This window comes from Ruditapes philippinarum, unplaced genomic scaffold (genome assembly GCF_026571515.1).
Source record: "Ruditapes philippinarum isolate M1 unplaced genomic scaffold, ASM2657151v2 ctg5225_1_1_1_1, whole genome shotgun sequence".
Classification (NCBI taxonomy): Eukaryota; Metazoa; Mollusca; class Bivalvia; order Venerida; family Veneridae; genus Ruditapes; species Ruditapes philippinarum.
The window spans coordinates 1-59877 of NW_026862060.1; the positions used below are offsets into that span (position 1 = coordinate 1).

General features: G+C 33.5%; 2 protein-coding genes across 3 annotated transcripts; both read left to right on the plus strand.

Annotated features, from left to right (window-relative positions):
* Positions 1–359: 359 nt before the first annotated feature.
* On the plus strand, positions 360–2052 carry LOC132717801 (neurochondrin-like). Its single transcript, XM_060701363.1, has 3 exons — positions 360–380; positions 1013–1111; positions 1774–2052. The coding sequence occupies exons 1-3, from the start codon at positions 374–376 to the stop codon at positions 2028–2030; spliced, it is 363 nt and encodes a 120-aa protein (XP_060557346.1). The 5' UTR covers positions 360–373; the 3' UTR covers positions 2031–2052.
* Positions 2053–6775: 4723 nt separating this feature from the next.
* Positions 6776–30020, plus strand: LOC132717802 (serine/threonine-protein kinase PRP4 homolog). 2 transcript variants are annotated; one of them, XM_060701365.1, is made up of 16 exons: positions 6776–6842; positions 15080–16123; positions 16930–17145; positions 17347–17550; positions 18566–18647; positions 19381–19529; positions 19862–20991; positions 21424–21515; positions 21949–22033; positions 22634–22781; positions 23100–23237; positions 23898–24051; positions 24546–24660; positions 25243–25481; positions 29106–29353; positions 29879–30020. In XM_060701365.1, the coding sequence occupies exons 1-15, from the start codon at positions 6796–6798 to the stop codon at positions 29307–29309; spliced, it is 4047 nt and encodes a 1348-aa protein (XP_060557348.1). In that variant the 5' UTR covers positions 6776–6795; the 3' UTR covers positions 29310–29353; positions 29879–30020. The 2 variants fall into 2 exon arrangements, with proteins under 2 accessions (XP_060557348.1, XP_060557347.1); XM_060701364.1 differs by having other exon boundaries at positions 19381–19534; positions 19864–20991; positions 29879–30019.
* The last annotated feature ends 29857 nt before the right edge of the window (positions 30021–59877 follow it).

A 59877-nucleotide genomic window follows, 5' to 3' on the forward strand; every position in this document is an offset into this window, starting at 1 on the left:
TAAAATATAGGGGCCATAAACCAGAAAAAAAATTCTTAAACCGTAACTAATAATATGTGCTGATAGGTAATTGGTGCATAGAACTTTAAAAAAAAACCTTCTGTTGAAGAATAAAGCTAAAATATACGAAAAAATTAACAACATTTCAAAGGCAATAATTCTTACAAATTATATGTCATGTTTTAAACTTTTGTTAGGACGATTTCCTTGAAAAGGACCAGTGGTTGTTCAAGTTTTTCCAGTCATCTATCAGGTTCCTGAAAGGAGCCTATACACCCTAAATCAGAGGAAGAGGCAGGCTACCCTTGATATTTGTTAGATACATACAAGATAGGCGTGGGAACAAAATTTCACAAAAACTTGGTTTCTCAGCATGCAAGGTAAATAACTTTATTATGAAATTGAGTTGACATTTTTGAAAATATTAAGAACATGTAAATATGAATATGTCATATGTATTGAGCTCTGAAGGTTAATTGATTATATTGCATTTTAGCTTGACTGTTGTAAGAACTGGGGAACTGTTGTAATTGCCAGGGTTTAGTGTTGAAAAGAGGTTTTATTTTTTGAAAATTTTTTTTTCACTAGAAATTTCCCAAAGTTTTGGTCATAAGTAGTTACTCCACAAACCCAAATTGTTCTAGCTGAAATATTCAAAGGGATATCCTTACCAGCTGTACATCGTGGTCAGCGAAACACTTGTTTAAAGTATTAATTGTAACTTAATATCTGATTAACTGCTGACAGATTACACTTTTAATTTTGTAATGTACTGTCCAAGACTTATATTCCTAGTTAGTATTTTACTGAATTATTCCCCTTTGTAAGACAAATAATTAAAGTGGATAGGTCTACAAGGGGTACATTTTCCAGAGGTAAAACAAAGCCAATGTATCATTTGAATATTCTTATAAAATGCTGCTTGAAAAAGAATTGTTGGTAAAATTAATGAATTATTATATTTTGTTCTAGAACATTTTATTATCTGCTATACATGTTGTTGTTTTTCCAGCATTTGCATACTGCATATCAACATATGAAGATTTACCGACCATTGTCTTAAAAAGTGGCTGGTTACCAGGTCTCCTTAAAATACTCACTGATGTGAAAGGTTGGTAAATATTTAAATTACTTTCAAAGCTTACCTGGTATACTTTAAAGCTGCGCGCCTCCAGATGAGCAAAAATATTTATTTAAAATCAAACCTGAGAAAAATGTACTAAGATTTAGTAAATGTAAAAAGATTAAAAATTCTAGTAATAATTTACATGTTATGTGCGATTAATGACCGATTTTTCAGTATTTATAACTATATTTCTACTGAGTTACTAACCCAGTAAGGGCCTTTTTGCTAATTTTGACATCTGGGTTGTGAGTGCCATTGATAATGTGTAAATTGCATTATTTTGGTAACTTGACAATATTATACTGTTTAATACATTTTCAAATTTTCATGAAAATTAGCATGAATCTGGAGGCATGCTGCTTTAATGTTTCTGTCAGGATTTTAGAGGAACTTTTTAAAGAAAAATAACAGAAAGGCTTGCTATATACATATGCAAGTCTGATTAAATCAAACTATTATAGATTTAATATGGTAATGTAATGAACCATTATGAACAAAAAATTCCTAAAATTCTGTTTCATGACTTTAAAATATTAATGATAATCACATTTATTGTTTTGCATTGAACATCAAAACTTTAAACATTGCTGCAATTAAGTTATAAAACATACATTTGTATTTAATTTCTATTGTTTCATTATTTTCAGCAAATTCTGTTGCCGAGGAAACACGCAGCTGTTTCCTGTTGTTGTTAACTGCTATTGCTAAGGTAGATAAATCAGCAAAGTCTGTGATACGAGAGAAAGGAGGGCTAGATTTAGCTAGGTATGACAGTATACTAGTTAATATAAACCATCTATTAACAGATTGTCTGTGGCTGAGTGGTTATGGTTGGAGAATTAAAATCATTTGCCACTTTGTGTTCAAATCTGCCACAGACGATAGAATGTTTATTGTAAGGTAGCTTTCAAGCTAGTTTATAATATGTTGGTGTTCCACTTGTGCTTGAAATAATGAATGTAAGGGTAACCAAGATAATTCCTCGCACCAAAGTAAAGCTAAATTGACACCATTTTAACCTTTAAATAGATATGATTTTTTTTTTGCAGAATTAAGAATTTAAAAAAACTCCTCTAGGACATGATAAAATCATTTTGAGACCTTTATCTAGGATAAAATAAAAGTGCTTCACAAAAAATTATCAAGTAAAAAGAAATTATTATGACTGTGATTTAAAAAGTGTTGATTTCTATTTCTGTATATGCAAGATTTCAAACATTACGAACAAAGAAATAAACTGTATCAAATTTGTTTAACTTTAACCTTAAAGTTTTTTATCATCAGATCTGCATTTTATTTTCATATCTTGTGTTTATCATAATTTGTTAATTTAGGCCCATGTAAGATTTAAAAAATGATATATGTTGTTCACGGAGTTTTTTTCTGTGAAACATAGGCCCTAAGCTTTCTGTGGAGAAATTGGGGAAGTTTTTTTTATCACCTTATTATTGACTGATATCTTAAATATAAGGTGTCTTGATATCTTACTGGACCCTCTTACCTTTGGTATCGGGGTTGAATTGGGGATGAAGGTTATAGTGACTAAGGCTATAAAATAAATGTTGTACTTTGTTTAGGTTTGTAAAGTGACATTGGGGAACCTTCGAATAAACAATTGGTGTGAAAAATAAATTCTTGTATTTTCATCCAATGTTATCTTTATTGAACATAATTTGATATACTTTATATATTTTGACATGATCTTTCAAGTCATCCGAGTTACAAAGAAATCCTTCAGGCTTCAATAAATTGTCTCGTGATGATGCTAAAGTAACCATGGAGACCAGGAGAATTCCAGGAAGTCAATTGTTGCCATGGAAACTGTTGATCTTGAACAAGACATTCTTGTCTTTCATTTTAATCACAATCACTAAATTCTATATCAGCTGTTTCTGCAGTGTTTGACATCTAAGAAGGACTTTTAGAAGCATGAAAATTAACAGTTACCATGGAAACCAAGCATTCAACCATTATTTTACCATTTGATGATCACTTAATAAATAGTGTGTTCAGACATTTACTAAAAGAAAACCAGAATGTATATGTTTGTCTTGAATAAAATATTCAAACCTTTAACTTGCTCGAGACTGGCACTGACAGGGACCTATCAATATCATCATTTTAGAGTCAGGCTAGCCTGCATATCTGTATAATTTATCTTGAGTCTTGAGCCTGCTTCCTTATTCTTTTGGCAAATTAACAAGCCTTTTCAATAGTTGAACAGAACCAATTAAAAACAGGGTCAAATCTTTGATAAAAAAATCTTATAAGATGAATTTTTATTGTTGTTGTTTAGAAATATGAGGACATGTTGCTCAAAAGTTCTCCTTGGCTCAGGTGTAAGGCTAACAAAGGTGAGCTTGGAGATCAGAATGTAAACTCGATACCCTTAATTTGGTTTTTAAACAGATAGAAATTGTTATCTCCCATATTTCAACCTAAATAATAATGGCTACAGCAGCTCTGAAACTTAATCTGAAAAGCTTTAATTTAATATCGATCAAAATATCTACAAAAATTCATTCTTATGATTTTGTTACATCTTCAATTAATTTTTGATATTTCATACAATTTTGGTTGATATTGTTTGAGCATGACAACTGTTTAAATAAAGACATATATCGTTTTGCCATTTAAAAAAAGAACAACTATTTGATTGGTTGATTTGAACATGATGATATTTGAATATTGACCAATGGCAATGTTTCTTTTATAGACTGGTCTTCAATCTTTCACTTGTTGGCTTAAACCAGTCACTGTTAATATTTTAGAGGTATTGATATGTTTATTTTTGCACTGATATCTAAATATGAATATTTATATTATAACTTTTTATGTGCTTTTAACTAATTGAAGTTTATGACTTTAGAATTTGTTTTTCTTTTTTTTGGTTGTTGTGAAGATTTGAAATATTAAAGCTTTAAAAGTAATATATTGTTGTCATTTATTATGCCATTATTTGAGGTTCATGGTCATATATCATACTGAGGCATTTTATGCAATAAATGTAAAAAAAATTACCCACAAAAACCTAAACAAGTCAAGTCGAAGGATTGTTCATTAAGGATACAAAGAATTAACAACATGGTGAGTTGAAAACACCTGGTTGTTTGTTTTTCATGTTTTTAAGCTGAGAGTAATACATGTTGGGTCATATTTCGGCAGTTGATCCACCTAATTGGCTTTACTGGGTAACTAACCAGTAATTACCAATAAAATATTCACAAATGACTACTAAAATTTCACTTGATTTCTGAATCAGCAGGGAAAGATAAATGACCTTTGGACTCGATGTTTAAGATCAAAAAACATGGAGAAATCAGGCCCCTCCCAGAGTATCAAACAGGTGGCCTGTGGACCACTCAAATGCTCTCCCTATTTAGACACCTCATAATATCTACACTGAGTTAATCCCTTCACTGCAGTTATTGTATATTTACAGAAAAAATGCTTGACTGGACATTTCTGGAATAATAACAGGAATTCACTATATCAGATGGATTCTTAGTTTCCTATTTGTGTATGTAAGATGTACAAAATGTTTACTTTTGTAGAAAAGAATGAAATTGAGTTAAATGTATTGTTTTCCCAACCTCAAATCAAAAACTATCAACAATCAAATCAAAATTTCATATCCATAGTTACAACAGTAAACCTGTCTTGTTGGCAAATGAAGGTTACCTGTGGTGACAGTAGTGCCCATTAGAAATATTAAAGAGTTTTATAACCATAAATATTTTATCAATTCCCGTCTATTTATCCTCGTTAACTTACTACATGTATACTATGTTTATTGAATAAATATATGAATGTATTTGCTGTACCGTGTAATCATTGAAAGATCCATTTTGTTTAAGACCGCAAATTCAAAGTTGTCGGCCCTTGGATGACGTCATTGGGGTATAAGCTACGACCTGAAGTACATTTATAAAGGGATATAAAGATCTTAATCCTTAGTACCCTTGTAAGAACACCAGATTGAAATTGCCAAAATTTTGTGTAATTTGAATAAGATATAAAGGATGGTCAAATGAATTCCAAACTTCATGTTTCTTAAATACTCTTACCGCCTGTGCGTTATAGATAAAGTGGTGTATTTTTTATTGGTGATAATCTTTTGCAGTAAGCAGGTTTATTTGGACTACACTGACCCGATAACCATACAACTCCCATTTTAAAGTGGTTTGTCCATTATCTAAGCTATTAATTGTTAATTGAGTGGAAAGGTTGTACATGTAATAGCCAGAAAACTGTATGATAATCTATATTATGGTTTGATTTTTCAACATTTTATTTTATTTGACTATTTTAGCTTTTATTACTCACTGCAGCTAAAAACTCTTGTTCCATGTTGGTGATTGGTTATATAATGGACATTTATATATACATGTACAAACATTTTCCGAAGTGATTGAGATTATTGAACAAGTTGTATCCATAGTTTTAATTAGTAAATTTTATATTCTGACATTTCCATCTATAAGACTTAATTAAAGGGACTTCACTGAGGTTTTTTGACATGACAGGACTGGAAATATTTTTTTGAGGTTATTACTCCATTTGATGTAGATCTATACTAATAGCACATGTGCAAAATTTCAGATCATTAGCTCGCTCCGTTTTTCCAGAATAATTATTATAATAGTGAAAAATGACCAAAAATTGAAAAGCGTTTAAACGCTTTTCACTCAAATAGAACTGAAAATAGCACAAACATATGACTTACAATGTATTTCTTGTATATTTCTTAACTATATTTTATTTATATTTCTGTTTTAAATGCTCATGTTTATCTATGTGAAAAATTAAAATTTTATGTTTTAGGCTTGTAAACCTCAGTGGAGTTCCTTTAACTAAATAGCTAAAAATCATAATATGCCTATAGTTAAAGGAACTCACCTGTGGTCGATTTAAGCCTAATATCCTTAAATTTGAAATTCTTGCATAGACCAACAAAAAACTTTACAGGAATGTTGATCAACGTCTGAAATTGTGCACTTTAAGGTTTTCATACATAGCTCAAAAAGTATCTGATCTAGTCACAAAACTTTACAGGAATGTTGGTCAGCATGTGTAGTTGTTCACATGGGTGTTTGTTTGTTGATTCTTCCCCCAGAATTTGTAGAGTTATTGCTCTTGACCAATAAAAATTTGAAATTTTCAACTTTTGTCTTGTGTAGCCTAAAAAGTATTTGACCTAAAGTCATAAAGCTTACATTACACGAATGTTTGTCAGCATGTGTTGGTATCTCAGTGCACCTTCAAGTTTGCTTGTGGATTTATTATTTGTAGAGTTATTGCCCTTGACAAGTAAAAATTTGCATTTTTCAACTTTTGTCGCTTGTAGCATAAAAAGTATTTGACCCAGAGTCATGAAACTTCATTGGTAATGTTAGATCTATATAATTTTATTGGTATTTATTGTATTGTGTTCTGCTCTGTTACCAATAAAGGAACGTTTATTATGTTTATAATATCACAGGAACTTGATATTTAAATCAATAGATCACAAAATATACGAATATTTAAGGTATAGCCTTTATCTCCAAAAAAAATCAAGTTCCTGTGATAATATACATCCCTGCAGGATCCTTTTGAAAAATTATAGGGTCCTCTGACCAACATTGCAATTTACACGATAACATTACTATTACGACACCAAATCGAAGATGGACGTCGGATCGAAAAACGAAGAATATTTTCATATAATTTCAAGGTAATGAAGTATATTTTTAGATAAAATTTACATAATTAATCATATTTAATCGTTGTTGACATTTTGGAAATTGAAAATTGTGATTATTGTCCTGTGGGTTTATAAAAATACCCTCTGTGTTTTTGCAATTGGTTTTCGCGACATATTAATTTTTTTTCTCGCGAAGTTGACACAAATTTCTAGCAATCCTTGTCCCCATCAGCAGGTAGTCATGTACAAAAGGTTCAGTTTAGTTTAGTTCACTGTTTTCTAATTAAGTAAATATTTGATGTCTCTGTTTTGAAATTCCACAGATGTATTGTTTTTCATTGTTTTAAACTTTCAACAAAGAATGAAATGGTGGTTTTCAAAAATTGAAGGTTCTCACTGGTCATTTTAATTCGTTTAAAAATGATATTGAGATTTAAAAATTAGTATGAAATTAGTTGCTACCTATGGGGCGGAAAGCTCATATGATATATTAATAGTATGCATTACATTTTACATGTTATAGAACTGTCGCGATTGATTATAAAGGGATTGACAATACAAACAATCGACTTACCTTCCACGTCTGGATCGCAGCCAAGCTAGGAATTTGCCTCACCATTCTTCTTAATTATTTTATTACACTAATATGGCGCCCGAACCTGTCAGCCTACACCTAGTTTCCGGTTGGTCCGGAAAACCTTCCCGTTAACATTCCCGTCAACTCCCGTAACCAGTTACCAATACGGGTAGCTTACAACTCCTCCCCGTCCTAATTCTTTAGGAGGGGTTCTGGTGGCTCCAGGAAGTTAACCAAGCACTGAACGCCTCTCTTAGTTCCAAGGGCAGACTAGAGCTTCCCGGTTTTCATAACCGGTAACTGGTACTTGAGACCATGATGCCAGAGGGCTGGACAACATGGACCTACTTGACTGAACCGTAACCAATTTTCAGCCAAGCCCTCCCAAAACCCCAGACAACTCAATGGCTGTTCAGACACTCTTAGGAAAGCTAAAAGGAGTTGGGACTCTCAAGCTGACAAGCTGAACATGGCTTTCCCAGATTGTCTTCCTGGTGTCTTTCCAGCATGGATATCAATGACAGTAGACAGCGCCACTGCAAAAAACTGTCACAGCATTACCTTTTTACCTTTGGGGTGAGATCTTTGGGCAAGGGTACCCTAAGAACCTCACAGAACTCCTTCGCTGCTTTCCTGTGATTACTGGTGCAAGTTTCCTGAGAAACCGGAACACCAGCACACTCCAGGTAAGTTACCAGGTCAAACAAAGTGCTATTAGACCCCAATAACCACCTGATCACCAGCTTCAAAGCACCAATCCTTCTGTTCGTAATGCTTTCACCTGTCAAACACATTTGGAATATGCCAGGGAGGTGGGCCTCCATAGCATGTCTCTGGGTAAGATCCTCAAACATCCCGGCACTGGGGGCACCGAGATCCTTGCTGGCCACAGGGAATATCCTCTAAAATCTGTGCCAGCAACGTAACATCTACATTATCAGGAATGGCCCTGATATCAGATGTTCGGTCTCTAACGCAACCTATACTTACCTTTTCTTCCCTCTCCACTGAAGATTTGGCCTTCAGAGAGGGACTGTTGACCATGCTCACCGACCTTATTGGCAAGGACCGGCTGGCCATCTTGCATCTGATTGGTTTTCATGAAAATCAATCCCGTAGATGACAGAAACCCTGGTACCCTGCTGGCCACCTAAACCGGAATCCGAAGACTCCACTGGTTTGGTTACCAACTGTACACACCTCATCTACATCTGTGAAGAACTTGACCCAATTGGTATGGGGCTTTTTTACAATCTTCACATCCACCACAAGGCAACTGATCCAGCCGCGCACCAGCAATTCCACCTCGGCATGTCCCACTTTGCAGTGGTATTTTTGAACATTGCGTCAGCATTGGAATGCTCGCGACTCACACGATGTCTCAACACCAATGTTAAACTGGGACAGCTCTTCCAGCCATTTCCCCCAGTTGCCCTTGTGGCTCCCTGAAATTCATCAACCACCTCAGACTTGAATGGTCAGTCCTGACCACAAATGGTCTTCCTAGCAAGTAGTGTCGGAACTGTTTGTGACCGAACTACTGCTAGCAGCTCTTTCCTGGTCATGCAATAACCCTGTTGCTCCTTGGTAAGAGCACAGCTACCAAATGCAACAACTTTCTCTTGGCCCTCTTGCACCTGCAAGAGCTCTGCTCCAATCAAATCATTGGAAGCGACCGTTATCCAAGATAAATTCATCATGTTGATTTGGCAACGCTAACACTTGGAGGTTGCGTCAACAAAGCGCTTTTAAGTCCTGAATGACTCTGCTTGTTCCTCGCCCCAGACAAATTTGGCTTTGCCTGAGACCGCATACAATGGGGCTGCTACCCTAGAGAAGTCCTTTACACACACTCTATGATAGTTAACCAACCCCATAAACCTCTCTACCTGCTTGGCACTGTTTGGAACAGGCCAATCCTTCACCACTGCTATGTCATGTTCTGTCATAGCAATGCTGTCTTTTGCCGACTTTACGGCCTAAAAAAACTCTACTTCTTGTTGGAAGAAGATACATTCTTTCGACTTAAAGCTTTAGCTTATGCCTCCGAAATCTCGAAAGAGCCTCCCGCAAGTTTGAGAGATGGTCCTCAAAATTGCGTCCAAGCACGATGATATCATCGAAAATGACAGGACTGTCTTCCATGTCAAACCTCTCAGGACTAAGTCCATTGCTCTGGCAAATGTGGCTGGGGCACCAAAACACAAACCAAAGCCTTCTCTGATGTTCAACTGGAAAAATGCAGAGTTGGCATCCAATTTTGAAAAACCAAACACTGCCAGAGCAAATGTGTCCATTGCAATCATCGACTAAAGGCAAAGGAATACACGTCTTTGACTGTAACCTTATTCAACGTCCTATAGTCTATGCAATAACGCACAGAGCCGTCATGTTTTCTAATCAAAACTGGAGCAGATGCCCATTTGGATGTGGCATCTTGTACACCCCCAAGCCTTCAGCATTCCCTGAGGCTGGGCCTCTTCTTCCCCTGCAAAGCATTTTGGCTTTCGCCTCATACCTTGCTTCACAAGCTTTGCCTCCTTGGTATCCATATCACGTTCCTTATCAGTGAAATCACCAAGGTCAAGTTCACCCTTGATGAAGACATCCTGGAACTCAATCAGCAATTGCGCTAATTGAATCCGTTGACCTTCATCAAGGCTGCCACAAGAGGTGTCATAGACCTCCTGCAGGTGTGGTGGTATTGGACCAACCGCACCTGATGTTTCAAACACTTTGCTGGGCAAAGATGTTTCAACATCACACTCATTCCTGACAACTTCACTGATGGCAAATGCCCTCCCTATCTCTGTTCCCCTCCTGACAAGGCGGTAGCTATCTGACGGATTAACAAAACACAACACAGGGGTGTTAGTGCCTTCATGTAACACTCGGGGAACCAGAAATTTCTTCTGGTTCACTGGTTCCACGATATAGCTATGCAGGGGAGAGTGTAACCTGCATTGGACTCTCGCCACAGAGTGTGGAGGGATAACTTGTCTCTTAGACACCATGACCTTGGATACCACGGGACTATCGGATGAATGAACATCTAGGGAGATGCGCATACCATCAAAGTAGAGCTCTGCTTTGCTCATGTCTAGCACAGATTTGCCAGGGTCACGAAGCAAATCAAAGCCCAACAGCATTTGTTGCTCAATGGGGGCAACAAACATGTTGACCTGGTACCACTGGTGACCAACCTTCAACTTAACCGGACCGGCTACAAAGGCTGCCATAGACAATTCCCTGCCAGCAGTTTGCAGCTTGACATCCCTTATCTTGGGGGGCTTGTGCTTCAGGGAATTGTAGACCTTATCAGAAATGATGGTCACCTGGGCAGCAGTATCTACCACTGCTGTTACTTGGACATCCCCTACTTGGACCCCCATGGTAAACTGGGAAGAGGAATTGACCTGACAGACAACAATAGGGTCTGGTTCGACTTCCCCCGTGCTTACTTGGCTGAAATTGGCAGCCAACCGGGATTTTTTAATTTTGCAGGTCTTGTCTGCATACAGGGACGGGAAACGACCTACTTTTTCACCGTCCCTGTTTAACGACTTATGGTTGTCGTTAAGCTTAGGGCAATTTCTTTTAAAATGCCCTATTTCGCCACAATTGTAGCATCCGGTTGATCTGCGGGGTTGGGACAATTCTGACAAAAAGGTTTTTGTCAGTCTTTGCTCCAGGTCATTTAAGGCTTTGCTTAAATCATTGGTTGACATAGGCTCTGCCTGCTGCTCCCGTGATGGCTGGGATGCAACAGCAAAAACCTTTTCCGGTTCCTTCCTGTCACCATACATGGCTGCGTACACCTGCTGGTACTGGCGTACCATTTGTATGGCTGCATGCACAGACTCGGGTTGCTGGCATGCAAACATGGAGACCGGCCTCTTTGTCAACCATACCCTGACAGAATCTGTTCACTGTTTGGACAGTGACAAACTCCTCTGGCAGCTTCTTAAAAAGCTCTATAACCTAGAGTGAGCACTCGGTCAGCCCACTCATCTAGGGACTCGGTTGTCTCTTGTGCTGCATTCTGAAAAACTTACCTGTGCAGCAGCTGGCAACTCATGTTGGCCAAATCGGGCAGCCAACTTGCTTAACCAGCCTCTTGTAGGTAAGCTGACCTTCTTGTTCACAGACAAGCGCATAATACTCGAGCGCTTTACCATCTAAACAGCAGACAAGGCAGCTAACTTGTTTCTTCATCAGTCCACTCGCCTTGTTGGACATAGCGAGTGAACTTTAAAAAGAACGGTTTCCCAAGTACTCTTACCATCATATGATAAGTGTTCGGGAAAGGCAGATATCGGTTACGAACCCTAGAACGCCTATGGGCAGATGGTGCCCTGGCAAACATAGAGTCATCACTGCAAATCACTATCCACTACCTGGTCAAAACGTATGGTACGTTTAGGGGTGGTATAGTCTGGAAGTGGTAAGGTAGGGGGGTGTGTGGATTTTGACTTTTTAGCAGTAAAATCCGCAGGAGTCATCAACTTCAGATTTTTATGTGGAAAAACCTTGTCATCTGTTGCAAGGGTACAAACAGATGACAGTTGTTGCTGCTTGTGAGCGGCCAGAACATTGGTTGCCGCTTTCACCACCTTCACCATTTCCAACCAATCATGCGCACTTGGCTGAATATCTTCCTCCTCGTCCTCGTCTGTGTCTACCTCCAAGCTAGATTGGCCTAGCTTGTCAGTATTCTTAACTGACAGAGACATATTCTGTCTAAAGTCTATCATAGCAAGTATCTCAGGGGAGAACCTGCGACGACAGATGGACTCTAAAATCTCCCTGGTTATATTACCAGAGCACTCCCTCACTGCAATGAGCGCCTTGGCTAGGCTTGCACCCACATTAGGTATTGCCTGTAGCCTTTCCTCAGACGCAAAGTTAATGGCAACCAAGGGTGGTTGCACAACCTCTGCTTCCTGAGAAAATATCTCGAATTTTCCCTTTATATTGATATTCTCCATAACAACGAAAGATACAGAGAAATATTCAAGTTAAAATGTGTTTTAACTAAATAAATCTCAATATCTATCTTCTTCCCCTTTATATGGCAAAAGGGCTAAATGGAGTTTATCAAAATATACCAGTTACTGTACCAGTGGCAGCAGAACGAAAAGGAAATCCGAAAAATAAACAAATTCCAAAGAATTTGGTCCTTCCAGGCCACGTCTAACCTAAGCGGAATTTGATGGCAAATTCCCGCTTAACTACGATTATTTACGTAGAAATTCTGGTTTAAATCGTTCAAGCAGATTGGCCCACTATGAACAAAACCAAGAATTCAGGTAGACTCCGTTCTATGAGTGCAGAATTTGAGGGCAAATTCGTACACAATCGGTAAAAATATGGACCTTTGGTAGCGTCTATCTTTCGGAACGGAATTCGTAAAAATTACCGCTGCCACCAATATAGAACTGTCGCGATTGATTATAAAGGGATTGACAATACAAACAATCGACTTACCTTCCACGTCTGGATCGCAGCCAAGCTAGGAATTGCCTAATTCTTCTTAGTTATTTATTACACTAATATGGCGCCCAACTGTCAGCCTAACACACTAGTTCCGGTTGGTCCGGAACCTTCCGTTAACTTCCGTCAACTCCCGTAACCAGTACCATACGGTACTACAATGTCTTTCTGACACTTCGTAAATAAGTAAAAGTAGGTATTTTGTACCTTATACAGAAATAAATAAATTTGTGGTGTTCAACCTATCATCATATGCTACAATTTCCGAAAATATCCAAACTCCTAACAGTGATTTGCTTGGCTATGTTCTGTGAAGCGAAGAAAAGGGGGACCACTGCGTCAGAGTTGGAAAATCCTGTCCATCATTCTTTATTTATCTTAAATGACAGTTGATGGTTTAATGTTATCTTTAACAGGCTGGTGAAAATGCCCGATCGAGCTTATGACATAAAAATCAGATTTCTAGAAAAATAAAGATATTTCTTCTAAACTTTGTTTATTGAGCATAATATATGACTTAAACAGAAAGAAAATATTTGGTTACTGTCACTTTTGTGAGAATTATTTCCCCTTTTTCATGTTTATATAACACATAATTTTTGAATACATTGGAATACATACATACCATATTTCCAGCCACCCAGACAGGGGATTTGGCTTTAAAAGCACGGGACATTGGTGCAGGGTTCTCGGGGACGCTTATTTCGGCGTCCCGGTACGCATGTTTATTACAGATGGACGCAAATATTTCAGAGCAAGGATTCCACGTACGCTTAATTTTGCCTGGGGACGCATAAACATTACCGATTGTTTACAACCACAAATACACAAAATGCGTCAGCGCGTGTAAGTCTATAGGTAGGCGGTCCTATGCACATCGACCTGTGAAGCGATTAGCCAATCAGCGATAACCCTTCCGATCATTATCACGCAATAGTGATCAGACTAATGTATACACGCGCTGTACAGTACATGTAATTACCAGATATAACACGCGTGATAATTTTATATCTTTGATCAACAGTTGATTGGAAATTAGCAAATTTTACCGACAAAAGGATAAAATTATCGACTATTTACGCCGCAAGTTTACTGTAAAGATTGTTTTCTCAAATTACAAATGAGTGTAATTTTTGAATGATTGTCGAATATTTTCAGCATTTTCTGGGCACAATTTTGCTTTAGTTTCATTCTTGCAAAAACTTTATATAAGAGTATTAAGAATTTAATATATTGTGCCGAAATGCCAGGACAACAAACCAAAATACACATACGCTTTTCTTTGATATTTAGATTCTATCCCGAACATCGGCTATCGTTCGCCAGAAACACTAAAATTTCGCAAAAATTCTCGGTTTCCAAGCCAAACATGCGAATGAATTGTTCCTTTATTATTTAATCAACATTAAATCTTTAAATATCGATCTTAAAAATTTGCCCCCTTTTGAAGACATTTGCTAAAATAATTGTTGATCGGATGAATCTCTTACACACTGTGTGAAGCTGTACACGATTTTCCTATTCATTCCGCTAAACGCTGCCTATAGTGTATACATTTACGTTTTTTTTTCACAAATATAAACTTTTTGTCTTTAGAGTGGACTTATTTTAAAACCAGAATAAAATTTGATTTGGTATAAAAGTGAAAAAAAAAACGATTTCCCTGTGTTGATGCATTATAATGAAATAATTTCATAATTAATATTTCAACAATATTTTAATTCAATATTAACAACAAAACAATAATTATACTATGTATTTCAGAGTTTCTTTTGAATAACTATAAACTTTGGAGTCCCATGAAGATTCAAAATATCAGCAATGCTATTGGGAACATTGAATGACTAATCTGTAAACATTAATTGCGACGCGCTTTTGGACTCCAACTTTTTCAGGGTTGGGAGTCCATGGACTCCATGTTTTAAAGTCCTAGTGAGAACCCTGCATTGGTGATTTGGCAATCTCCTTGATTAGACTCCTATGTATATTTCAGAAGTAAAACTTGTATATAATACATTAAAGAAAATGGAATGAACCTTATATATACTCCTGGTTTAGACCACAGGGTCTTTTCCAGGATATAGCCGTTGATTCTTTCAGCATTATATGTTATTATACATCAGGAATTAAGTGATTTCTTCAATTATTTGATGTATAATTCAAATTCTTGATACAAAAATATGGTTTTATTTTACAGTGACAGTGAGGAAGATGTTAGGTCATCATCTAAAAATAGAAAAGATAAAAAGAAACACAAGAAACATAAGCACAAGCACAAGCATGATAAGACGTCAGACAAGCACAGACATAAACACAAGAGGAGAAAAACAAGAGACAATAGATCAGATGAAGAGAATGAGTATATAAATGAATCAAAACGTCGCAAGATGGGGAATGAATCTGAACTTGGTAATGAGGCGGGTTTTGAAGAATCTGATTTAGAGAAATTGGAAGCTGCAAGAGCAGCTCTCAGGGCAGAGTTGAATGGTGTCTCCGATGATAGGTATGATGCTCTGTTAGAGGAGCAGTATAATGCTCTAAGTGCTCAATTAAAGGAGTATTCTGACCAGCAGGCCGACTCTGGTAATGAAAGACCTGAAAAATATGATGATCACATTGAATCTGCAGATTTCTTTCGACCAGAGTTACAACTTGCTATAACTATTAAAGGTGATTCCCGCGATGAAAGCCGGTCTGTTGCCGGTAGAGGATCTAGTGGAAGCTCCAAACGAAATAGGAACTATAGAGAAGAAACAAGTAGATCTCAGGGTGACTTTGGTGATAGTAACGTAGATGTTGTAGGGATGAATAAATCTGCATCAATCAATCTGATTGCAGATTATGGCTCCAATGAAAACAGTGATTCAGAAGAGGAAGGGGAAATAGGTCATGAAGAAGTTGGTAAAGATGACCTAGCTGATGAACTTTTAGAATATGCTATGAATGAAGATGAATATGCAAGAAAGTATAGACCTGAAAGTTCTGGCCATAGAAAAGAGGAAACATTTAAAAGCTTTGAAAGAGAATATGAAGAAATACGTAAAAGGAGAGAGAGAGAAAAAGAAAAGAAAAAAGAACGTGAAAGAAAGGAAAAGGAAAGAGCTGAAAGAAAAGAAAAAGAAAGAAGAAAAGAAAAAGAAAAGAAAGAGGCACGAAGAAAGGAGAAGGAAGATGCCAGAAGACAAAAGGAAAGCCAAAGAGCAGCAGAGAAAATTGCTGAAAGAGAAAAGGAAAGATCAAGGTAAGTGATACTACAGTAATATGCTTTCTTAGAACTTAATTATTTTTGAAAATCTGTTGATGGCATCGAATAAGGAAGGTAAGTAGAAATAATAATATCTGATCATGAATATGTTTATAAAACACCTTTAAGAATTCTGGTGTAACAAATTATGTGCGTTGTTTGAATTTAAAATAATTTTATGTACTTTATTTTGCAATTAAAAAGTGAGATATAAAAAAACTGAATAAATCATTCTTGTTAAATAATGAGCTGAGTGTTTAATGTTTGTAACTTGCAATCACTTTTTGCCACCAAAATCTGTTGGTTCGAATCTTGCTTGAAAAATTTTACTTCATTTATGTAATGAAACTTTACTGCTTGTTTAAATAAATTTTGATGCACGTACTCAGGTGCCTGTTTATACCCTGAAATGATACCCAGAGAGGGATACATAAGGTGTTCATCCACCTGCAAAACTGGACTTTCGTTATATGATTCTTTTACAGTGACAGTGTGACTAATACCTAATGAAAATATGTCTAGAAGTGCAAACTGTCTAGGTAAAGATAAATAAACTGTGCTTAAAGAGACTTATTTTAGTTTGACATTACTTTACGTGGCATAAAGAAGTTCAAATCAAATTAATCAAGCAGTTTATTGCTGTCTAAGATATACCTGAAGTAAAAATGATGTAGCTTTCATGTTTGATATTCATTCAAGTATATTATGATATAGAATTATATTCTATATACTGTAAACATTTATGACAGAGAATATTAATGACATTTTAGAGAATGTAAACTTTACAAGTTTTCAATTTGCAGATCGAAGTCAAGAAATGTTGATTCCCGTCAGGAATTTCACGAGGAAAGGAGGAGAGAGTCTCGTCTTGAAGATCATCGTAGAACTGAGAGTTATCAACGTTTGGAGGATCGCCACAGAATGGAGGATCTACGAAGACAGGAGGATAGGGAGAGTAGGATGAGAGATAGGGAGAGAGATATAAACAGGGGTCGTGACCTGCCAAGAGACCCTAGAAGGTTTGGTTTTATTTTGCTTTTTGTTTAACTTTTTTCTTAGATGTAAGATGTTTTTAGCGACTTTTTAAAGATTTTAGTATTTTTTACTTATGTTTTCTTTCAATGTTTTAAGATTAGTTGATGATTGATAATCTTTTAATTTAATTCCTGTGTATTATCAATTTTTCCATGACAGTTATTATAAATTATATAAATTTTCAGAGACCGAAGTTCTTCCCATGGATGGCGAAGGTCAAGAGATCGACAGATCAGTCCACAAAGGCGCGGTCAAGGTCGACGGTCAAGGTCACGAGATAGAAGAAGTCGGTCACGGGATCGTAAGAAACAAGAAGATCAAGATAAGTTTAAGGGCAGTTTGTCAGAGGGTTTGTTTGTACAGAAGGAGCAATCTTCTGATGAGGAAGTGTAAGAAATTTATTTAATTCAAAAACGCAAAAAAAAAGAAACAGCTGGGCTTACTCTGCTATTTGCTATTTTAGCAATTTGATAAAATTTTATTAGTTTCGTTACAAAATTTCATGCATTAGTTTCGTTACAAAATTTCATGCATTAGTTTCGTTACAAAATTTTATGCCAATATTACACTATTTTGTTTTAATTTTGTATGAAACTGGAAAATAACTAAGATTTGACATAGTCGAAGAGAAATGTTCAACAAGGTAAAAACTGAAGTTTTATCGAAGTTTGTTGATGATAATTATGCTTTCAGATTTGACATTGACCTAAATGTAATGTTTTCAGATTTGACATTGATTTAATGTTAAGATTTTAGATTTGACATTGACCTAAACATAATGTTTTCAGATTAGGCATTGACCGAAATGATATGATTTCTGATTTGACATTGACCTAAATGTTTTGTTTTCAGATTTGACTGACCTTAATGTTATGTTTTCAGATTTGACATCAACCTAAATGTTATGTTTTCAGATTTGACATTGACTTAAATGTTATGTTTTCAGATTTGATATTGACCTAAATATCATGTTTTCAGATTTGACATTGTCTTAAATGTTATGTTTTCAAATTTGATATTGACCTAAATGTTTTGCTTTCATATTTGACATTGACTTAAATGTTATGTTTTCAAATTTGACATTGACCTAAATGTTATGTTTTCAGATTTGATATTAACCTAAATGTTATGTTTTCAGATTTGACATTGACTTAAATGTTATGTTTTCAGATTTGATATTGACCTAAATGTTATGTTTTCAGATTTGACATTGACTTAAATGTTATGTTTTCAGATTTGATATTGACCAAAATGTTTTGCTTTCATATTTGACATTGACTTAAATGTTATGTTTTCAAATTTGACATTGACCTAAATGTTATGATTTCTGATTTAACTTTGATGTAATTGTTTTAGTTAAATGTCAAATGATTTTAGTTTTAACATTGACCTAAATGTTTTTAGTGTTGACGTTGATCCAGATGAAGAAGAAGATGAAGAGACGTTAATTGAAAGGCGAAGAAAAGAAAGAGAAGCACTTTTACAGGTATTTAATTGTCAAATTATTGAATGATTTTTTTTGTTTGTACAAATTATATGCTTTGTTGTTATGTTTTATGCTAAACAATGAAAATATTAGTTTAACCACTGTGATAAAATCAATATTGATCATAGTATTCAACAAAAACTGGTATTTTTCTAGAAGTATTAATTTTCTTGGATTCTGTGGACAGGAGTTAAATAATATTATTTATTGTCTACGTTTCTATTAAAATTTGATTTAACTAGATAGATATATAGCACAATTTAAACTAAGGAGCACTATATGAGTAATGCATACAGGTTCAAGGACTGTTACGAATGATTAAGGTGATGTGATAGCTGTTGGACTGATCAGTCGGTTGTTATTATATGGTTTGATGGTGGTATAATAGCAGTGTGTATACAGTGTTATATCTTGTGTTTCGTTTGATAAACATAATAAATCTTTAATATTCTGTAACCGAAAAGTGATAAGCCTTTGCTCATAGTAGTTTGGCCATTTTCGTTAGTGTTGGAAGCTCAAGTTTTCATTTTTTGTTAATTGAAATCCCATAATTTTTTTAAGGACCAATCTAAATTCAAAGAAAGGCAATGATCATTATACAAGTTCAGCAGGTAAAGGGTTTGATTTTTGTGCTCACACTGCTACAAGCATGGATTGTTACTTGAATTTTATTAAGTTTAATTAGGGAGCTGCCAAAATTTTACAGTCACAGGAAATATTATTTCATTTACAGAAACTAAAGCAAAGTGAAGATCCAGAGATTCAGCCACAGTCAAATTTAGTGAACCAGTCTGTAGAAGAGACTGAAGAAACGCAGAACCAGTCCACAGGTATTATCATAGACATGGGACCAGTCCAGCCCACACAGCAACAACAACAACAACAAGGTACCTTTTTAACAAGTCTTTTTATGCATTGATTGTAAAGTATATATCATTATATGTTTGTAAAAGTTCAGAATAATTCTTTATATTCCATCAAGTGAAAATTAAGCATATTTCAGGTTTACAATCATGAAAGTTTGGCATATTTCTTTACATTACGTGTCTGATAATGATAGAAAGGCTGTACTATATTCAGACTCTATTCTTTTGGTTGCTCAATTATTAAAATCCCATAAACTTAATACAAACATATAAAGTTAAAGCAGGACACATCCATTATACAAATTCAGCATGTTACGGGCTCAATCATATTTTTTTTCTTTGGGTTTCAGATATACCAGTTGAAGGTCCACAGAGTCCAGATGCCCCCGCTAGTCCCCAGATATCGACCAGTGACAGTTCAAGCAGCTCATCATCATCTTCATCATCATCGTCATCATCATCAGATCATAGTGATACTGAAAAAATAGAAAGACAAAAACTTGATAATAAGAAAAAGAAAACAGAAAGAAAAATGAAAATTCCAGATGAAGATGTAGATAAGAAACCTTTGGATAGAGATTCGAGTTATAGAACTAAAGTGTTAAGTGAGAGTGAAGATCTATATAGGGAAGGTAGCAAAGAGAAATATATAAGTGGAAGAAAAGAAAGAAAAGACGAAGAAAGTGATAAAAGTAAAAAGAATGTTAAAGATGATAGGAAACTGGAGAAGAAAAATAATGACAGTGAAGAAGAGTTAAGACAAAGGATTATGAATAGAATGAAAAATGGGAGTAAGGAGACTAGCAGAAATGATGAAAGTGATGATGAAAGGAAAGATAGAAAGAAGGACAAAAAAGGTGATGATAAGAGTGAAAGAAGAAGAAAGAGAGATAGTAGTGAAGAGCTTGAGAAAAGTTATAAAAAGATCGAGAGGAAGAAAGAGAAGAGAAGAGAGGGTTCGCGGCACGAGAGAAGTGATGGGCGAGATGATTCAAGGAGGAAGAAGTATGATGATGACTATTCATCGGATAGCAGTGACAAAAGAAAACAAGAAAGATATAGAGGAGGGGAGCGTACGAAATCAAGAAGAGATGGTGATGAAGATAGGTATGATAGCAAAAGAAGAAGCAGGAGATACGATGATGATGATTATTATAGAAAAGACAGTCGCAATAGAGACAGAAAAAGAACTTCTAAACGTTACAGTAGTTCTAGTGAAGATGAAGATAGGTCAAATGATAGGACTAATAGAGGGAAATCAGGTTCTAGAAAAGATAAAGAAAGGTCTGAGCGAAGTAGTGAACGCAGTGATAAAAATAAAACAAAGGAGAAATCTGATAAGGAGGCCGAAGAGAAAAGTGAAGCTGTGGAAAGTGGTAAAGATCTGAAGATATATGATAATCTAGAAGATGAAAATACGACTGATTTTGAAGAGACTGTAAAACAGAAACGATTGTCCCTAGAAGGATTTGATGAAGGTATGTCATATTTTTTATAGAGGTTGGGACAGCAGTTGGGAAGTGTACAATGGAATTTTTAAAGTCAAGAAGGATTTTGATGACAGTGTGTTATTTTTTTCTTGTTTTGAAAGTAGGTGGGGGTGATAATTTCTGTTAAATCTTATAGTCTTAGTTTAGACACAGTTCAAGGTGTGTCTGTGGACAAGTGGTAAAGGTCATTGACTTCAAACCACTTGCCCCACACTGTTGTGGGTTGGAATCCCATCAGGGACTTTAAATCATTCATTTGAGGAAGCTATCTTTATTTTGACTAGGAAGCTATCCAGCTAGCTTACGGAACATCTGCGGTCCTATCGAAGGGTGAAATTATGCTGGAAACCAAACCAAAAAATAGAACCAAATAAAAAAATATTTTCATAATTCTGTTACACTAAATAATTTTTATTTCAGAAGAGAGTAAGGATGGTGAAGGGAAAGAAAAGTCGTCTAAATGTGTGGACATGTTCTCTGAAGATGCAGATATGTTCTCTGAGAACTACAATGTAAGTTTATATATGTATTCTTTATTTGTTTTATTAATTGTTGTTAATTGTTTGTTAAGGTTAATTGCCTTACAGTCTGTAAATGGAATCTCTTTACCCTGTTTTGCAAGCCTATACAGTTTAATGTAATTACAAGTATTGTTACATCCAATCACTGTACCCTTCTTGGGACCCTATATATTTTAACTTGAACATTTCTTGAGATAACAGGAAGTAGACTTACTTATAAATATACTGTGTACCTACGTGAACTAGTATTCCAAAATCTTAACCCTATCAACATTGTTAAATTTAATACCAATAGAAACCTATTTTTATATTTCTAAAGTATTGTAAGTACAGCCTATATCTCTATCTAAAGGTTAAAATTTATTTCAGAAGAATTGTATACATAAGACTGGCTCACTTTTATTTACCATGTTTTTTTTTGCAGTCCCCAAACTTGTCAGCTTACAAGACAGGGAAGAATGAGAACCCAACACTGATGGACAACTGGGATGATGCTGAAGGCTATTATAGTAAGTATTGGAACCAGTCTGTGTTACCAGCTTGGTCATTGGCCAATTTTGATTCCAGTCCTGTGTTACCAGCTTTGTCATTGGTCAATTTTGACATCTGTGTTACCAGCTTTGTCCTTTGTGACTTCTCACATTTGTGTTAATAGCTTTGTCATTGATTAATTTTGACATCTGTGTAACCAGCTTTGTCATTGGTCAATTTTGACTTGTATGCAACCAGCTTTGTCATTGGTCAATTTTGACTTGCATGTAACCAGCTTTGTCATTGGTCAATTTTAACATCTGTGTTAATCGCTTTGTCTCATTGGTTAATTTTGTAAAATTGTACGATGTCATGAAGGTCTACAGAAATTTTAGTTCTATTTTGCTACCATTCAATGTATAAAATTGGAACCAGAATTCTATATTTCATTAAGTTTTAAACTGTGTTATATGACTTTTATGTCATTTATTTGATATAGTATCCCACGACATACGATCAGCCTCACATTTTTACTGCATACTTCAAACATAAATAATTGCATGAGTAAACAATATAAATGTTTAAAAGAAACAAAAGAAAAAGACCCACCAACTAATGTTTGTATTTTTGATTAACAGGGGTTCGTATTGGAGAGATATTAGATAAACGATACACTGTGTATGGATATACCGGACAAGGAGTGTTCAGTAATGTTGTACGTGCACGAGACCAGGCTCGAGGCAATCAAGAAACTGCCATCAAGATTATTAGGAACAATGAAATGATGTGAGTACAATTACTACCATAATAATTTATTAGTATTTTGTAAGTAAAACTTGAGTTTTTAGGAACTGTGTGTAAAATAGTCATTTATGACAAGTTTCTTTGTCTAAATTGAATTAACAGTTAAAATGCTTGAAGTTTTATTGAAGACTGAATCTTAGTTTCAGTCCAGTTAGAAATTAAGTTTGAAGTGTAGATAAAGTTAAGTTTTAAACCCAACGGTTTATCAAGTTTAGTTTAAAACCAAATAATTAAAAGAAAGGGGTTGATTTTATTTCTGCTATTTGAATTTGATATGCATTTGTATGATTGTCCTTTTAGGCATAAAACTGGTTTAAAAGAGTTGGAGTTTTTGCGAAAGTTGAACGATGCTGACCCAGATGACAAATTCCATTGTCTGCGATTATACAGACATTTCTTCCATAAAAACCATCTATGTCTAGTGTTTGAGTCTTTAAGGTTAGTACTAGTTAAATCATATTTTATTGCTAATATGTACATGTAAATTATACACAGAAACAACAGGTTTTCAAAATAATAAGTAGCACAATGGTTGGCCCTAAGTTGTTACAACATTAGCTATAAGCCCTCCACCAAAAGGTAAATACTCTTCTTTGATATCTTAACAGTTTTATAATAATTGATAGAGGAATGCAAAAAAAAAAATCGATTTTAATATTCTAACAAAACTGTTATTAGTGTTAAGCAACAAAACTGTTAAGCACTTCAATATCACACTTGCAGGAAAATAGTTAATTTTCAAAATGTATACCAGTTCAGTATTGAAAATGTGCAGTGAGGGATTTATCATTGCTTGAATTGAATTTGTTAGCATAATAAAACATACAAACCAATTATATTGAAGTTTATTTCATGAGATACATTAACTTTAAGTTGAAGGAGTTATATATTTCATCATCACGTATAAGACCAATTGTATCAGACAGGATGAATCTGAATACAAATTTTCTACAACATCATGTGGCTTTAATGGCAGAATGTTGAATTTTGTCAAATTTCTATCATTTGCGTTTAGCAACTACTTTTGAATACAGTATTAGATTCATGTCATCAATTACAAATTGTCTGATTAATGTAACCATTTACATTTTGTTACAGTATGAATCTACGTGAGGTGATGAAGAAATATGGGAAGAATATTGGTCTTCACATCAAAGCTGTGAGAAGTTATTCACAACAATTATTGATGGCACTCAAACTTCTGAAGAAAGCCAGCCTGCTACATGCTGACATTAAACCTGATAATATTCTGGTATATCTTTTAATAAGTATTTAATAACCATGTTCATTTCATTAATGTTATAAAATGCATTTTATTACTATGATGTAAAAAAAAAAACTTGTAAAGCGTTCAAATATGTTTCATATCCATTATCATTGGACCTTCAAAATATTTAATAGACATTGAAATCTGTATAATCATTATCAAGGTGTTTAATGTCCATGATCAAAACAGTTCATGACCAGGATTAAAAGTCTGCAGGAGCCATTAAATATTTCAGCTTATGCCTGAAATAATGCACTGAAAATCTCATCTGAATTCTGCTTGTACCAGTAAAGATGGAAGGTTACCTTATGACTGTCATGATATTGATATTAAGACTTAAAACCAAAGAAATAAAAAAAGACATTGAAACTCCAAATATTTAACATAGAGTCAAATTCAATATATCGGTGTACGCATGCAGTTGAATAAGGGGTCAATTATTGTCAATTTGTCTGATCTATAGAATTGTTTGATTACAGGTAAACGATTCGAAGTTACTGTTGAAACTTTGTGATTTTGGTTCTGCGTCACATGTATCAGAGAATGACATAACACCGTACCTGGTCAGTAGATTCTACCGAGCACCGGAAATCAGTAAGTAAACATTGGATGTAGAAGTAAAATATAATGATTCTTTGATATGTATTAAGATCTTTTTCTCAGTTTTAACAATATCTGGAATAAAATTGATCCCTCAGAAGCATCAAAATCAGCAAAATTACATGAAAATTGCAGACTCGGTTTGATTGAATCTGTACATGAGTGATAATGAAAAAGTGTAACATCTCTCAATTTGTCTTGATTTAGAAATTACATATTGGTTGGTTGGTTTGCTCATTCTGTATATTATTTACATTGAAGTAATATTTATTGTTTGTATTTTAGCTGGACTGTATTCGGTTTATGAAGAGCTGCTCTGTCTAAAGTCGGCATCAAGATTTTATAATGGTTTTATATGTTTTTGTTCTGCAAGAGACTGAGTGGGACCTTTTGCTTGTCAAATAAAAAATTATCAACAGTGAATAGTGATTGACTCTCTTCAAATAGTCTTAAACTATTTATTCAAGAAAATAGTTTTTAAAATTAGATCTTAACCATATTTTTTTATGTGAGGTAGTATTTGTTTGCAAATGCATTTGAAGTGTCATACATGTATTGTTTATTTCAATATTTCAGTCATGGGAAATGGTTACGACCATGCCATTGATATGTTTTCTGTTGGCTGCACAATCTATGAGCTTTATACGGGGAAGATTTTGTTCCCGGGGACGTCAAACAACGAGATGTTGAAGTTTATGATGGATGTGAAAGGGAAGATACCAAATAAAGTGATACGTAAGAGTATGTTTAGGGATCAACATTTTGATACAAATTTCAATTTCCTATATCATGAAGTGGATAAAGTTACACACAGGGTATGTATCTTTCTAATCTTACGGCTATGGGTTAACTGTATGCTTTTACAAAGCCGCTCTTTGAAATGGCTATTTGTTTGCTATATTTTCCCGCTAGGCTTAAGATTTGGAGGTTAAAAAAATTTCCTGAAAGATACGTCTACATATCTACTTGTACATGTAAATCGAATTTATAATATTATTGTTGTTGAGATAAAATTCTGCAAATTCATTCTGCATTTCAGTACTTTAAGTGAAGATGGAACTATGTTGTTGTTATTTTCATTATAATTAGTGTAAACTGTTTCATGAAATAAAAATCAGGGCTCACACTGGCTCAAATAAAATAATAGCCAATAATTTTAACTTAAAAAAATAATAGCCAAAAGTTCAGCGGACTATTCACAAATTAGCGATTAACAAGTTGACATAAGCAGTTGATTAAATAAACATTACATTTATATCTTTCAGTTTTATAAGGATTCTCAAATAAACTGATACATTTGTGTATATTGATAACTACCTTTTTTTAAATAGAACCACAACTTTAATTGTTATTATAGAACAGAATAAAAACGTTATAATTAGTATAATTACTGTATAACAATAATATTAAAGATTCATTATAACTTTACATAATGCTGTTATCAGACAACTTTTTTGTTTGTTCTAATCAAATTTTGTCAGCTATAACCACTGTCAATTTCACACAGAACTGGAGTAGATCTAGGTCATATATATATTAGCCTATGGAAATAACACAAGTTTGCAAACTCATTCACAGAATGCAGCCTTTTTTCTGAATAATTTACTGAAAAATATCATCATCACCAATGTAATACAAATTTTCTGCCATAGTAGTAAAGATTTTAAACAGAACATAGCTTAATTCACCTTTAAATAAATATCAAAATTATCGGTGTCGCGAAAATATGTGACAATCGGATTTTTCCTGTTTTCTTGAGAAATATTCACAATTTTGGTTGTTGTGCAAATAGTTGTTTGGAATTTAATACTTTTTGAATATTTTACCATTGTTTTCCACTGGTGATTTAGTCAAGTAGCTTAAAAAAAAATCAAAATTTGCAATTACTGGAATTCACGGTAAATTTAGGGTAAGTCAATATCCAGTTTATCAATTTTAAAACGATTTTTGTGGCTAATTGACGGATATTTGATGGCTATTATAAATGCTGGACAATATCTTTAAAGTACTTATACAATTATACATCTCGCATGTATTTTATCACCTCGGGCAATATAGTTAACAGCACGTGACCGGTAAAAAGTTGACACTCGATTAAATGCACCCCGCTGGTGTTAATTGGGACTACTGCATTCATTATCGATTTTACACCTTATATAAACACTGTTGAAAGTAAAAAATAATCGCCAGATTTTGTAGCCAAAATGCAAAAAATAATCGCCAATCTTATAAAATAATCGCAAATGGCGACTATGGCGACCGACAGCGTGAGCCCTGAAAAATGTTATGTATTAGTTAAGATAAAAACTTTAATTATCAACATTTTATTACTGCTTTACAGTATGACAAGAGTAAATTAATTTCCAGTAGAAATTTATTTGCTTGTCTGTTTTTAGAGAAGAAGTTGAGCTATAACAATCAATGTTGTTGTTATTATCTTTATGCATAAACTTTTATGTAGCATATTATTCAAATATTTTAAAAGCTATCAACATGAAACTTGAAAATTTTTGCTTTTCTTGACGAGGTTCAGTTGTTTCTACTTTTTCTTATTTACGTGAACGACATTGCAGATTCTCTGTCTAGTGTAACACGTTTATTTGCCGACGATAGTTCATTATCAGTTAGTTCCAATAATATTAATCATATCGAATCAACATTAAATGACGACCTAAATATATTATCAAAATGGGCAAAACAATGGCTTGTTAAATTTAATCCGACTAAAACAGAAGTATTATTTCTCTCTCTTAATAGACAAACACGTGAACGTACCTACACTTTTCTTGATAATACACGCTTAACGTTTGTTGACAACCATAAACACTTGGGTATTACATTTAGTAAAAGATGGTTCATGGCATGAACATATTACAAATATAGCATCTTCCGCCACAAAAGTTTTAGGATCTATGCGTATGTTAAAGTTTAAGCTTAAACGGAAAACTTTGAATCAAATATATATATCTTATCTTAGACCAATTATTGAATATGCATCGATTGTTTGGGATAGCTGCACAGTTTATGAAAAAGAATCTTTTAGACAAAATTCAGTATGACGCTGCACGAATTGTAAACTGGCTTAACAAGATCTGTATCAATAGAACGTTTACTAAAGAAAATAGGGTGGTTTCATTATCAGACAGAAGAAACATGCAGAAATTAATTTTGGTATATAAATATAGCCGTGGAGAATTACCCTGTTATCTGTCTGAAACTTTTTCCAAATACCGTTTTAGAAGCAAATACATACAATTTGAGAAACAAATTCTGACTATGCTACTATGGCACGCCGGCTTGAAATCTATGCTAAATCTACAATACCTTCATCTATCAAACTTTGGAACAATTTGGACACTCAATCTCGTACTGTAGACTCATTATCAGCTTTTAAACGTAATCTAAAAGAAAAATTTAAACCCCCAATAGTTCCCCCATTCTTTATTTCTGGTGAAAGATTTTCACAGGTCCATCATGCAAGAATACGTAATAAATGTAGTAACCTAAACTCCGACTTATTTTACAACCACTTACGTGATAATCAAAAATGTGACTGTGGATATACCATAGAGGATGCAGAACACTATTTTTTCAAATGTCCGTTATTTCATCAACAGCGCCATCAATTATTCATTTAATACCCGCCCATACCATCCTTTAAGTGTAAAGAAACTGCTGTTTGGAATTGATAACTTGTCGCCTGAAGATAATGACATTATTTTTGGGCATGTTCAAAAATATTTAAAGAATACGAATCGTTTTAGAACTTAATATATCTTAATGATAATTAAATATAACTCCGTGTTTCTATTTTTAATGCTGGTCCAGTAACGAAATGGAGGCGAAACCTGTTTTTTTTTTCAGAGGAAAGGTGAACAGAAGTTTGGATGTTTTTAGAATGTGTATTTTTTTTTCTATTTCATGATATTTAAACCTCATATCAATTTTTTTTGTTGTTGTTGTTTTTTTTCTCAAAATATTGTCATCTAAATACTTTTATATCAATATAGATATATATAGAAGCAAACTGTAAATATTACTCTGATGATGCGCAAAAAACATATATTTTCTTGTTTCTTCGCCTAACACATTAATTACGTAAACAAGTTTTGTATCTTTATAATGAACATTTTGTTATTTAAACTTGCCTGGGAAGGGCCTTCATTAATGTTGGTAAAACTTGTGGCCCAACCCATTTGCTTCAAACTGTTAACATACATGTTTCCTTATTCGTATTTATTGTATTCTGTTTAGTATTAATGTAATCTCTATGTTACATGTACATGTTTCAAGCAATAAAATATGATTAAATCGAGGTTCAGTTGTTAAACAAGGGCCATATTTCTGAAAGCTATATTTTTGGACTTAAACAGCTGTTAACATGGCAAGTGATGCTCTTGTATTTGAAATGAAAATTACAAACTAAATTTTTTCCACAGGATAAAATTACTGTATTAAGTACGATATCTCCATCCCGAGATTTGTTGGCGGAACTTGTTGGGTACCAGCGATTGCCGGAGGACCAAATGCGCAAAGTTAAACAACTGAAAGACTTGTTAGAAGGAATTTTAATGCTCGATCCAGGCAAGAGGATTTCAATCAATGCAGCCCTCGCTCATCCCTTTATACAGGAAAAGATTTAAAGGGAGACAATTCTGATTTACTACAGACTCAGTTAGGGAACTTGGTAGGAATTATATATATTTATGTACATATGAAATATATATAATATACTTATATACTTACATTGTGGTTTTGCAAATTGTTTAAAAAACATAAAGGAACATATTTTGATCTTCTAATTGTTTAAGGTGACAGTTTGTCAACTTTCTTTTTTTTTTTTCGTTAAGGTATTGATTTTTTTTTAAATTGGAAAAGTGTGATTCAAATATTCATGGATATACTGTAGGTAATGTATATTTTTGTTTATGTTTTATCAAGTAGAAAAATAAAGAGGATTTTATTATGATTCATAATATTTGTAACTTAAGATGATAAATTATGTGTACAAATTTACATTTTGATGCTCATTGATTTATATATTAAGCTATTTTAATTTTGAAGTTAGCATTAAGCATATTGTTTTCAAGTACTTATTATATTCCAATGTATTTTTGTTCTGTTTTTTGATGACTTATGTTTTGATTTGGGTACAAGTTTTCACCTTGAATTTGCGCACTAATTGTAAATGGTTAATTTACTATGTTTACAGATTTATTCTCAGAATTACCATGACGACCTGTTCTTCAAAAAACTTGTATTCCTGATAATGTGAGAAAAGATAAGTGCAAAAAGAAAACCATTTAAAACCCACAAACAAATATGAATGAATTAAAATACAAATTTTACAGATATAGGTTTTTATGTTTGAATATAGAAATATTTTTAATGATCTTTCAGTGAAGGTGAAAAAAAATTTATATAAATAATGACTTTAAGATATTATTTTGTTAGTGTTAGAAGTATTTATTGTATAAACATATACAGAATGAGATTTTTTAATCACAATTATGAAACCACAATTACATGTGAATATATAAATAAAATGTTAGGCTCGAGAATATTTCACAAATACCTATGGCTCTCTGTTAGATTTTTTCTTTGTGTTATTTTGTTAAACATTACATAGGGGAAACATGTATAATTCTAATTTCTGATGCTATTTTTGCATACTACTGAAGATTGTAAGAAAGAAATCACTCAAAGATATATGTTTGTATAATATGTTGATATTTTATGCAGGTACATTTGAAGATGGGGGATATTTTGAAATCCTTGGTACAGAAACAGTTTTACTTTGTCTTGGTAATCTATTTTTCTATTGTGAGTGAATATTTGTGGTGCAGATATTTTGTAAATCAGTGTTTTAATTATATACAGTTTATGAAAATAACTCCATATGGACAGTTTAAATGAAGAATTATGACAATTTTAGTAGAATGATTGATGTATGAATGAAATTTTTTAGAAAACTTGAATTTTTTCTGTATTTCTTTTCCCTCTTTTTGAAAATAAAGTACTGTATAAATTTTACTTTCTTTTGCATCCCCCTGGCAACCATCTTTGAGTATGTACAGATGCTGCAGACATCATCTAGAAAAAGAGCAAATAGATCAATACACAGACCGGAGGTCTTATAATTACGGGTCCATGCACGGATTTAGCGGGAACAATCTCACGTAAAAATTTGAATACCGAATGTACTGTGAACTATGTAGACAATACAAAGTGGTGAAACGAAACAATGCATTAGTACTCATGTACATGTACACATATAACTTTCACTTCAAAACTTTTGCTTATTTCATTCACCACTTTTGTAGTCATAAAAAAAAGTTTTCTTAACATATGTGTATGTATATAAATCCAGAACCATGAATATGGCTATTGGATTTTCTTATCAAGCAAAGAGTTAGTATTTCAAGTATTTTATAGTGGAAAAGATTAATTATTTGTTCAAAAGTATGAGTTTTAGAAAAACATGGTCCCTATTAAGTAAACAAACAGTTCACTCTGGATCATAGAAAAGCTTGGTCAATCTTTATAAGTACAATAGGTCATAGAAAATGCTTATATTTGATATTTTCAGGTTTTTTAAGGCATATAATAGCATATTTTATCTATAAAGGTTCTCTTGGTCACAGAAAAGCTAATTTGATCTTTACAAATGCTCTAGGTCATAGAAAAATCTTATTTGACTTTACAAACGCTCTAGGTCATAGAAAAGCCCATTTTGATGGGTACGTTACGATACCGAAATCAACTTGATTTCGGTAAAGCCATATTTTAACTAGGCTAGTTTTTACGAGTTGATTTCGGTTATAAAAGCTGATTTCGTTAACTTTACTGAAATCAAGCGTAACTTTGATCTTTACAAATGATCTAGGTCATAATTTGATCTTCACAGGCTGGGTAAGCTTGAAAAATGTGATGAATTTTGTTAATTTTTAAATAAATAAATATTGGATGGAGGCATTTCTTTATTGAGTCATTTGATTGGGAATTAATTTACACATTTTGTCTGAATTTGACTGGTATCCTACACAATCAGATGTAGGTTTGAGGAGACATGGTTTGAGAGCTATTAGAGAGAAACTATTTAATGAAGCATTATTTTAGTCTGGCAGGATGTCTGAGCTGTATTTTGACAAAATTTAAAAAAGTTTTCATTCCTGTCCCTGTATATTTAATTATGGGGAAGAGCAGAATATTATATAGCTTAAGGGTCTAAGGGCAAAAGCCTGCCTGCACTTTCTCTCCGTTAAATTTTGTATTTCAACACAAAAATCCCCGAAAATAACACTGGCCAGTTTAAAACAAGCTCCAAGCAGGGCAAGTCTATTGTTGTGAAGATCATCGGGTTATGGTCAATAGAATCTTTGGTATAAAACTTCTGCTCTTTGTTTCAGCTTGACCAATTTGTGAATTAAGAATAGTTTTATTGTTTTCTTTCTTTTATTTTCCCTATAGGGTGACTGGAGACACCAGAGAAGTTTTCGTGTACATGGATTTACCTAAACCATCTTCATGCTTCCAGCTTGGTTTAAACTCAAATTCTGTTTTAAAAATGAAATATAAACAGATGGTTTTAACTTGATATTATAGACAGGTTGCTTCAAAACTAACCAGAGGGTAATGAGATTGTATTTCCAGACTTGATTCAATAATATTGGAAACTGGAACATATTCCCAGTTAAATGTCCATTAAGGTGGGAATAAATATTGGGGATTGTAGATAAAATTGTTCCCAGTATGTTCCCCTAAAACTGAATGGTATTGGACTGTAAAAATTTACCAGTATGTCTTTTTTTCGGCTGAATTAAGTTATTTGGACTGTTCATGAATATTCAGGTATTTTCCTCTTAACTGAAATGGTATTGGGGACTGTAAAAATAGTCAATTGTTCCACTTAGCCGAAATAATATTGGACTGTTGAAATAAAAATACTTCCAAATTATTCATTATTTTCTTCAGACTTGAATGGTTTTAATTTATTTTCTCTTCATTGGAACCCATATGAGACTACAAATATCCATTAAAGGCAACTTAAAAATTTGAACAATAAATTGGACTGGTATAGTTCCCAATTTTTTCTGGTAATAAAATTGGATTGTAAGATATTTAGTTTGTTCAATAAGCTGAGTAAAATTCCCAGTTGATTTAGAAAAATGGTTAGGTAAGGGAAAGTGGCCCTTATGACGTAAATTGTGGTTTGGATTTGCATAAAACCACCCAAAAACACGTGAAAAAATTATGATAACTTATTTAGTTAGTAGTGAGCTTTCGTTCTAGGCCCTGTATAGGCCACAGCATAAATCTTTTTTTTTGAGAAAAGTAAAAAAATAAGAAAACTTAAACTGTCTGACCTGCAATTGAAAAATTACCCTTATCCTTATCATATTTATTGCACTAAGGTAATATAAAAAAATGCAAAAATGCACGACAAAAAATTTCTTCCCCCCTAATAATCAAGTCCATTTAAATCGAATGGATATCTAAAGATAATGCTTTTTTTATTCAAAAAAAATATAGAATAATTGAAACTTATGAAGATTGGAAATCCCCCCCCCCCCCCCATAGAAAATAGAGAATAATTATATTTAAAATAGGAAAATAACTAAATGGATAAACTGAATCATAAATATGTCAGCGGCTTTTTAATTTCATTTTTTCTTTTTTCATCACCAGAAATGTTGCAGGGATATAGGTCTGTGCTTTTATACTCTTTCTTTGTTGTACAATTTAAAGCAGTTTTAACTGCAAAAAAGTAAGTCACTTAGGTTATGCTTTTTTAAAATTAAAATACTTTAAAGTATACACTATATTCAGTTACATATAATTTTAGGACACAGTCTTAAATAAGAGAAGGAAATTTGAATTTAATATGATATGTAGTATGATATATTAATAATCATCCAATTTTACCTTTTCAGGGAATGGTGATATAGAAGAAAATCTACACCTACAGGTTGTTACCAGGTTAAAATGGATTTAGAATAAACCTTTAACATGCTGAATTTGTGTATAAGATTTGCCTTGCTTTGAATTATAGAGCACTGAACTCAAACTTTAGGAAATTCAGGCTCAAAATAAAAAAAATACTCAACAACTATTTTATTTAGAGCCTGGTTAAACTGCAAGAATGCGTAGGGTGGTCCAACTGTGCTGATGGCATATGCTAACATAGTCAAGTTCAGCAGGTCATGGGGTAAATTCTGGTCAAAATAAAACTCTTAAATTAGCAAAATAAAGAAATTGCCCAAACATGACATATAAAAAGTGGTGAAACGAACATATACAATTGTATTAGCATTATATTGCATTGTAAAAGGGTCCTCTTGTACAGTATTTCTGTGTAATTTATGTAAATATAAGATATATATTCACTTTGCAAAGAATTATACTAAGTCATATATAAGAGAATGAATGTTATTTTCCTCATATTATCATGTTTAACTGAATGTAGAATCTGAAATATTTGACTAATTGCAAACCCTGTAAAATTCATTTAGAAAAGTTATTGTCTACCTGTTTTAGGATTTGTAATTTAGAACCTGAAATATCAAAATTATTATTTTTAAAGTGCCTAGCATTTTCAGGATACGATTTTTTTTCTAAATTAAGAAGCATATGGAAAGAAATTCAGCACCAGCAAATATGATTGTATTGTCTCCCTTTAATCAGATTTTATACTTGTAAAGTTTGACTTTAATATGAAGTCGAGTTTTTTTTTTTTTTCATTGTTTGGAGTAATTTATTTAGATTGATGATGTATCCATAGGTTACATAAATTTACATCAATTTGGACTGCATGGGTTTGTCAAATACCCCTATCTGGTATAATATGAAAATAAGAACAAAGTGCATGTAATAAGATTTTTGTACACTGATGACATAATCATGTTCAGATATTGTAAATGGTATATGTTGATATCTTTGATTGGTTGATGACTTAAGAATTAGAATGTTGGTGGATTACATTTTCAGTATGGAGGTTAGAAAATGTGAAAGGACATAGTTAAGATCTGTAAATGAACAAATAATTTTGATGTTCATTAGAATATCATTGATAAAAATTACAATTAACCACCACCTATTTTTCTTGTGCGAGCATGAAAGCCAGGTTCTAAAATGATTATAGAAATAGTGGTATTCATTCTTTTCCGGAATCAATGGCAATTAGTAGTAGTAGTATTGCATAAATGTCAGATAAAGGTATTCTCTTGGGAAACAATAGCAATTAGTAATGTTTTACAATTACATATAGTAATAATTGTTTTACACAGAGAAATCATAAACTTTGCAATGAACTGTCCCATGTTTGAAGAAGGGTGAGTAAAAAATAAGGTAAGAATTGAAATTAAAGGTGCTTTAATTGATGTATCATTATTTCTTTCAGGTAAGACTATCATAATACATTCTTGGAAGAAGATAAGTACATAATAATGTATGCCATTAGACATTCTGGAAGTACCTATAGAAGTTCTAAGCTGAAGTTGCTGAAGAAAAGTGCTCCTAAAGATATAATTTATTTGTGAAAATAACATACACACATTCACAGATAAAGTGCTAAATGGACTTCATGAAAATTAGAAAGACATCTTATAAACATGACTTGTACATTCTGTAAAAAAGAAAGGAAAAAGCAACAGCATTCAGATTTGTTTTATTATCAATTAAAAAAATAATATTTTTGAAAAAAGAAAGAGTTGTTATTCTGTGAATTCAATTTATTTTTGTGGACATGAAAGTTTGTGGTTTACCACAAAGGACATTTTTATGGGTTCTTAAATTTGTGAATTATCTAAGTGAGTAAATAAAGTTCAATGCAAGTAATACAAAGCAAAATAATCTTACAGCAGACAATAGAAAATTTAGTTTGATCTAAATTTATGCATTGATCTACTGGTAGCCACAAAATGCAAGAAAATTAGTGCTCTACAAAAAATAATGATTTTGAAGTAGCTAGCATCACTTCAAAGTTTGTGGTCATTTGATGTTTGTATCACATGAGACACATTTAGATTAATATTGAAATGGCCGTGTCATGATACAAAGACTTGATGTGAATTTAGCAAAAATTCAAAATTTGCATTTGCATTTTATTTGGCTAAAAAAGGAGTGCTATTGTAGCTGTCGGTGTCAACATTGGATAACCTTTCTGTTGAAGTCTATTTTTCCTAGAAAGTAAAAATCCTATTCACTTCAAACTTAGCATATATGTTTATTTATACTTCAATAATAAATCCTTAATTTCGCAAAATCAACTTGATGTATATTCCATAGGTTAGTTTTTAAAGTGAAATAAAGTTTGTTTCACATAATTATACCCCCACAAACGAAGTTTAGGGCGGTATATAGGAGTCAGCTTGTCGGTCCGTCGGTCGGTCCACATCATGGTTTCCGGACGATAACTAGAGTTTGGAATGAGGTATTGTAATCAAACTTGGTATACAGCAACCTTATGTGGATACTCCGGTTGGTATTGCATTTGGACCCCCTGGGGTCAATGTCAAGGTCACCGTTACTAAAAATAGAAAAATGGTTTCCGGACAATAACTAGAGTTAGGAATGAGATATTGTTATCAAATTTGGCATATAGCAAGCTTATATGAAGACCTGGGTTGGTATTGCATTTGGGCCCCCTGGGGTCAAGGTCACTGTACTTAAAATAGAAAAATGGTTTTCGGACAATATCTAGAGTTAGGAATGAGATACTGTAATCAAACTTGGTGTAAAGCAAGCTTATATGAAGACCTGGGTTGGTATTGCATTTGGACCCCCTGGGGTCAAGGTCACCGTTACTAAAAATAGAAAAATGGTTTCCGGACAATAATTAGAGTTAGGAATGAGATATTGTTATCAAACTTGGCATATAGCAAGCTTATAATTATGAAGACCTTAGTTGGTATTGCATTTGGGCCCCCTGGGGTCAAGGTCACCGTTACTAAAAATAGAAAAATGGTTTTCGGACAATAACTTGACTTAGGAATGAGATACTGTAATCAAACTTGGTGTATAGCAAGCTTATATGAAGACCTGGGTTGGTATTGCATTTGGGCCACCTGGGGTCAAGGTCACCGTTACAAAAAATAGAAAAATTGTTTTCCGGACAATAACTTGACTTAGGAATGAGATACTGTAATCAAACTTGGTGTAAAGCAAGCTTATATGAAGACCTGGGTTGGTATTGCATTTGGACCCCCTGGGGTCAAGGTCACCGTTACTAAAAATAGAAAAATGGTTTCCGTACAATAACTAGAGTTAGGAATGAGATATTGTTATCAAACTTGGCGTATAGCAAGCTTATAATTATGAAGACCTGGGTTGGTATTGCATTTGGACCCCCTGGGGTCAAGGTCAAAGTCACCGTTACGAAAAATAGAAAAATGGTTTTCGGACAATAACTAGAGTTAGGAATGAGATATTGTAATCTAATTTAGTGTATAGGAAGCTTGTATGAAGACCTGGGTTGGTATTGCATTTGGACCCCCTAGGGTCAAGGTCACTGTTACAGTGTTACTAAAAATAGAAAAATGGTTTCCGGACAATAAGTAGAGTTAGGAATGAGATATTGTAATCAAACTTGGTGTAAAGCAAGCTTATTTCGAAACCCCAGTTGCGATTACAGTTAATTGAAATATTTCTTTGTTTGTGTTCAATTTTTTCTTCAGACTACTTTTTTTTTCAAAATGTTGCTGGTGGGGGTATTAATCACCTTCAGTGATAGGTCTAGTTCAATTTAACTAAAGATATGTGCTTAAAAATGACATATTGACAATTAAGTTTATAAATAGGAGGAAACGGTTTCAGGAAAAAGCTAAAAATAGGGTCTGCAAGTAGTGTTATGAATTTATTTATTTGAGACTAAGCAAAAATGCTTGAAAATTGTTATTTGTGGTTAAAGTTCTCATAAGAATTACGCAGAGTGATTGTAATCGGCAATGCACTTTTGTATGAGCATCTAATTATAGATTGGGTTTTGTAAATTGTAATCGGCAATGCACTTTTGTATGAGCATCTAATTATAGATTGGGTTTTGTAAATTGTAATCGGCAATGCACTTTTGTATGAGCATCTAATTATAGATTGGGTTTTGTAAAAACCTATGTGGAAATTACTTCTTATAAAAATTAAAGTTAAAAAAAATGCACAAAGTGTGTTTTTTCGTAATTTCAATTTTGGTTCCAATCAAATAAATCATTTTTTAAATGCCTTGGAGGAAAATAACATTTTTGCGTCTCTACAGAGTAGTGGCAACATAAGGATCACTTCTCTATTGTCTGTCTTTTATCTTACAAAATTTGTTTGGGCTATTCCTGTTAAACAACTTTCAATTTCATCCAAACTTTTCAGGAATGATCAGTACCAAGTCTAACTGCATATTTTCGGCATTTTCCATTTCAATGATTTTGGTCAGGGTTATGGCCATTTAATGATTTTTATTTACAAAGTTTGTCTGGATTACTCCTCCTTTACCTCTAAAGCAATGAAACTTTACAGGATTGATTTGTAGATGAAGAACTTGTGCATATGTCATGGGTTTTCCGGTTCGATGATTTTTAGCTCGACTATTCGATAAGAATAAGTAGAGCTATTGTAGTCACCTGAGCGTCGGCGTAACCACTTATGTTAAAGTTTTTGTAATTGTTTAAATATTTTCAAAGTCCATTGTCATATGGCTTTGAAACTTTGCACACTTGTTCACCATCATGACCCCAACCTGTAGACAGGAGGAGGTAACTGTATCAAGCATTTTGACAGAATTATGCCCCTTTTTCGACTTGGAATTTACGTTAAAGTTTTTGTAATAGTTCAAATATTTTCAAAGTTCATTGACATATATGGCTTTGAAACTTTGCACACTTGTTCACCAGCATGACCCCAACCTGTAGACAGGAGGAGGTAACTGTATCAAGCATTTTGACAGAATTATGCCCCTTTTTCGACTTTACGTTTTGTAATAGTTCAAATGTTTTCAAAGTCCATTGACATATAGCTTTGCAAACTATGCACACTTGTTCACCATCATGACCCCAACCTGTAGATTCTAGGGGTAACTCTATGATGCATTTTGACAAAATAATGCCCCTTTTTAAACTTAGAATTTACATTTATTTTCATATTCTATTGACTTATTTTTCATATTCTATTGAAGTTGAAATTTTATGGTCTTCTTTGAGAGCATAATAGGACTTTTGCCATGGCCTATAACTGTAACATGGATTTAAAGAAAATGTTTGCCCTTTTGTTAACTTCGTAAATTTTACATTACAAGGCTCTTTTACTATCAAGCACTAAGAATAGTCGAGCATTGCTGCCCTACCGACAGCTCTTGTTGGCTGAGGTATGGCTTTTGAATTTTTAATGTTGCCAGCTAAACAGAAGCCTGTAAGGACTACTCCTCACTCCTCAGAGACTACTGGTGCAATTTTATGCTAGTTTTACAGGAGTAATCTGTATCAAGTGTAGTTTTGCATATCATCAGCATTTTTTCTGTTTCAGTGATTTTTGTCAATAATTTTTATACCCTCTTCAAAGAAGTGGGGGTATATTGCTTTGCATTTGTTTGTCGGTCTGTCCATAGAACAAATGGTTTCCAATCAATAACTAAAGAACGCTTAGGCCTTTGAACTTCAAACAATGGAGATTGTTTATGACCAGAAGAGAAACGGTTTATGACCAGAAGAGAAACCATATTGTTTTGGGGTATTTAGGTCAAAGGTCAAGCCTAAATTGACCTTGAATGTCAAAATGGTTTCCAAATTATAACTAATGGGAGTTTGACCTTCAAACTTCACAAGTGCATTGGTCTTGGTCTGAAGATGACCCTAATGATTTTGGAATCAAGGGGTCAAAGACCAAGGTCATATTGACATTGTAGGTAAAAACGGATTCGGATCAATAATTTGACAACTGATGGAGCTACATTGGTCTTGGCCAGTAGATGACCCCTATGATTTTGGGGTCAAAGGTCAAGGTCACACTGACCTTGTAGGTAAAAACGTTTCAGATCAATAACTTGAAAAGGACTACATGCAGGTATTGTTACAGTAATGGCGGCGTTGCCGCTGCCGTTCTTTTCCCCGAAACTTTAACTTAAATCATAACTTTCTGTGTTCTTAATACACTTCATACTTGGCCAAAACAACCCTTTGGATAAGATCTTTAAGTAGACCAGACTAAACTTGACCTAAATTTATAAATGACCTTGACCTTCAAGGTTAAAGTCTAAATTTTGCTATTAGTGGGTATAACTTTGTTATTTTAGAATGCTTTATAAAATATATAAAATTATTCTTTGTTGTATGTGAAATAATATACATTTAATGTATAACACCTGACCCATACCCCCCTATTTTTGGAGTGATTATTTAATACTTCTACCGGTAAAGGGAATAAGAACGACTTAATTTACAAAAAATAGATAAATTTAAACATAACTATCACGGGGGAGGAACTGTTACACGGAGAATTGAGTTCATATGATAACTTGTCAGGAGTTCTCTGATAACTGTCACGGATCGAGTTCTTGGAAAACGTTTGAGATTTCATCGGAAATCTTTGTATATTCCGAAGAAACACTCGTCAAAAATATTAGTTTTCATCTTTAACAAGGCAGTCTGAAATACAGCTAAATCCCATTACTCGAAGTTGTATCATGCATATCATAAGCACATAGTCTCACAATGGTGATAATTTGTGCCAAGTTACTTAAGATCTTCCATAAAGTCAAAAAGTTAGGGAGAACATATTGTGAAGCAACCTGGATGTTGACCTCTGCAGATTGTGTCACGGTGGAGTAATTTTAAAACCTTTGAATTGTCAATAAGTTATAAAGCTGACATATAAAATAGATGTTTTTACATTGGACCTTTGAGTGTGACCCTGATCTTCAGGGTTGTGACCTGATTATTGTGCTCTGCCAATGGTGTCATAATGGTGATAATTTATGCCAAGTTATCTTCAAACATTGCAGCGGTTAACACGAAATGTAGACTTTCTAATATTTGACCTGCAAGTGTGACCTTGACCTTCGTTGTAGCAATTCAATTATTGCGCTCTGCACATCGTCTCATAATGGTGATCACTTGTGCCAAGCTATTTAAAAGGAGGGGACACAAAATGTAGAATTTTATACATTTGACCTTTAATTGTGACCTTGTCTCCTTTGGGGTTGTAACTCAGTTATTGTCGTCTGCACATGTTCTTATAATGGTGATCAATAGTGCCAATTCAGTTAATTTTATTTTTTTTTAAAAATTTTCAGCGCTTAAAAAGTTATGGAGCTGTTAAAAAGTTATGGAGCGGAGACGAATTGTACACTTTTTAATATTTGACCTTAAAGTGTGATCATGACCTTTTGGGTAGCAACCCAATTATCGCGCTCTGCACGCCGTCTCATAATGGTGATCAGTTGAGTTATTTCAATAAAAATTCAACGTTTTAAAAGTTATGGAGCCGACAGAAAATGTAGACATTTTATTATGAGACAAGACTTTTTAACATTTGACCTTTAAGTGTGACATTGACCTTGGGGTTAGCGACCCAATTATTGCGCTCTGCACATCATCTTACTTTGATGATCACTTGTGCCAAGTTATTTAAAAGTTATGGAGGAGACACGAAAGTGCTACGGACGGACTGACAGACGGAGAAGACCATACCTATAATCCCCTTTACGCTACGCGGAAGGTGATTAAAAAGAGACTGAGGTGCTAAATTAAACTTTGATGATTAAGCTTGCCTTACTTATTGTATTATGTTTCACAAAAAAAGCCTGAATACCCTGGTAATTTTGAGTAAAAAAATATTGACCTGTTCATTTGTAATCTTCCTTTACATTCTTAATTACCTAACGAATTACGTTAATTAGAACAAGAAACACACTGTTCTATCTATCTTCAATTAATGTCAATCCCATCGCGGGGACGTAAACATGACTATAGTCACTTCAGAGAAAGCTTTGAGATACAAGGGAATCCGGGAACCAGTCCCTAGCTCTTATTGAAAAGACCCCTTGGTTCTTTTTCATGCCCAGTGTATAGCACTAATACATGCGAGGATTACCTGGATTTCTTACCAGTACACCTGTAGTTAGATGGGAAACACTGAAAGTGTCTCACAAAAATCCCAAGGGTGTTACTTAGAATCGAACCCGGGACCTCAGGAGTGACAGCCAGTGGTCTAATCAACTGAACTATCGCGCCCCACTTGCAGTAACAAAACTTATCAGAAGAACCTTGGGACATCTTCAGGGTTATCAGAGGAAATCTAGGACATTTAAAAAATCGGGCACGGGGCTTTTTGTTTGCATCGGGTAATTAAGTATGGCAAGAATAGAATTCCATAGGAATATGAATTAATTTCTTATTTTTTACATGTTTCAATTGTCACAAGCAAATCCTGAAATACAGAGGGGAAAACTGGAAATACACTGATATTTTTATAAGGAAATAAATGAAACAGATATTAAAATTGTGACATCGTTTATAAATAAACGAGAAAATAATGGGCGGAACTTAATACAAGAGGGTCATAGTGGCACTGAGTCGCTCACCAGAAACAACAACTGTTTTAGTAAAAGATAACAGACTACCTAAGAATGCTACAGACAAAGTTTGATGATCAGCCATCAATTAGTTCTGTAGAAGCAGACAATTAAAGGTATTTCTGTTTTTAGCTTAAGCGGCCCCTAAAAGGGGCCCATCAAATTATTATGAGCAAACTTGATAAAAGACTACCCAAGAATGCTACAAAGTTGTTCATCCATCAACTATTTCTGTAGGAGATTATGTTCAAAGGTTTTTTCTATTTTTAGCTTTAGAAGCCCCTAAAAGGGGCCAATCAAATAATTATGAGCAAACTTGATAAAACACTACCTTAACAATGCTATGTACAGACAACATTTGGTGATCATCTATCAATTATTCCAGTAAGAGATGATGTTCAAATGGTTTTTTCTATTTTTAGCTTTAGCGGCCCCTAAAAGGGACCAATCAAATTAATATCAGCAAACATGATAAAACATTACATAAGAATGCTACAGACAAAATTTGTTGATCATAAGTTAGTTCTGTAGAAGAAGATGTCTGAAGGTTTTTCTATTTTTAGCTTTAGCTATCCCTAAAAAGGACCAATCAAATTAATATGAGCAAACATGATAAAACACTACCTAAGAATGCTACAGACAAAATTTGGTGATCATCCATCCATAAGTTCTGTAGAAGGAGACTATAGTTTTAGCGACCCCTAAATGTGGCCAATTAAATTACATATAGACAACAATAACAATTTATTTCAATGTTAAGTATATATCTCATATTGTTAATTGCTAAATCTCATGAAGATATAGTGTTAATGTTAATAACTTCTCTGAAAACATTTTGTACTGTATTATGAACACTTTACCTATATTATGTAATAATGGCTATATGCTATATGTAGTTTAATGCCAAATAAAATATTGAATTAAATTGAATTGAAATTAATATGTGCAAACTTGATAAGAATGCTACTGACAAAGTTTGGTGATCATCACTTGGTTCTGTAGAAGAAGATGCCTAAGGTTTTTCTATTTTTAGTTCTAGAGACCCCTATAAAAGGGGCCAATCCAATTAAAATGAGCAAATTTGAAACATGACTACCTAAGAAAGATAAGATTCTGGTGACCATCCATCATTTAATTTAGTAGTAAAAGATGTTAAAAGGTTTTTCTATTTTTAGCTCTGTTGACCCCTAAAAGGGACCAATTGAAATGGCATGAGCAAATTTAAGTGTGACTGTCACAAGGATGCTACAGACCAAATTTGAGGTAAATCTGCCCAGCAGTTTCAGAGAAGTAGACGACGGACGACGGAGTATCCCCCTTTGATACTAATAGCTAAAGTTCTGGTGAGCTAAAAAAAAAAAGGCCAATGTCACCTAAAGTTATTACCTACAATTATTTCATATTATAGAAATAATCATTGAAGTGTTTTCTTTATCAACAGGACATTTATCTATGAAACAATTGCCAAACATGTCGTGATGTGTGCTTAACAAGTAAAATAAACGTTTTATAAAATATCAAACGCTTACTTGTTCTAATATTTCTACTCGGCTTATAATAAATAATTAAATTGAATCTTGAATGAATTGTGCCAAACCACTAAAATTTGGCTAACATTCGCTACAATTATCTTTTGCAAAGTTTTGCCTACGTAAATCAGTGCTCAAATTTCAAAGCTTATGTTAAAGGCTTTGAACATCAAGGGAGTAGTAAACAATAAATTTGAAAGAATATAAAATACCAATTTGTATCATACGACATTTGGGCATAACCATTTTTGACTTGAGACTTTAAACTGCGTTTATTGACAAATCGGAACAAAAACGTATCTGACCCAGACAATGATCTTAAGACACGTCTCATTGGGTTTGTCAGTATAATAACTGTATTATATAGAACCAGTATGTTAACAATTGAACCAAAGAACAGTTAATGATACGATCAACGTGACGTTTTGTTTTATCATTATACAGCTATTTAAAGGAACTCCACTGAGGTACAAAAGCATAAAACAATTAAAGTTTTGATTCTTACATAGATTAGTGAGGGCACTGTAATCAGAAAGCTAAAACAATTAAGAAATAATCTAAAACGTTAAAACGCTTTTCAATTTTGGGTTATTTTTTCAAAATTAGATCAATTATTATTCTGGAGAAAAACAGAATGAGAGAATGATCTGAAATTTTGTGCACAAGTTATTAGTCCTGATCTACGTGAAATGAAACATTATCTCTCGAAAAAAAATATCCAGTTCTATCATGTCAAAAAACCTCGGTGGAATCTTTTAAAGGGTTAATTAATTAGTTTTTCTTTTAAAAAAAGTTTGTCAAATTCTTCATTCATAAATGATTTTTGAAAGGAAAGACATTTAAATCTAAACATTCACATTTAAAAAGACTTCATTTTTTTCCAGCTGAACCAACCAAAAGCATACCGGTGATATATGGTTAATGTTTTTTTCATCAAACCATTTATCTCGGAGCATTTTTTGATCAATATACAACCATTGCTTTTACATTGCCTTATAGTGTGTCTATAAAATATTACATGTACTATATTTTTTGATATTTAAGTCTTTTGTTGAACAACCGAATCAGTTAACACTTTAGCTCAAATGTATGCTTGGCTCCGCTCCAAGTTAATGCATTCCGGTAATTAAGGAATCCATGCTATCGCAAATATGATATTTTATGTATTGTCCAGGTCAAGCAAATATAACTGGCAAGACGAACTTGTTTGGTATGAGATAAAACACAACACTAAGGTTGAATGAAATAGGGCATTTATTAAATGCCATATTAAATGACAAATGTTACATAATAACAAACATGGCATGTACATATTTGTATCGAAATAACCAAACTGGGAGGTAAAAACCGCCAGATTATGATATACATTGTAATGTAACGATTAACCACAAGATCAAAATAAACGATGAAATAGATAAAATTTTAGCAAAAGTTGTAATAGATGACAAAGTTGAACTAAAAACCATTTATACAAATATAATATGGATTGTTGATCAAAAACCATAAAATAAAAAATATTTTTCCAAATCGTGGTCGACTCGCCCAGGAAAACCATAGTTTGGAAACCTGTGCCCTTTTATCTTGTGTCTAGTACCACTTGATGTAGGGCTACATCCTTGAAAAATATTTTAAACATTCTATACATGAATAAGTGTATTTCATATGACTAGATCCTAAGTATTTATGACAACAAATAAAAAGTTTTGAAAGAGATAATACAGTATAACATTGACTAGTTTTATAAATCTTTGCATGAACAATATACATATAGTGTACATCATGAATAGTTGCACAAGGATTTTGAGATAAACAATAAGTGAAACTACTGATTCATGAACAATAAATGAAATGGTATTTATGGCAACATCAAAAATTGAAAGAGGAGGATGGAGTTGGAGGAGGTGGATGTTAGTAATAAACAAAGGCGAGAATCATTCCTCGCCAAAATTATTTCTTTGTGATAGATCTAATGTAATCATTGGTTAATTAACATCACGTGATTTAGGTCTTGAATATGATTGGCTAAGATGTACTTGGTAAAACCCGACCCGTAACGGGTAATATTCAGTACAGTAATGAGAATAGGACAGACCAATGACATAAAATTATTTTATGTGGCATAAAATCTTATTTATGTATTGTTCAGGTCAAGCAAATATAACTGGCAAGACGAACTTGTTTGGTATGAGGTAAAACACAACACTTAGGTTGAATGAAATAGGGCATTTATTAAATGCCATAAATGACAAATGTTACATAATAACAAACATGGCATGTACATATTTGTATCGAAATAACCAAACTGGGAGGTAAAAACCGCCACAAAGGGAACCTTCCGCCACCAGGTCGTTCTTTCTAAATTCCCGAGTCTTGAAACAACGAATGACCAAACAGACGAATTTAATTACGAATGTAGAAATGATCATTTGATAATAAACTGGATCTTGTTACGTATCCTGCCCGTGCCCGTGATTACCGTGAAATGAATTGCCATTTTCGACACGAAATTGAATATGAAACCGGGGTCACCGTCCCTAAAATTCGCTTCAAGCAGATTAATAAGGTAACTGTCCGTAGTAATACGTAATTAGTTCACTTTAAATAAAGCGTATAACTTCAAAAATAGATAAATTTTAGTAATAAACAAAGGCGAGAATCATTCCTCGCCAAAATTATTTCTTTGTGATAGATCTAATGTAATCATTGGTTAATAAACATCACGTGATTTAGGTCTTGATATTGATTGGCTAAGATGTACTTGGCTAAAACCCGACCCGTAACGGGTAATATTCAGTACAGTAATGAGAATAGGGACAGACCAATGACATAAATTATTTTATGTGGGCATAAAATCTTATAAAGGTATACTCACGCACATTAATGAAAAAATATTTTTTTATGTACTCAAATCGCTGCCTCTTAAATTCTCCCGATCCTTAATTTTGGATCATAACAAATTTTGAATAAGAACAGAAAACAAAAACAAAACAATCCTATATATTGGATTTTAAATGTGTTTCACTAAGTGCAATGAGATGACCCTATATTCGAGCAATTACTTAGACAAGTATCCTGACCAAGTTTGATGACAATTGAGTGAAAAAATTTGACCACTTGAGTGTTACCAAAGTTTTTCCATATTTGGGCAGTGTGACTTAGTTGATGACTCCAGGTGACCCATATTCGAACTTGACCAAGAAATTGTCAAAACTTTTTGACCAATTTCCAGGATATTTGGAAACAACAGAAGCCACTAGAGAGTTAACAAGATTTTTCTATTTTAAGCTCCTCTGACCTTGTATTTCATCAGAGATGACCCATGTTCGAACTCATCCGAGCAATGAAGTAGACAAGCATCCTGACCAAGTTTGATGATAATTGAGTAAAAAGTGACCACTAGAATGTTAATAAGGCTTTTCCATATTTGGGTGGTGTGACCTACATGAAGTTTTTGACCCTAAGTAACCCATATTTGAACTTGACCAAGAAATCTTCAAAACAAACTTTTAGACCAATTTCCAGGATATTTGGATCAAAACAGTAGCTACAAGAGTTAACACGATTTTTCTATTTTTAGCTCCTTTGACCTAGTTTTTCACCCGAGATGACCTATGTTCGAACTCATCCAAGCAATCTTTTAGACAAGCATCATGACCAAGTTTGATGACAATTGAGTAAAAATGTGGCCATTAGAGTTTTAACATGGTTTTTCGGTATTTGGGCGGTGTGACCTAGTTTTTGACCCCAGATAACCGATATTCGAACTTGACCTAGAAGTCATTAAAAAAAATTACAAAACAATTTCAGAATATTTGGATCAAAGCAGTAGCCACAAGAGAGTTAACAAGATTTTTCTATTTTTAGCTAGTATTCATTCGAGATGACCCGTGCTCATACTCATCCGAGTAATTACATTGACAAGCATCCTGACAAAGTTTGATGATGATTGAGTAAAAAATGTGACGTAAAAAATGTGACCACTACTGTAGAGTGTTAACGAACAAATGTGGACGGACATTCAACGATCCTAAAAGCTCACCCTGAGCTAGCTCAGGTGAGCTAAAAACAACCATAAATATCTGATTATCAATATTTTACATAGAGCAAACATAATTTTATATATAATTGGATTATAAATCATTTTGACAAAGAACAAAACAATTTAACGACAATTATATTGCAGTATAAAGGAATATTCATGCAATGAAAATGAAGATTGTAGTATCGGTTTGTGTTTTTTCTTGGTCTTCAGTAGTATATGTATTTCATTCAAAACTGTGAAACAAACCAATAAAACATGCACTAGAAGTGTAGAATGATCTAAATAATACAGAACGAGCAGTCATACACAATAACATAGCGGTATCAAAGTGCGAGAAAATATAACAGGTAGTAGAGTTGTAAACGCAGTCATCTCCCCTTTAATTTAAAAAATGTTTCTTTTAAACATGATATGTTATGGAACCAACCAGGGATGTTCAAAATTTCCTTACTAGGCTGACATTATCAAATTCAGCAGTAAGGGGGTAAATACTGGGAGAAAAAAGTCTTTTTAGAAAAGAAAAAATTTCCCAAAAAAACCATAACAAATTTTATTAGGGATTATATTGCTTTTAACAGGGGCCCCTTTACAGTATTTTTGTATTATTTTTGTAAATATAAAAATATTCATTTTGCATTTCATTTTTAAGATAAAAAATTTTTTTCCCTCACATTTTTCATGTTAAATGTTGTAGAATCTGAACGTTTACTAATAAAAACCCCCTAAAAGTTTCATTTAGAAAAGTTTTGCTGTTACCTTTTTTAAAAATTTTTTAAATTTAAAACCAAAATTTATTAAAATTATTTTTAAATGCCCAGCATTTTCGGGATATGATATTTGTTTTTAAAACAAAGAATCAATATTGGAAAGAAATTTTGTCTAGTTATAACATCATTTCTAAATATGATTGTTTTGTCTCCCTTAAATCAGATTTTATACTTATAAAGTTTGGCTTTAGTATGAAGATGAGTATGCCTGTTATTCATTGTTTGGAATAATTTATTTGGATTGATGATGTATCCATAGCTTGCATAAATTTACATAAATTTGGACTGGATGGATTTGTCAAATACCCCTATCTGGTATAATATAAAAGTAGAAATTGTGTGCATTAAATAAGATTTTTAGTTGTTTCTGGGTACACTGATGACATAATCATGTTCAGATATTGTAAGTGGCATATGTTGACAACTGTGATAGGTTGATGACCTTAAAATTAAAATGTTGCGGGATTATATTTTCAGTATCAGGTTAGAAAATGCGAAAGGACATGGCATGTTTTAAGATCTGTAAATGAACAAATACATTTTGGTGTTCATTAAAATATTATTGATAAAAATCACAATTTTCCTCCCTCTTTTTCTTGTGAGAGCATTGAAGCCAGGTACTAAAATGATTATAGAAATACATTGTAGTGGTATTCATTCCTTTCCGGAAACAATGGCAATTAGTAGTATTGTATAATTGTGAGATTAGGATATTCCCTCAGGGGACAATAGCAATTAGTAATGTTTTACAATTACATGTAGTAATAATTGTTCGTAAACTTTTCAATGAACTGTCCCATGTTTAAAGAAGGGTAAGTAAAAATAAAGTAAGAATTATTATAAAATGTGCTTTAATTGATGTATCATTATTTCTTTCAGGTAAGATTATCAAAATACATTCTCGGAAGAAGATATAAGTACATAATAATGTTGGCCGTCAGACATTCTGGAAGTATCTATTGAAGTTATAAGCCAAGCTTGCAAAAGAAGTGCTAAAGATCTCTGGAATTGTGAAATAACATACACAGATAAATGTGATAAATAGACTCATAGAAGAAGACACCTTATAAATTAATTTCTTTAAAAAGAAGGGGAAAAGGAACAACCTTCAGATTTGTTGCATTATCACATAATTAAAGATTGATTTACAAAGAGGAATATTTTGTTGTTGAATTCTTTGTCTATTTCATTTTGGGCAAAAAAGTTCAATGCAAAAAAAAAAAAAAAAAAAATCAAAAAAATCTTAGAGTAGTAATCAATAAATCTAGACAAGATATTTTTGGATCTTATAGCTCCATCAGAGATGTGTCTCATAAAATGTTAAATAAATTTTGCTTCCCAAAACTCTATACTTAAAACAACTTTTTTTAAAAATATTTGAACATTTACCTAGAAATGATAAAGTGACAATCAGTTTATAAAGAGCAGAGAAAGGTTTTTAGTAAAAACTGAAAAATATCGACTGTCGAAGTAGCGTTAATATGTATTTATTTGTTTAAGGGAAAGTGCCATTTGTGTAGTGTAAGGATCAACGGTGAAACATAAAAGGGATTATGCATAAGGTAAATGCAACAAAAACAAATTCTTACTCAGCATCAAATGGCTACAAATTCATAGCTAACAAAAATATCAAACATATTTAAACTTCACACACTATCAAATATGATAAGCACATGCCCCATAACTACTGAAGGGTTTGTGCCTTTATTGTGACAATTTTATGCATTCATAATGATCAAGCAATCAAGTTATTTACTTAATAACAAGCCTTTGTACCTATTCGGACAATTTTATGTATTCATATAGATAAGTATTATTATACTCCATGAAATACACTTGTGACCACTTTTTCGACTAGTCGAGCGTCGCTGTCCTCCGACAGTTCTTGTTATTTATTCTGTCCTGTTCTTTTAATGCAAAATACACCTTGAAATAAGTTGATAATCCGGCATATCAATTTTGACATGACCATAACTTTAATTTTAGATTTTATTTCGGGCAATGGTACGAACCACTAGTAGTCAACCTGCAACAACTGGAACAAGATCTGCACGCATTAGACGCCTTACTGGTAGTATGAGAAGGATTAGGGCTATCATACGGGCACGTGGCGGTGATACACGTTATTAAAAAATTGGCTACATAATGTCATTTTAGGTTAAGTTATGTAACGCCATAGCTGCCTCATGTTATTACATTATTTTTTATCTTGACCAGAAAGCGTCTTATTATGTCAAATATAAGAGTTGCAATGCCATTCTAATTTGTCGACTTGTCTAAACATTGCCTTATTATGCGTAACAGTAGTCTTATCTCTTTAAAATGTGATGTTGACTTGTGTTAACATTGTTTAATTATTTCAAACACTCGTGTTATCATGTCAAAATGTCGTTTTGGCTTGTCTGAAATGTGTCATATAATGTCAACTAGTCGCGCTATTTGGTCAAATTGTGGAGCTGTTTTGTCAAAAGACTGTCTGATCATTTGAAACAGTAGTGTTCTATTGTCGAAATTTGGTGTTGACTTGTAAGAGCACAGGTTTATTTTAACAAACTGTCATGTTATTTGGTCAAAATACGATGTTAAAATGCCTAAACATTGTCTTATTGTGACAAACAACTTTGTTAATTTGCCAACGTACACTACTGAATTGTCTTTTTATATCAAATATTCGAATTATCTTGCCGAAATGGGGTGTTGACTGGGCTAAATCATGCCTTATTATGATAAACTGTATGTTATTTTGTGAAAAAGCGGTTTTGACTGGTTAAAAAACAATCTTATAAAGTCAAAAAATTGCGATATATTGTCGAAATGTGGCAATGACTTGTCTAAACTCTTTCTTATAATGTAAAACAAAAGTGTTATATTGTCGAAATTTGATGTTTTCTTGTAAAACACAGAAAACAGTCTCATTATGTCTGATAATTGTGTAAATTTGTTCAAATTTAGTTCTGTCATGAGAAAGCGCTGTCTGATTTTGTGCTAAACTGTCCCGTTATCTTTTCTGCTCTATCTTTTCACGCTCCGCGCGGGCTCTGGTCACGTGATACTAAATTTTGACAACATTGCATCTGGACAGGATAACACGATGATCTGACATAATTGTGAGACGATGCTCCAGAGGGGCCCAGCACATTACCCGGAAGAAGAAGAATAAGACGGTATGTAGACATGTTTACGTAATAAACTGGCAAGTCAACGCCACTGTATTACATAATAATACTGTGTTTCAACAAGTAAACACCACATTTAAAAGGAAAAATGATACTTCGCCATAAAAGGACGATGTTTAGTAAAATAAACACCGAACCTTAACAAAATAAAATTACACTTTGACAAAAAGATAGTAATTTTAGACAAATCATCGCCACGTTTCGACAAGATGATAAGACAATTTGACATAGTAAGACGAATATAGACAAGTTGAATCTGCATTTGGACATAATAGCATAACAGTTTGACAAAATTTAATTAAAATAGCGTTTTAAGAGTTCATAACCATAATTTGTAAAGATACCACCATTATTTCAAATAATAAGACGGTGTTTAGGCCGGTTCACATAACGTTTGGATAAAATAGCATGGCGATCTGAGAAAATAAGGCAGTGTTTAGACATGTCAATACCATCTTTCGACAAGTCAACAATACTGTTTGACATAATAAAATAACTTTTACACAAACAAACAAAAATATTGACAAGTCAACATTAGTATTTCACATAATAAGTATATTTAAGACAGGATAACAACAGTTTTAGACAAGAAAGTATGATGTTTTGGCACAATAAAACAGAATAACACCACCTCATACAAAGCAACATAACAGTTTGACAAAACAGGACAGCACTCAGCCAGGTCAATATAACGGTTGAACAAGGTATCACTACTAGCCGACATAATAAGACATAAGTTTGACAAGTTGACACCAAGTTCCGACAAGATAACACTACTGTTTCACATAATAAGACAATTTCTAGACAAATTACCACCACGGTTGGACAAAACACCATGTTATTTTGACATAAAAGACATTCTTTAAGCAAGATAACACTGCATTTGAACACAATGACAAAATGTGACGGTGTTTAGACAAGTCTTTACCACATTTGGACAAGACAAAACGACAGTATAACATAATACAATAGTGTCATAACATACAAGGATCACATTTGGACTAGATGACACCAAGTTCCGACAAGATAACACTACTGTTTCAACACCACATTTAAACAAATATGTTTCAGACATATTGAAATCTTAATTCGGAAAGATGGCGTGCATGTTAGACATATTAAGACTTCCATTCGGCATATTAACACCGGATTTGCACATGATAACATGACGTTTTGAAATAATAAGACAGTGTTTAGACAAGTCAGCACTACGTTTTGACCAGATAAAATGAATATTTGACCTAAAAAGACTTCGTTAAGACAGGTTCTCAAAAAACTTTGGCAAGCTAACACTTATATTATACATAATGAGACGCTTTTAGGGAAAAATAAAACAAAATGTAACAACATGAGGCAGCTATGGCGTTCCATATTAAGTAATCGTCAACATTTCCAGTAAATGTTTTGTAAACGCTCCAACACCATACTTGTATTGGGTAAAATACAAACAACAACACATTTGCTTATGGATGCTTCAATTATTTGGTTAAGAATAAACAAAACTGGTAAATTAACTGGTTTATGATTACTAAATTGGTACCGCTACTTATCAAATTACTATTTATTAGCTCAATTAAGTCGTCATTTCATGACAGTGCTTTCAGTCGGGGTGTGCGTCACTATTTTTCAAATGTATATATAACTGCAATCGGCAGAGCAAATATCAATACATGTTTGTATGTATCCTACTTGTAGATATAGCTGTTATTAAATGAACAGAAGTAACGAAAATAGCATTATGATTATGACACGAAGTAACTTCATTTGTTTGTTTGTTTGTTTGTTTCATTTTACGCCTTTTTCCAACAGTATTTCAATCATATAGGCGGGTGATTGGCCCCTTTTAGGGGTCTCTACAGCTAAAAATAGAAAAAAACCTTTAGTAATCGTCTTCTATAGAACTAATGGATGGATGATCATCAAACTTTGTCTGTAGCATTCTTAGGTAGTGCTTTATCAAATTTGCTCATATTAATTTGATTGGCCCCTTTTAGGGGCCGGTAAAGCTCAAAAAAGAAAAGAATACTTTTGAATGTGTTCTACAGAACAAGGTGATAGACGATCAGCAAACTTTGTCTGTAGCATGTTTGGGTTGTCTTTTATCAAGTTTGCTCATATTAATTTGATTGGCCCCTTCTAGGGGCCGGTTTAGCTAAAAAAAAAAGCACAACCTTTAAATGTCTTCTTGTACAGAACTAGGTGATGGATGATCACCAAACTTTGTCTGTAGCATTCTTGGGTAGTCTTTTATCAAGTTTCCTCATATAAATTTGATTGGTCCCTTTTAGGGGCCGCCAAAGCTAAAAATTGAAAAAATCTTTGAACATAATGAAGTAATTGATGGATGATCACAAAATTTTGTCTGTAGCATTCTTAGGTAGTCTTTTATCAAGTTTGCTCATTAGTTTGATTGGGCCCTACTAGGGCCAAATAGGAAAACCTTCGAACATCATTTCCTACTGAGATAATTGATGGATGATCACCAAATTTTGTCTGTAGCATTCTTTAGCTACAGTCTCACTGACATCCCGGCAGAGCCCCGGTAGACGTCCGGGGTGATCCGGAAACGACCGGAAAACAATCCGTAACTCTGCCGGCACAATCGCAACTTCTAGGCCCTTTCCGTCAGTCTTCGGTTAAGGATCTCGAACACAATAGTATGAATACACAGAACGGATGCGGTATTTCGGTCTAACCTACGCTAAGAAACTAAACATGTAAATAAATAGTAATTTAACGCTGGGAGTTGTTGACAATTTTTTTTCCAATATATGTAGTAAAAGTCCACCCAAAATAAGTGAATTTGTAGGTACAATAGCAAACAATACATTATTTATATATTTATTATAATGGCTGTAGAAATCGAAATTACAAAAAACCAACCTGTTGACATTTAGTTAGCATATTTAAATTTCAAATTGTAGCCAGACATATTTTCAAGCATAAGAGTACAGGAAAAGACATTATATGTCAGAAATATACATTCTCTGATTCTGTTTACATCTGATACCACGTGGTAGAACAACTTTCAATCCGTATTGTTTCCGATGTTATTATAGATAATAGCCGAGGCAGTTCCGAATGTCTGTAGGCAACGTCCGGGAACATCCGGCATCGACCCCGGATAGATCACCGAAGCATATAGCTTTGCCGGCTTCATCCTGAGCTCTGTTGGGAACGACCGGGGTTACACCGGGGAAACATCGTAGCTCTGTCTGCACACACCGGGGATGATCCGGGGTATGATATAGCCGGTAGAGCTACGGTAGAGCCCCGGTGAATGCCGGCAGAGTCCCGGAGGATGACGATGGGGATACGGTTGATCTCGGTAGAGCCCCGGCAAAGCCCGGTTCATTTAAAAAGAATCACGACAATTTGCGATGATTATTAAAACCCTTCCCATTTCCCTTCTATCCAGTCTTGCATATGGATTTTTCAGAAAATCACCCTGAATTACTATTCTGGAAAAATATATATTATATTAAATAAAAGGTTATGTACCAATGCAATCATTTTCGCGCGTTTTTCAATCCACCGGGGCTCTGCCTGGATCAACCGGGACTATGCCTGGATCAACCGGGGCTAACCCTCGGTCAACTTGGGCTCTTCCGGGAACGACAGGGGAAACACCGGCATGAACCGTAGCTTCACCTGGGCTCTGCCTGGTTGATTCTGAGCGAAATAACGTAGTGCTGCCGGGGTTAATGTGACCGCAACAATAATTTCACCCCGGATCATCCCGGTAACTTACTGGGATGGCCCTGGGCTCTGTCGGGAGTAAGTGAGACCGCAGCTTTAGGTAGTCTTTTATCAAGAGTGCTCATATTAATTTGATTGGCCATTTTTAGGGACCGTTAAAGCTAAATATAGAAAAACCTTTGAAAATCATTTCCTACTGAAATATTTTATGGATGATCACTAAACTTTGTATGTAGCATTCCTAGGTAGTCTTTTATCAAGTTTGCTCATATTAATTTGATTGACCCCGTTTTAGTTAAAGCTTAGAAGCCCCAGGTCATGGCATTTCTTCAATTTATAGTTTTAAAGATATTCTATGCTCAAATTTAATATTTGAAAATATTGACAATGGATACACAGTCTCTTTATGAATATAAAATAAACGTGTTTCGACTTCACACAAAGTAGATATGTTATGTTTTAAACTTTTCATTTTATGATCTGTTTATGATGTGTAAATATCTCATTCGGCATCATATTGCATCATTGTAAGGTCAGATGTAGGTCATTAACCAGGAAAAAATAGGCCTAAAGAAACATTACATTTGTTTCTCCTGTACCTGACTAACAAAGGTGAGTTTGTATGCACAATTGTTTGATTGAATTTTGTTAAAAATTGTATTGTTTTTCATTTTTGTTGAATTGGATTCAAACTTGGAGACAGCAGATTTCAATAAATTTTGGGACATACTGTTGAACCTGAGTTTCATGTGCATAATTGAATTTTGGCATCAGTTGAGCTGTTTTTGATATTTTTGTAACCATTGCACATACTTTCTTGTTTTGATGTATAGACTTGAAATTTGAACCAGGAATGTAATTTCTGATGTGAATTGAATTAAGATATCAACTGACTACTTTTGATAATATTATTTGATATTGTTTGACATAGTTCTTGTTTTTTTTATATACCTGCTTGAAATTTGGACAATGGTTGTAATTTTTTTATCCTGAATTGACTTTTGATATGAACTGGCCTACTTTTGATATATTTGATATAGCTTTACCTACTTTTTGTCTTTTATGTACAGATTTGAAATTTGGACCAAGGGTGTAATTTGTGTATTTTTTTTATGTTGAACTCAATTTTGATATCAGCTGACGTACTTTAGGTATTATTGACACCATTTGACCTACTTTCTTTTATTTTGACATTTAAATTTTAAATTTGGACCAGGATTGTAAATTCTGATGCCGAAATGAATTTTGATATCAACTGACCTACGTTTGATATTTTTGATATAATTTGACCTTCATTCTTGTGTTTTTTGACATACAGACTTCAAATTTAGACTAGGTGTGTAACTGCTGATGCTGAATTGAATCAACTGACCTACTGTTCATATTTTTTACAATGTTTGACCTTTTGTCTTTTTTTTTGAAGTACAGTTATGTTACCATATAGAATGTAACTTAAGTGTAACTTAAAACAACTACACCTTACATGTTTTGCATGCCTTTCCAAAATATTAGGGCAACATATTTTAATTTATATAGTGAATAATGAAATGATGGGTTAGATGAGTGATCTAGGGCCATCTTAGTGGCTGTATTGTTTATTATGAAGAAAAAACTAAAACAATCGGTGTTGTGAAAGTATATTACTAGAGGGGCAAGTAAAAGTTGAGCTGAACTTGCAGAATGATATGGACTTGCCTTTCAGCAAGTTCATTTGAAAAATAATTTCGAACACTGAAAAGTAGTTGTTTCTGGTGAGCGACTCAGGGCCATCATGGCCCACTTGTTCTAAAATATTAGTACATTTTCCTCAAGTTTGATTTTATTGACATACTTTGGCTTATCTAGGGGCATGCTGCTTTAAAATTCATGGGGAAACTCGTCCGCAAAAAAACACAAAAATTAGTATATCACGAATAAAAATGTTTTGAAGAAGCTTGCATATATTGTTCCCACTTGAAGATCAAGTAGTTCACAGGAGAGCAATTTAGACTTTAAAAGTTTAAATATTTAAGAATTCTGCTAAATTTGTATTCTACAAAAGTTATATATTTTTCCTGTCCCTGCATCACTTGGGTCATATTCAGCTGGTCTATTTCGCTCATATGTACACTGCGTTGTCGTCGTTGTCGTCGAATAAAACCTTGAGTGTAGCTTCAAAGGTATCGATATGAACCATAAATGTTTGCTTTTCTTGACAGGAGACAGTTTTATGACAAGGGGCATTATACTGAAAGCAAGAAGCCATAATGGTGTTACGGAGTTAGCAACGTAATATTGTCGTTTAAATAATGACATTAGAAAAATATATTATACATTTACAATAACTGCCATTGCAGTTGCGCAGTATTAAATTTAAGGAGAAAAAAATACAGTTTATTTTAATTTACATGACGGTTTATGATATAAGTATTTAATAGTTCAACACGTTTTCTTGTTCTTTCTTCTTTATCTTATATCTTTTTGTTGTTTTGTTTAGGAAAGCGTGCATATTGAAGTAATAATCAGTTAGAACAAACAATAGTCGACTGTATCAAAATTAAACAAGATGAAATAAAACGTCTAATGGCAAATACGGGATTTGAACCAGGTGATGCTACATCCATGATGACCTCAAATAACATACACCACGAACAACAATCAAGCCATGATAACGTGTCCGAATCGGAATCGATTTCTGATTCAAATACATTATCTCTTTCGAAGGATAACACATACGGACGGAAACAAACAAAAATAAGTCATCGGTTATTTGTCGTGGCCGTCAAACTTCACGTCATCGTCGAACACAGCGTCCATCGATCAGTTAATCAAGGTCAAGGTCAACCACCAGAGGTCACGGATCCAAATATCCATCAATTGATACATCACAGAAAACTAGCACCAATTCCCAAAATGTTAATGACTCACCACCTGTTGAATCAAGACAACGCAATGTTAAAACCTAGGACACACAGGGGTCAGTGAATTATCGATGTTTAAAAATTGGTACTCTTAATGTTTGTGGTATAAAGGGTAGAATAAATTATCCAGAATTTGTTGATCTTGTGAAACAATTTGATATATTTTGCTATGTTGAGTGCAAAATAGACAACAGTATGACGATAAATTGATAGATGGTTATCAGTTCTTCAAACAACCTAGAAAACAAGCTTTTATACTTTAATACGAAAGTCCGGTGGTCTGTTTATTTTTGTAAAGAATGGTCTACATGATCAAATAGAAATTATTGATTCTAGCTCCGATTATATTATATGGTTAAAAATTATGAATTGTACACCTGTTAGTCGTAAACATGTTTTTATTGGTGTCATGTATATTCCACCAGAATCTTCAAAATATTTTAATCAAGAATTGTTAATTTTTGAAAATGAAATTATTGATTTGTGTACTGCAAATGAATATGTGCTCTTAACCGGTGATGATAATGCCCATATTGCTGAATTAGAATATTTCACGGAATGGGATGATTTTTTAACAAACCTTTTTGATTTTGATAATGACTTCGTAGAATTTTTTAATCAAACAGATATTTTAGGTCAGTTAGGGTTGAGCATTCTGTGGACATCTAAAGATCATAAGATCAATAGTATAGGTCGGTATTTAATTAATATTTGTGAAAATAATATTTCTTTTGTATTAAATGGTCGTTTTAGCCACGATCAAGACATTGGAAATTTTACATTCAAAAACATGTCGGTTATCGACTATACCATTTCGTCTGCAAATATGCTGAGATATTTAAACGACTTCAAAATTAATGAATTAGATTGCATTTTCTCAGATGGACACTCCTTATTGTCATTAGAAATTTACTTTGTTAAAAATGATAGCAATGGTGCCAACAGTCCGACTGCAAAAAGCAACCCAATTAAATGGCAACCCAGCCAAAAAAAACGAGTTTATTCAAAAAATTAATTTGAGTAAGGTAGCGAATGTAGAATACCTTTTAAATAATTTTCCTTTAAACTTGGATCCAAATTTATCGCTTAATCATATTGTAGAGGAAATTACTCACATTTATAACGAATATTCAAAAGCAGTGTACTGACAATACAACTCGTTTGTTGATGCGTATCCCAGAGAGGTTTATTGATACGATTAACTGAAAATACATACATATGTTATACAGTACAAATATATTATTATTATGCAATACAAAGATATTATTATCATTTGACTAGATTTACAAAATTATAAGAAGATATGACTATAAGTGAGAGTTGCTAATTATCGTCCAAATTAATTTTACCAGAATAAAGAAACTGATTTAAAAGAAACATTTGTCACTTATATTTACTTAGCTTTGTTTAATAACAATGTTCTAATCACCTTAAACTTGTCGTAAATAAAACAAAACTTCTTTAACACGTATTCTAGAAATGTCTCAAATTCAACAATATATGATATGTAAATACGTTTAACTAGCAAACAATCAGAATCTGCAGAC

Coding starts and splice junctions, on each gene's coding strand:
- LOC132717801 (XM_060701363.1), top strand. Junction 1,112..1,773: donor AATACTCACTGATGTGAAAG/GTTGGTAAATAT, acceptor CATTATTTTCAG/CAAATTCTGTTGCCGAGGAA.
- LOC132717802 (XM_060701364.1), top strand. CDS start 6,796: ATGGACGTCGGATCGAAAAACGAAGAATATTTTCATATAATTTCAAG. Junction 17,551..18,565: donor CAATCTTCTGATGAGGAAGT/GTAAGAAATTTA, acceptor AAATGTTTTTAG/TGTTGACGTTGATCCAGATG. Junction 20,992..21,423: donor CCTAGAAGGATTTGATGAAG/GTATGTCATATT, acceptor TTTTTATTTCAG/AAGAGAGTAAGGATGGTGAA.